Here is a 72,089-nt window from a genome sequence, read left to right as displayed (position 1 = left end):
CCCTTCCAGAGTTGGGAACTAACTCCCAAAGAAGTGAACCCCAGTACTGAGGCTTGACTCTCCTCATCTGGAGGGCCCTCTCAAAGGCCCCCAGCCACTTATCTATGTCATCCCCCTCTACATAGGCAGGAACCACCCCTTTGGGTAATCTGGGGGAAAAAACCCCACCCAGGGACACCTCAGCTTCTTTATCGCTGCCACCATCTCTTTTCTCCTTGTTTGCCCACTTTTTCTTTTCTAGGGCCAGCTTGTCTGCTTCCAAAGCTATGTATGCTAGCTGGGCCTCCAGCTCTCTTTCTCTGATGGATGGGTTCTCTCCTCCTGAAAGGACCCCCTTCCCACCACTAGCTTTGGGTCTGCCCCTAGTGACTGTATTTACTGAGGACCGTTCTTCCTCGTCCTCACTTAGGCTCAGATGCCTTCCCTCCCCTGAGTGGTTAGAGCTAGCATCCTCCCCTTTTTCTTCCTCCTCTGGAGCTTCCTCTGAGTCTACCTCTTGGGCCTCAGCCCACGCTGTCAGGGATTTGATCAGGATTTGCTTCCTGAGATCAGTGGTTGTAGGCAACCCTCTTTCAATACACAACCCCCTAAGCTGGACTACTGTCAGTGTGGGTAGGCTAGCCAGATCAAGCTCCATGGTTCCCTGGTTTTGTGTCAACAAAAACTTTTTGCAAAAATTGGAAACAAGAATTTAGAAAAATTACAAAAATTCAATAATTGAAATTAATCCAAATAAAAAAAAAAAAAATTTAAAAAAATTAAATTAAAAAAAAAAAAATGTTTTCCACTAGGACAATTTAAAGGATTTTTAATTCGTTTTACTTAAAACTGTAACGTGATACTGAACACAAGTACAGGATCCCACCGCTGCCACCAAAAATGTTGGAAAATGGGTTATTGGTAAGGGCAGGTAGGTACCTACACCTAGCAACAAGTCACCAACCTCCACTTAGGTACAGTTAGGTCTCAGTAAATTAATCCCAGCTCAACCCTTGGTAGCTTGGCAACGAGCGTCAAGGCTTAACTTAGGAGACAGTTTGTAAAGCATTCAAATATCACAAAACAGTAATTAAATAAAACACAGGAAACAGTTTAAAAATCCAAAACCAATTTATAAAAATAGTTTATATTTTTATCTTTAAAATGACACCAAAACGAATAAAATCGGAAAAAGGGAACCGGAGATATGAATTTTTAAAGAATTATTACTTTTCTAGCGCTTAGAAACAAAAAGCGCCAATCGGGTCATCTGGTTGCACCACGACCGGGGCAAAGTCAAAGTTTCAGGCCGACCGCGATGGAGCCCTGCTCGGCTACAAGTCGCGGGAGGCCTCGGTTAAAAAGTTACCTTCTGACTTAGAGGGTCATTCTGACCCTGGCGGCCACCGACCACGGGAGCACCGCCAACAGGCTGGCGGTGCTCCAATGAGCATTCTGACCGCGGCGGTTCAGCCGCGGTCAGAAGCGGAAAGTCAGCGGTCTCCCGCTGACTTTCCGCTGCTCTTTGGAATCCTCCATGGCTGCGGAGCGCGCTCCGCAGCCATGAGGATTCTGACCCCCCCTACCGCCATCCAGTTCATGGCGGGAAAGCCGCCATGAACAGGATGGCGGTAGGGGGGGTCGCGGGGCCCCTGGGGGCCCCTGCCGTGCCCATGCCAATGGCATGGGCACGGCAGGGGCCCCCGTAAGAGGGCCCCGAAAAGTATTTCAGTGTCTGCCTTGCAGACACTGAAATACGCGACGGGTGCCACTGCACCCGTCGCACCTTCCCACTCCGCCGGCTCGATTACGAGCCGGCATCCTCGTGGGAAGGTCGTTTTCCCCTGGGCTGGCGGGCGGTTTTACTGGAACCGCCCGCCAACCCAGGGGAAAACTCGTAATACCCGCCGCGGTCTTTTGACCGCGGCGCGGTAATTTGGAGGGCGGGATCCTGGCGGGCGGCCTCCGCCGCCCGCCAGGGTCATAATGAGGCCCTTAGTCTTTATTTTGAAGATTTTCTTCAGCGGGACGAACCTGCCAGTCGAATCCGACCTCCTGGAGCCCTTGTCCGGATACGCGATGCTGGATTCCTCGGTGGAGATTTTTACCTTCGGACTTAGTCGTTTTTTCGAGGTGAAAATCCTTCGACTGGGGTAAACCTGGATCTTGATCCGACGTCCGTGGAGCCCTTCTCGGATACGATGGCTGGGAGGTCCCGGTCAACTTTTTACCTTCGGACTTAGTCTCTTTTTCTGAGATTTTTCTTTACCGGGACGAACCACCAAGTCAGGCCGGGTCGCGGTTGAGGCAAGCCGGCTAGAATTTCCACGGCGGGTCGGTCCCTCTCTGGAGCTTTTTTATAAAAATTCTCAAATCTTCTCCAAACTTCTGGGGCTTCACCCAGATGTTCTTTTAAGGTTCTTTTGGGGTCCACAGCTCACCCCAAGGGTCCAGAAGTTCTGAGATGGTCCTTGGGGGGTGCGGACTTCAACTCCCAGAATGCACCTGGCGCAAACTCCTTTTTGGCCACTGGACAGTGGTCAGCTGGTCACTTTTCAGGAGTTGGTGCAGGGGGACTCTGGATAGCAATTTTTCACCTGTAGCAAACAGGGAGTCCCTCCTTGAACCAGTTGAAGCCAGGCAAAGTCCTTCTTGTGGTGAAGCCCAAGTGTGCAGCTGGTGCAGTCCTTCTGAGTGCAGGTTCCAGGTGCAGGCCAGGGGTCCAGCAGGGCAGTCCTTCTTCTCCTTTAGTTCTTTTCTTCTTGAAATCTGTCGGGGATCTGAGGTGTGGGGGCAGGTCTGCCAGTTTTATCCCTGCTCCTGGGTGAAAAGCAGGGGGGTCCTTGTTCTCCAATCAGGTACAGGGTCGTCCCCCTGTGATGACTACTTCCTGGGAAGTGTGGCAAAAATCCATCCCAAAAGGCAACATTCTCTAAAAATCCAACATGGCTGAATATGATTTTTGGAGGTTACATCTGGCTGAGCCCACCCACTGGTGTGGCTAAAAATCATAAACACACCCCTCTCCTTATCTAATCAAGGGGGCACCTAGCTGTCTGGGGTTGCAGGATGTGGGGGTGTTGCTGGTTGCTCCAAATGTCCTTCTCTGCCTTTGAAGACCAGTTTGGCAGCTCTCCCCCTTCCTGCCTCACCATCTGCTGGGGGGAGATTCTCTCCCACAAGCATATTCCTTTGTGTGAAGCCAGGCCACTTCACACCTCATCAAGGCAGCTTGACTAAGCTGCTGCAGGCTGGCCAATCAGAGCACAGCAGCAAAAACAATGCAGGGCTGAAATTGGCAACTTTTTAGGTAAAGTCTAAAACTCTTTACCTGAACAAGTTATATTAAATCCAACAACTGGAAGTTGTGGGATTTATTACAACAATTAATTTGATACCAAATTCTTGGTATGCAACATTTAAGGAGACTTTAAAATTTAAAATAAAGTCTCCCCATTCTAGCCTATGAAGGCCATTTACTTCAATGAGGGAAAAACGAATTTGGCTGTTTTTACCTCACTAGGGTTTATAAATCTATTTTTATAAAGTCCCTGCTTATAGTTACATGGCACCCAGCCCTAGGGGCACATAGGTCACACCTTAGGGGTGACTTATATGTAAAAATAAGGTAGTTTAAGACTTTGGAACTACTTTTAATTCCAAAGTCGAATTTGCATATAACTTTAATTTAAAAGCAGCCAGCAAGGCAGGCCTGCCTTTAAAATGACACTGGGCACCTCAGCAGTGCACCACCTATGCTGTGGTCCCTAAACCTACATGCCGTACCATATACTAGGGACTTATAGGTAGGTTAACTTAGCCAATTATAATTAGCCTAATTTGCATATCCATTTTACACAGAGCACTGGCCCTGGGACTGGTAAGCAGTACCCAGGGCACAGCCAAGAGTCAGTAACCACCAGTACCTGTCCAAAAAGTGTGGGGGTGATCAGGGCAAAAAAGGAGGACTTTCCTACACTCCCAAGACGAGGTGATGTTAGAAAGGGTGGTGAGGTTTAGAAAAGAAATTTATTGAAGAGAAAAAAATCCGCAATTGCATCCAGTGTACCCAATACCTAAGGGAATAAAAAAAAAACCCTAGATGAACCAGTGCTCGAGAATGAAAAGTAGAAATACTAAAATACTAACAGACATACCACAGGAAGTGAGACAAACATATGTCAAATAAAAAATGAGTAGTCATTTTCTGTAAGGAGACAATAATCTATCGGTTGGAACATTCTGAAATTTTCAGAAATATGATAAAGGGTGTTGTGAAGCTTATATCTATTCGCGTAGGCAATGATACAAATAATAAAAAAATTAAGAAATACATGCAAATTATATTGCGACATGTTGAACAAAAACAGTAAACATTCACGGAATTGCTGAGAGAAACCACTATCTAAAAGGTAAATAAATATGAAATTAAAAAAAGAACGAATCTTAGAAGCTAGATCAAGTGAGAGGAGATACTGCGTTATAATCTATTAATTATGACATGCTGGGCTTCAATCAATGATATTAAAAGGCTTATATCGGTCGAGCAATTTTAACGCAAGTAGTTCGTAAGTTCAGAAATACAAGCACGTTATATGTGGGCGTGTTTAGACAAAGCAGAAGACAGTCAAGATGTTTTAGTGGAGAGACCACCTTCTTAAAAAAAGGCTGAGTTACAGCGGTCAATGAAAGCCAATTTAGGAAAATCCCACTTATAGGTGGGTCTATGAACGGATAGCAAAAGTACTTCTGACCCTTACCTTATTACAAATGCATGGAATCAAAATGCCGTGCAAATACGGCCAGGATCAAAGGAGAACATAGGAAACAGGACGGGCGCGTACGTGTCTAACGTCGCGTTCAAATATTCGTGTCTAAGTAAACGAAATAAACATAGAGAGAGGACTCACATTCTACGAAGCGGACAGCGCCATCTTGGTGAATAATGGGGAAAGTAGCTGTCATCTTTAAGTAGTCAAGTTAGGACATCGGTACAAGTGGCTCTGTCTTACCGCAACCTTGTTCTACCAAAATTTATGTGATAAGGTGAATGTTCGGTGAGAATTACAATAAGCTAGTAAATAAACAGCAATGCAAATGAGAACAGCATTATTACTGGATATCAAGACAAGTTAGAACCAAAGAACAATAAAACGGACATGTGCATTTTCAAAAACAGGACTGGAGTAAAAACTTTACAGTTGTCAAACATGTACTTATTGTAATTCCTGAAAAGGAAAGTATGAAAAAGAAGAGGCACAAAACCATATATTATTCACATTAACCAAAAGTGTCATTCATGATCTTTGTTGAGGCCATTGTCAACAGTATCATGTTTGATTATTAGACGGCTCTCTTCTTGGCGTAGTCGCAGTGGGGTGTTACCTCCTCTCGGGGAGGATGTAATGCGTTGTAAGCCACTAAAAGTAAAGGTACGTTGATATTGGTGGCACTTAATAAAATGTTCAACCATGGGTGCTTGGATATCAGACTTTTGAATGTTCCGAAAGTGTTCCTGTATTCGAGTTTTTAAAGGACGGACCGTGCTGCCAATATAGTTTAAATTACAGGGGCACCAAATGGCATAAACAACAAAAGTGCTGGAACAGTTAATGAAGTCAGTAATCCGATGGGTACAATTGTTGATACTGACTGATGTAGATTTGGAGAGGACCAGTTTGCATATAGAACACTTTCTGCAGGTATAGAAGCCTTTTGGTTTGGATGATAAAAATGTAGTGGAAGACCTTCGTTGTAAAAATGAGGGACATAGTTTATTGCGTAAGTTGGGTGCCCGCCTAAACCATGTTTGTGGATGATTAGTGATGTATTGGTTAATCGAGGGGTTGTTCTCCAATAGAAACCAAAATTTTCTAAGTGATTTTCAAATATGATTGTGACCATTGTGAAAGGCTGTGATAAAGCGAATAGTTGTATTCTTGTTGATATTTTTAGGTTTGTTCAACAGAGAATTCCGATCCATATTTCTCACTTCATTTCTGATGGTGTTTAGAGAGGCCCGATTGTACCCCCTGGATACAAGTCTCATGGTCATTTCAGAAGACGTTTTGTCATAATCAGAAGTATTAGAGCAGTTAAGTCTAGCGCGTCGAAATTCACCTTTGGGTATATTTCGAATAGTACTGGACGAGTGACAGCTGGTGGCATGAAGGATCGAATTAGCAGATGTCCTTTTGCGAAAGAACTTTGTCTGAAGTTTGTTGTCCTCAACAAAGATCAATAGGTCTAGATATTCAATAGAGGAATTTGAAATTTGGTAGGTTACCTCAATCTCCCAAGGGTTAGGTGTTAGGGACTGAATGAATTGGTGAAGGTGGACGGACCTCTGAGCCTCGCCAAATAAGCAAAATATCATCAATATATCGTCCCCAAAAGATGATGTGTTTGATGAAGTGTTCCGAACGGTCTGACCAGAGCCAATAATTTTCAACAGCTCCCATCAGGATACAGGCATAAGGTGGAGCAAATTTTGCTCCCATCGCAGTCCCTTGAAGCTGTAGATAAAAATTACCATAAAAAAGAAAATAGTTGTTTTCCAGACTGAATTTTAGGAAATCCAAGATCATTGTATTCCGTGTCAAATATTGAACTGATCTGGTAGACAAACATTTGCTCACTGCTGCTAAACCATCTGTGTGTTTGATGGAAGTATACAGACTGACAACATCAACAGTTACAAGAAAAAAATCAGATTGCCACTCTATATCTTGTAACCTTTGTAAGATATCTTTAGTGTCTCTAACATATGATGACAGGTTAGTCATAAATGGTTGAAGCTCTTGGTCCATAAGGGATCCCAGTTTTGAAAATATGGAGTTTACTCCAGAGATAATAGGTCTGCCCTTTGGAGGATGACCTGCTTTGTGAATTTTAGGTAGAATGTACAAAGTTGGAATGGTAGGGTATTGGAGAAAAAGGGCAGTCTTTTCGGAGCTGGAAAGAGTGTGGCAAGAGTGCCAGTACTCCAAGAGTTCTAACAGTTTCTGCTGTATTTTAACTGTTGGGTTATATGAGAGTTTCCTATAGCATGTCTTGTCTTGGAGCTGGCGGTAGGCTTCGGCGAGATAGTCATCAGTATTGAGAATAACAATATTTCCACCTTTATCGGCCTCTTTGATAATAATGTTGTTGTTAGATCTCAGCTGTTTTATTGCCTCTGTGTGGTCACCGTGGATATTGGTAGGTAGAAATCTACGTTGGTAACAGTATCGTTTGTATTCACGATCGAGATCATGTAGTACTGCTGTGGAGACCAGATCAATGGACTTGACCGCTGAAAGCGTAGGAGTGAATGTGGATTGAGGACGGAGATCAGAAGAAAAGTATTGATTAGTATTGAGATCAAGTTTTTGAGCAATAGAGTTTAAGGTAGCTTCCGGTTCAGTGATATTAGAGAGATTATAAAGAACAGAGATATCAGACAGATCTTGAACTGTAATATCCTGTGAAGGGACAGTAGGGGATGGTGAGATAGAAGATGTGGGTATAGAAGCGAAAAAAGACTTAAGTTTCAAGTGACGGATAAATTTAAAAAGGTCAATTTTGGTTTGAGTGATGTCTCAAGTGTTAGTAGGACAAAAGGACAGGCCCCGGTTAAGGATTAGTTGGTCGGTAGGGGATAGTTCGTGATTAGAAAGATTCACAATTAGGTTTTCTGAGATTAAGGTTGAGTTGTTTTGCTCCGAGCTCTGGTTTGAATGCCTGAGGTACTTGGGGTGACTTGAGTGATATCTGGTGGCTTTGCTCTTGTATCCTTTAGGGTTCACAGACGATGACGTCTTGCCTCTTCTAAAAAATTTACTTGTGGCCTGGTCAGAGTGCAATTTGAGGAGTCATCTACTGACTCGGCTTCAGATGAGGGAGGAGTATCATGACTAGTTTGTGTATCTAGGGAGAGATTTGAGTCCTTGATGTTATCATATTTCCTACTAAAAGTATAGTCAAGATGTTTTTGTAATAAGGTAAGGGTCAGAAGTACTTTTGCTATCCGTTGATAGACCCACCTATAAGCGGGATTTTCCTAAATTGGCTTTCATTGACCGCTGTAACTCAGCCTTTTTTTAAGAAGGTGGTCTCTCCACTAAAACATCTTGACTGTCTTCTGCTTTGTCTAAACATGCCCACAAATAACGTGCTTGTATTTCTGAACTTACGAACTACTAGCGTTAAAATTGCTCGACCGATATAAGCCTTTTAATATCATCGATTGAAGCCCAGCATGCCATAATTAATAGATTATAACGCAGTATCTCCTCTCATTTGATCTAGCTTCTAAGATTCGTTCTTTTTTTAATTTCGAATTTATTTATCTTTTAGATGGTGGTTTCTCTCAGCAATTCTGTGAATGTTTACTGTTTTTGTTCAACATGTCACAATATAATTAGCATGTATTTCTTATTTTTTTTAATATTTGTATCATTGCCTACACGAATAGATATAAGCTTCACAACACCCTTTATCATATTTCTTAAAATTTCTGAATGTTCCAACCGATAGATTATTGTCTCCTTACAGAAAATGACTACTCAGTTTTTATTTGACATATGTTTGTCTCACTTCCTGTGGTATGTCTGTTAGTATCTTAGTATTTCTACTTTTCATTCTCGAGCACTGGTTCATCTAGGGTTTTTTTTTATTCCCTTTGGTATTGGGTACACTGGATGCAATTGCGGATTTTTTTCTCTTCAATAAATTTCTTTTCTAAACCTCACCACCCTTTCTAACATCACCTCATCTTGGGAGCATGAATGACATGCCACTGTTTGTCTTTCTGTTTCCTATGGACTTCTAAAGCTTTTGAGTCCGATCTTAATCACTTACTAATTCCTTGTAAAGTAATTGGTCATAATCATTAAAATTCTTCTCTTCTTGGATTATCACATCTTTATTGACCTCTGCATGGGACTCCCTCACTGCTCACTTTCTTGATGGTGACTTTGATGACATCTTACCTGCTTATATGAGTAACTCTACTTGAAACTTGATGTTTTTGTTTATTTCCAGCCTTGAGAAAGCCCCGGCGTATATATAGCCAGAGGGGGCGAAACACGTGTTGGCTGATCTTCTCCTCCTCTTTGGTCATCATCTTTGGACCTTGGACTCTGCATTTTGTCCTATAAATAAGTGACTCTTTAAATACTTTGGACTATAATGCCTGTACAACAATGAAATAAATCTTTACTTTTACAATCTCAAGAACCTCCTGAGTGGGACTTCACCTCCTTCTTTATATTGTATTCTCGCTTTAGAGGACGTGGGTCCCTGTCCTCTGGTCAAGTCCCCCATTTCATGAAGTAGGCATCTAATACAGGAGAATAGTGACCTTGGGCCCACTCCATTTTTTGGAGTCTTTGTTCTTAAATTTATCGTCTAACTATTCGATCATGTAAAAAGCCTTAAATTCCTGAAAGATGTCCTCTCATATCAATAGACGTGAACAACGCAGCCACAAGTTACAACAAGCCTTCAATCCATCAGGGGTGGGCACTCCCCACCTCTCTTCTCTTAACTTACTCTCTGCCAAAAGTACGTTTTTGGCTTTGGAAAAATCGCTGAAGAAGGAAACATCAAAGTGGTGGGAAATAGCTTCATTGAAAAAATATCTGGAAAATGATCGCATCCCACGGGGCCTTCGCATTTTGATTTTTCCACCCATGGATACTATTTCCCAGGAACATTTACAGAAATGGGAAACCAATTTGAAAATGGCCTCAATCAATATGATCAACCAGCTAATTGAGATCTCCGAGGAAGAGTATGATAAACACCGTAAGGAAGTTGATAATCTAACCCAATGTATTGAAGAAGCAAATTGGGGAGAAATCACCACCAAAAACTACGCTATTCTTAACAGTGTTATAGACCGATATGAGGAAGAATTAATACAGAGAAAGAACAGAAAATTCAGAAGAGATCTATTTGATTACCAACATGGGAGAGTGTATACTTTTAGTAGCAAATATGATAACATCAAGGACTCGAATCTTTCCCTAGATACACAAACTAGTCATGATACTCCTCCCTCATCTGAAGCCGAGTCAGTAGATGACTCCTCAAATTGCACTCTGACCAGGCCACAAGTAAATTTTTTAGAAGAGGCAAGACGTCATCGCCTGGGAACCCTAAAGGATACAAGAGCAAAGCCACCAGATATCACTCAAGTCACCCCAAGTACCTCAGGCATTCAAACCAGAGCTCGGAGCAAAATAACTCAACCTTGATCTCAGAAAACCTAATTGTGAATCTTTCTAATCACGAACTATCCCCTACCGACCAACTAATCCTTAACCGGGGACTGTCCTTTTGTCCTACTAACACTTGGGACATCACTCAAACCAAAATTTACCTTTTTAAATTTATCCGTCACTTGAAACTTAAGTCTTTTTTCGCTTCGATACCCACAACTTCTATCTCACCATCCCCTACTGTCCCTTCACAGGATATTACAGTTCAAGATCTGTCTGATATCTCTGTTCTTTATAATCCCTCTAATAACACTGAACCAGAAGCTACCTTAAACTCTATTGCTCAAGAACTTGATCTCAATACTAATCAATACTTTTCTTCTGATCTCTGTCCTCAATCCACATTCACTCCTACACTTTCAGCGGACAATTCCATTGATCTGTTCTCCACAGCAGTAAAACATGATCTCGATCATGAATACAAACGATACTGTTACCAACGTAGATTTCTACCTACCAATATCCACGGTGACCACACATAGGCGATAAAACAGCTGAGATCTAACAATAACATTATTATCAAAGAGGCCGATAAAGGTGGAAATATTTTTATTCTCAATACTGATGACTATCTCGCCGAAGCCTATCGCCAGCTCCAAGACAAGACATGCTATAGGAAACTCTCATATAACCCAACAGTTGAAATACAACCGAAACTGTTAGAACTTTTGGAGTACTGGCACTCTTGCCACACTCTTTCCAGCTCCGAAAAGACTGCCCTTTTTCTCCAATACCCTACCATTCCAACTTTGTACCTTCTACCTAAAATTCACAAAGCAGGTCATCCTCCAAAGGGCAGACCTATTATCTCTGGAGTAAACTCCATATGTTCAAAACTGGGATCCCTTATTGACCAAGAGCTTCAACCATTTATGACTAACCTGTCATCATATGTTAGAGACACTAAAGATATCTTACAAAAGTTACAAGATATAGGGGGTCATTCTGACCCTGGTGGTCATGGACCGCCAGGGACAACGACCGCGGAAGCACCGCCAACAGGCTGGCGGTGCTTCCTGGCCAATTCTGACCGCAGCGGTAAAGCCGCGGTCAGAAAAGGGAAACCGGCGGTTTCCTGCCGGTTTTCCCCTGGCCATAGGAATCCTCCATGGCGGCGCTGCAAGCAGCGCCGCCATGGGGATTCCGATCCCCTTCCCGCCATCCTGTTCCTGGCGGTTCTTACCGCCAGGAACAGGATGGCGGGAACGGGTGTTGTGGGGCCCCTGGGGGCCCCTGCACTGCCCATGCCACTGGCATGGGCAATGCAGGGGCCCCCTAACAGGGCCCCATAAAGATTTTCAGTGTCTGCTTTGCAGACACTGAAAATCGCGACGGGTGCCACTGCACCCGTCGCACCCCTTCAACTCCGCCGACTCCATTCGGAGCCGGCTTCATTGTTGAAGGGGCTTTCCCGCTGGGCCGGCGGGCGGCCTTCTGGCGGTTGCCCGCCGGCCCAGCGGGAAAGTCAGAATGACCGCCGCGGTCATTTGACCGCGGTACGGTCTTCTGGCGGTTCCCGCCAGGCGGGCGGCTTCCGCCGCCCGCGGGAGTCAGAATGACCCCCATAGAGTGGCAATCTGATTTCTTTCTTGTAAGTGTTGATGTTGTCAGTCTTTATACTTCCATCAAACACACAGATGGTTTAGCAGCAGTGAGCAAATGTTTGTCTACCAGATCAGTTCAATATTTGACACGGAATACAATGATCTTGGATTTCCTAAAATTCAGTCTGGAAAACAACTATTTTCTTTTTGATGGTAATTTTTATCTACAGCTTCAAGGGACTGTGATGGGAGCAAAATTTGCTCCACCTTATGCCTGTATCCTGATGGGAGCTGTTGAAAATTATTGGCTCTGGTCAGACCGTTCGGAACACTTCATCAAACACAACATCTTTTGGGGACGATATATTGATTATATTTTGCTTATTTGGCAAGGCTCAGAGGTCCACCTTCACCAATTCATTCAGTCCCTAACACCTAACCCTTGGGAGATTGAGGTAACCTACCAAATTTCAAATTCCTCTATTGAATATCTAGACCTATTGATCTTTGTTGAGGACAACAAACTTCAGACAAAGTTCTTTCACAAAAGGACATCTGCTAATTCGATCCTTCATGCCACCAGCTGTCACTCGCCCAGTACTATTCGAAATATACCCAAAGGTGAATTTTGACGTGCTAGACTTAACTGCTCTAATACTTCTGACTATGACAAAATGTCTTCTGAAATGACCATGAGACTTGTATCCAGGGGGTACAATCGGGCCTCTCTAAACACCATCAGAAATGAAGTGAGAAATATGGATCGGAATTCTCTGTTGAACAAACCTAAAAATATCAACAAGAATACAACTATTCGCTTTATCACAGCCTTTCACAATGGTCACAATCATATTCGAAAATCACTTAGAAAATTTTGGTTTCTATTGGAGAACAACCCCTCGATTAACCAATACATCACTAATCATCCACAAATAGGGTTTAGGCGGGCACCCAACTTACGCAATAAACTATGTCCCTCATTTTTTCAACGAAGGTCTTCCACTACATTTTTATCATCCAAACCAAAAGGCTTCTATACCTGCAGTAAGTGTTCTATATGCAAACTGGGCCTCTCCAAATCTACATCAGTCAGTATCAACAATTGTACCCATCGGATTACTGACTTCATTAACTGTTCCAGCACTTTTGTTGTTTATGCCATTTGGTGCCCCTGTAATTTAACCTATATTGGCAGCACGGTCCGTCCTTTAAAAACTCGAATACAGGAACACTTTCGGAACATACAAAAGTCTGATATCCAAGCACCCATGGTTGAACATTTTATTAAGTGCCACCAATATCAACGTACCTTTACTTTTAGTGGCTTACAATGCATTACATCCTCCCCGAGAGGAGGTAACACCCCACTGCGACTACGCCAAGAAGAGAGCCGTCTAATAATCAAACATGATACTGTTGACAATGGCCTCAACAAAGATCATGAATGACACTTTTGGTTAATGTGAATAATATATGGTTTTGTGCCTCTTCCTTTTCCTCCTTCGCTTTTCAGGAATTACAATAATTACATGTTTGACAAATGTAAAGTTTTTACTCCAGTCCTGTTTTTGAAAATGCACATGTCCGTTTTATTGTTCTTTGGTTCTAACTTGTCTTGAGGTACCCTTGATATCCAAGTAATAATGTTGTTCTCATTTGCATTGCTGTTTATTTACTAGCTTATTGTAATTCTCACCGAACATTCACCTTATCACATAAATGTTGGTAGAACAAGGTTTCGGTAAGACGGAGCCACTTGTACCGATGTCCTAACTTGACTACTTAAAGATGACAGCTACTTTTCCCATTATTCACCAAGATGGCGCTGTCCGCTTCGTAGAATGTGAGCCCTCTCTCTATGTTTATTTAGTTTACTTAGACACGGATATTTGAACGCGACGTTAGACGCGTACGCGCCCGTCCTGTTTCCTATGTTCTCCTTTGATCCTGGCCGTATTTGCACAGCATTTTGATTCCATGCATTTGTAATAAGGTAAGGGTCAGAAGTACTTTTGCTATCCGTTGATAGACCCACCTATAAGCGGGATTTTCCTAAATTGGCTTTCATTGACCGCTGTAACTGAGCCTTTTTTTAAGAAGGTGGTCTCTCCACTAAAACATCTTGACTGTCTTCTGCTTTGTCTAAACACGCCCACATATAACGTGCTTGTATTTCTGAACTTACGAACTACTAGCGTTAAAATTGCTCGACCTATATAAGCCTTTTAATATCATCGATTGAAGCCCAGCATGCCATAATTAATAGATTATAACGCAGTATCTCCTCTCACTTGATCTAGCTTCTAAGATTCGTTCTTTTTTTAATTTCAAATTTATTTACCTTTTAGATGGTGGTTTCTCTCAGCAATTCCGTGAATGTTTACTGTTTTTTTTCAACATGTCGCAATATAATTTGCATGTATTTCTTAATTTTTTTATTATTTGTATCATTGCCTACACGAATAGATATAAGCTTCACAACACCCTTTATCATATTTCAGAACATTTCAGAATGTTCCAACCAATAGATTATTGTCTCCTTACAGAAAATGACTACTCAGTTTTTATTTGACATATGTTTGTCTCACTTCCTGTGGTATGTCTGTTTGTATCTTAGTATTTCTACTTTTCATTCTCGAGCACTGGTTCATCTAGGGTTTTTTGTTTATTCCCTTTGGTATTGGGTACACTGGATGGAATCGCAGATTTTTTTCTCTTCAATAAATTTATTTTCTAAACCTCACCACCCTTTGTAACATCACCTCATCTTGGGAGCATGAATGACATGCCACTGTTTGTCTTTCTGTTTCCTATGGACTTCTAAAGCTTTTGAGTCCGATCTTAATCACTTACTAATTCCTTGTAAAGTAATTGGTCATAATCATTAAAATTCTTCTCTTCTTGGATTATCACATCTTTATTGACCTCTGCATGGTACTCCCTCACTGCTCACTTTCTTGATGGTGACTTTGATGACATCTTACCTGCTTATATGAGTAACTCTACTTGAAACTTGATGTTTCTGTTTATTTCCAGCCTTGAGAAAGCCCCGGCGTATATATAGCCAGAGGGGGCGAAACACGTGTTGGCTGATCCTCTCCTCCTCTTTGGTCATCATCTTTGGACCTTGGACTCTGCGTTTTGTCCTATAAATAAGTGACTCTTTAAATACTTTGGACCATAATGTCTGTACAACAATGAAATAAATCTTTACTTTTACAATCTCAAGAATCTCCTGAGTGGGACTTCACCTCCTTCTTTATAAACCATTAATAAAGCCTGACTGTTCTCTGGCAATCTACTAGGACTGAGCTAAGGATTTATTAGTGTGCATCCCAGGACATTCTTTGGGGTATTGTGATAATATTACATGGTGAGGCTATCCAGCATACCACATAGTATTCCACTTTCCTAAATTTGTGTTACAGCCATGGGGTCCTGAACCTGTGTTTCGCAGTACTATTTGGTCATAAGTGATTTTGCATGAGAAATCCACTTAATTTACTTTAACATTAAAAAATAATTTTTTCAGAAATTCGTGTAGACTCCCATTCCATTAGTACATTCAAAAAGGCTTAGTGAGTTAGAGAAAGTTCTAAAAGTTTTCTAAATATTTAATGAGGCCCCAACTATTAAGTAAAAGTTAGGCACAATGGCGGGTGATCATAATCTCAGTCTAGCAGTCATCTCATTCCTGAGGATCACAGATTTCATGGTGTTGTGCAAAGCAAGGGGCATTACCTATATGGTGACATCCAAAAAGGAAGCTCTTGAGAAGCTCATCAGCTTCGATGACAAAGAGAGATTAGAAGAGAGGTCCATGCTTCAGAAGATGATCTTGAAGAGGATGTGGATGATGTCCTAGCAAGAAGCAGGAGGATAAATTCACTCTGTTCATGGAGTTGGTGGAGTTCGGGAACTTTGCACCACGACAGCACCCTTCCTGATGCTGGCAAGTGCGAGCGCACCTGCACCATGAGCACAGTCTGGACTTGAGAAGCAACTATACCAACTTGAAAAGACATTTTTGTGTCGATATTCTACTCTAACGGACAGTGTTCAAGTTTTTTTTTTTTAATGCTGGCTTGGGCTGGACTGCTCCCAGGGGGAGAAGACTGATTTGCATATGGCTGTGCCCAAACTGGAATGACATAGTGAGCAAAAAACGATGGATTTAGTCCTGGATTGATTTGTTTAGGATTCCTTCCATCATCTGTTTTTTTTTTGCGTTTGTCACCTTAAGTAGGAAGGGTATGCCCAGACATGAGCCGAATGCTCGTTATACCACCAGATTCAAGCTCACTTGGCTGATGAAGGGTGATACCCTGAAACCGTTCAAAGGATGCTTATTTCCCATCTAGTGAGTATGTGGCCTAGCAGTTCAGGTTGAACTGCTTCCATGGGGATCATGGTCAAGAGTGATTTGTATATTGCAGGGTCCAATCTGAAATAACATGGTGAGCAAAAAAATGATGGATTTATACTCAAATCATTGACTGTGAGTGAATGTTTGAAATGTTCAGCATTCCGTCTAGCAGCCTGTTCTGTGTGCATTTGTCGCCCTAAGTGAGAAGAGTATACTCAGATGTGTATCATTATGCCAGCAGATTCGAGATAGCTTGGCTGATGAGGGGTGATACCCGAAAGCAGTCCCAGGATGCTTGTTTCTGGTTCAGTGGGGACTTGACCTGGCAGTTTAGGATGGACTGCTCCTTTGGGGAGCATGGTCATGACTAATTTGAAAATAGATGGTTCCAAACTGGAATGGTATTGAGTGCAAAAAAAACAATGGATTTAGACCCAGAACTGTGACTGAGAGTGAATGCTTGATTTGTTCAGCATTCCACCCATCATCTGTTTTTTTATATTTGTCACCCTAACTGAAAATGGTATGCCCAGACAAAGGGTCTATGCTCACTAGGCAACCAGACCAAAGCTGGCCTGGCAGATGAGGGGTGATACCCCAAAACCAGTCACAGGATGCTTGTTTCCCGTCCAGCGAGGACCTGGCCTGCCAGTTTGGGCTGAACTGCTCTCATGGGCATTCTGTCCATCATTTGTTCTTTTTTGCATTGGTCACTCCATACATGAAGTGTGTGCGCAAGCAAAGCTCAATGTGCCACTGGATTCAAACTAGCTTGGATGATGAGGGGTGATACCCCCAAACTGGTCCCATGCTTGTTTCTGGTCCTGGGAGAACCTGGCCAGGCAGGTTGGACTGTTCCCATGGGGAGGAGGGTTAAGGCTGATTTGAATATGGCTTGGTCCAAACTGGGATGGTATGGTGGGCAATAAACTATGGAATGGGATGTAGTCTGAGTGATTGACAGTTGCTGAGATTAATTCAAGCATTGCATTTTTCACCTTGTTATTTTTTAAATTGCCAATGTAAGTGCACCGAGTATGCCTAGATGTTGGTCCGCGGTTCACTGTGCCACTGGATTAAAGCTAGCCTGGCTGATGAGGGCTGATACCCCCAAACCGGTTCTAGGATGCTTGTCCAGTTGAACTGCCAGGCCAAGTCCAGGGAGGACTTGGCCTGGCAGTTCAGGCTGGACTGTTCCCATGAGGGTCAGGGTCAAGACTGATTTGCACATGGCTGAGTCCAAACTGGAGTGGTTTGATTTACTGTTCCGCTCGATTCAAGCTAGCCTGGCTGATGACGAGTAATTGAGTAATACCCTGAAACCCATCCAAGAATGCTTCTTTCTGGTCCAGGGAGGACCTGCTCTGGTGGTTTGGACTGGACTTTTCCCAAGGGGAGCAGGCTGAAGACTACTTTGCATATGACTGGGTGCAAACTGAGGTGATATGGTGGACAAAAAAATGTGGATTGGGATGCGACCAAAATGATTGACAGTGGTGGAGAATAATATACAAATTCCATCCATCACCTTGTTGTTTTTCCATTTGCCATAGTAGTTGCACACACACAATCTTCATTCATTTTTTAAGGATTATTCCATTTCAACTTGGTTCTCCTTGCCTGCCATAGGTTTATACCAGCCTTCATTTTTTAAGGATTATTCAATTTCCCATGCACTCCACTGACTGTCACAGGTGTCTCCCTTGTATGCACATAAAGCAAACAGCTAAATCTGTATGTTGTTATCCTGATTGGAAATTTCATTTTATGTTATGATGGTGTGATTTGACTTTGGAATGCATATACTACTGTTTTGAATTATTTATAATAATAATAAATTAAGCAACCAACCACCCTAAATTATATTGTCTTTGTAATAATTCAAACTGCAACAATGCCACTTTTCACTAGGTGTTTTTCTTACTTGTTTGCTTTTAGAGACACAAGATACATCATCCACAGTACATCCAGACTGAAGGACTGTACAAAATGACAAGATCACACAACATGTGACGTGAGTCCGCCAATCTCTTTTGCTTGAGCAGCACAGTGCCAATGCCAACTGACAGCTTCAAGATGGCCTCAAAGAAAGGTGCTGCCAAGAAAATGTCCAGTGAGAAGAAACAGATTTCACCATTGGTGTGCCAACCACAACCTTTTTCTGGAAAGTTGGGCTTTTGGCACCGGCCTCCAAGGAGCCAGCTAGGAGCATGACTCCTCCATGAATGACACTATCCCAACCTAAGTCCAATACCATATCTGCCAGCAAGGCAGCCACTGCAATCATAGTGACACGCTTGAGCAGTGACATTGAATTGGATTTGCCTCTTTCACAAAGTAGCTAGAACAGGAGTTTGTGCTTCCTGCTGAGCGAGAACCTCCTGTTTTTGAGCCATTGGATTCCAAGGACCAGATGTAGGAACCGTTTTGCATGGCGCAAACTGCGAAATTTGCAGTTTGCGCCATGCAAAACATGCATCGCGATGCACATTCCCATTTTGCGAGTCGGTACCGACTCGCAAAATGCGAATGCAACTCGCAAATAGGAAGGGGTATTCCCTTCCTATTTGCGATTCGCACCGCGATGCAGAATTGCTTTGTGACCGCAAACGTGGTCGCAAAGCAATTCGCAGTTAGCACCCATGTGAAGTGGGTGCTAACTCATTCGCAAAAGGGAAGGGATCCCCATGGGACCCCTTCCCCTTTGTGAATGTCACCAAAAATACTGCCTACTCTGAAAAAATGAAACCAAATGGTTTCATTTTTTCGTTTGTGTAGCAACTCGTTTTCCTTTAAGGAAAATGGGCTGAAATACAAATAAAAAAACTGCTTTATTAAAAAAGCAGTCACAGACATGGTGGTCTGCTGTCTCCAGCAGGCCACCATCCCTGTGAGTGCAGGGAATCGCAAGGGGGTTCAAAAATTGCGACCCACCTCAATAATATTAATGAGGTGGGTCTTTGCGACCCCTTTTGCGATTCGCAGATGGTGTCATGGACACCATTCTACATATGGTTTTGTGACTCGCAAATTGCGAGTCTCTCCGACTCGCAATTTGCGAGTCGCAAAACCATATCTACCTACATCTGTCCCCAAATCCCCTGCAAGAAAAAGGAAGGGTATAATACCATCTTCTCCAAGCCCGCACCTTCTTATGATCTGGACATGGATTGGACCCTGGCAGAGTCTGAGATATGCTGGGAGAGGCAAGGGAAAAAGAAAAGTTCCTAAGAGCCTTAATAATATAGAGGGGGATGAGGAGGAGGATTAGCCAGTCATTGTCATGGTAGGTGGCCCAGCGGAGACTGACATTTCACTTCCTAGTTAACCTGCTCCAAGGGTTGTGGTACTGGTAGCACCACCACCGCCAGTGCCAACTCTCATATTTATAAGGCCCCAACTGAGACCTGCATCCAATATTGTCTCAGTAGAACCATGCACTGCAGAGAGGCTATTGATAACACACCAACCTACTTCTAGTTCTTCTTCATGCATTGGCACTTGCACCCTTAGAAAGTTCAATTCCCAAGTTTGGGACTTTTTTATGATAAGCAAACACAAGGATAACATTGCAAAATGTTCCATTTGTCACACAAGTGTTAATCGTGGTAAGCCTGTTACACATTATGGTACTGGAGGCCACAAGATCCACGTGAAAAAAGATCATGTAATCCGGTGGGAGGAGCACCTTAAAAAATTGTTGCAGGTGGCAGTGGTGAACGGTAGATGGTGAAGGTGATGAAGAAGATGAGGGTGGCATCTTCATGCAATGCAGCCCCGTCCCCAGCAGTGCACCATTATCACCCGTCTCAGCATCCCCAAATGGTGCAAGAGTCAATTGGACACACCACAACATACAGCAGACTATTACAGGCAGTTAGGAGGGGCCCTATGAACGCAACCACCCAAAGGCATATTTTTACAATGGGATGCTGGCTAACATGCTAGAACTGGACCGCCTCCTTTTTTTCTTTTATGGAACTAGTGGGATTTTTCAAATTTGTGGCATCCAGCTACCTGAAAATAAAGGTTCACTGTCGGACCTATTTTGCCAGTTACTGTTTCAGTACTCCATCAAGATGTGCAATTAGTTTGACAAGCTTTGCAGCACAGTGCTGCTCACACTACACACCTAGCATAGGGACCAGTTGTCAAGCAACAAATACATATGTATCACTACACACTGGATCACTTTTGCAGGGGTTTGGCAAGTACTATCTACAGGTCTCAGTGCTGAAGAAACTTTTAGGAGCATTTGGTGGCATACAACAGTAGCCATGTTCATCATGGAGAAATCCCATACAGCTAAAAATGTCTTGGAAGACTTTAACAGCAAAGTGTTATAATGTCTGTGACACAGATGTCTCAAAATTGGATTTGTTGCCTCAACAATAGATGTAATATAAAGAAGGCGCTGGCAGATGATTACTACTGCAGGGTTCTGTGTTTGGCACATTGCATCAATCTGATTGTGCAGGGCATTCTAAAAAAAGAAGACATAGCACCATGTTACCCATGTCAGAAGAATCTGCACTCATTTCAGCAATTCTTTTAAAGCCTGGAGGAGTTGAGGATTATTCAGCATGCTAATGGAGTACCAGTTAAAGCCTCATATAGGAAGTGCCAACATATTGGAACTTGACCATAACATGTTGCAATGTTTGTTTGAGTTATACAGATCGATTGATGACTATGTCATTTAAAGAGGAGGGGATGCAATTAGGATGCAGACAAATGGGGCATAGTCGAATTGTTAGGGTTTGTACACAGCAAAGAGCATGTCCCCTCTCACTGCGCTAGTGGGTTCTGTAATAGCTCCCTTTTAAACTTACTATTGAAAGCCTTTCTTGTTATCTCACCTTCCCCCCCCCAGGCTTCTGTGTATGTTGTTTAATGTGCTGTTTTGTTTACACATTGGGCCTTGCTTTTACCAAGGCTTCTTTAAAATACTCCTCCCTAGGCCATGTGTTAATCCAACTCATTTGTATAATAACTGAAACTCTGCACACCTTTCAAGAACATGTGCAGCATGTGAGGACCACACCCAACTCTTAAAACCACACCCAGCTCTGCACACCTTCCAAGAACATGTGCAGCATGTGAGGACCACACCCAGCCCTTCAAACCACACCCAGCCCTGTCTATAAAAGGCATCCCCCGAGCCTCACCCAGTGCTTGTGCTCGTCTACCTCCCGCTTACCTGAGAACAGATCCCTCGGCGCTGGCACTCCTGCTCTTTACAGACTTTCATTGACTTCAATGGGCGCAGCTTCTGGCGCTTCTTCCGGTTTCCGGTTCCTCCTTGCTTCAGCCTCTCTCCTATGAGTAACCTGCAAAAGAGAAAGAAGACAAGGTTAGACTGATCAGTATCTCTTGCCAGCAACAAGTAAGTGCAAAACCTTTTATTACCTGAAAGAACTTTGACAACAATTTCTGGATTCGTGTATAGACAATTTGAAACGAAATACCTTCCACGAACATTGTGATTCAAACTCTTTGTTACAAGAATATTTTGCAGAACTTTGTGAAGCAAACATTGTTTTTTCTCATGGAACTTTTAAGAATCGAACAGTGGAAACCATTAACAGCAAGGCAAACAGTAAATCAAGGACTTGCACAAATTACATGCTGTATTTTGATGTAAAAGTACAGTATTTGTTTTATAAAAGATTCTGGAAATATGGGAAAAGTGAGTCTGCTATTGGAAATTTAGGCTTTAGTTATATTATGATGAATGTTTGATATTGGTAATTCTGATAACGGTATTGGTTTAATGTTTTAGAAGCTTTACAGTAATAGAAAACACATCCCAGAGCAGTAACACATTCCAAACCTGGAAACTAGAGACCAGGATCCAAGAGGTACTTTTAGAAGAGAATTTCTAATAAATAAAGGGGTAGTCAGGAACCCATTTAGGAATAGGTTGCACTTATCTGTTCTTTGTTTATGTTTCATTAGGCACCAGTTTCTACAGAAGTCAGAAAGGGCCGCAGATTTGTGCAGCACTTCAACAGTGGAAACGCAAGAACGGTGTTGTCACTCTTTTTTATTTTATCCACTTCCCCCCTTCCCTTGAGCTTCTGTTCTTAGTGCACTGTTTTAAAAACTAGTGTGCTGGAACAAGCAGTTTCAGGGTGGGGTCGGATTGTCTTCAACCTCCATCAGAACGGAACAAGAACTCAGGTGAGCTGGGCTTTGACACGAATGCCTGACACAGATGTTACTTATTTTTTAGGTTTTCACATGGGAAGTCAGCAAATAGTGCAGTATGATGTGCTAAGCAATCCTTTTGTTGCATCTGCTACAGGACCATTTGAAAAAAGTCTGCCAAAGGTTTGCAGGTGTGAACGAAAATGCAGAGCTACATGTCTTGGTTGAGAGCATAATCCTTCGCTCGTCTGTTAATACAAAGCTGAATAGAGACATCATGTGGCCCAAAGAGTACATCTATGACACACTCTTTGATCCACGGTACAAAAAATTAATGCCCACATTCTTTTCAGAAGGTCCTGTTTCACAATAAAAGACATGGATTGTTGAGCATGTCAGAGTCCTGGAAGAAGAACGTCTGGAAATTAAAATCTCACTTCTGGGCAGATGTTCTAGGGATGCTGGCTTTCAACTTCCAGAGAGGGCAGTCCTGTTATCTCACAGCAGCCAACACCAGCAACAAGAACACGGTCAACAACCACCACAATAGGAAAAGAAGAATGGGCCCTAAACTCTGCACTGGCTTGGTTTCAAGCGACAGGTCTTAAATCTAGTGCAGAGGCAAAGGCAAAAGAGTTCAAGGAAGTGACACCACCAATGACGATTCAGAGGATGTTCTGGATTATTTGGATTACCCAAAAGAGGCCTATGTGCATCAAAACCCATTGGTGTATTGATATGGGAAGATGCGCCAATGGCTAGAGCTCAGCAGGCTAGCAATAATGTATCTGGCTTGTCTGGTAGCCAGTGTATCTGCTGAGCATGTGTTCAGTGCAGCTGGCTCAGTTGTCACAAGGAGAAGGACAAGTCTCTTGCCTCAAAATGAGAAGAGATTGATCATGAGTAAAATAAACAAACACGTCATACCATACAATTACACTGTTCCTGAAATACAAAGGAGGTGTAGGATGAGGGTGAATTGTCAGACTCAAGTGTGCTATCTGTCAAACATGTGGGTGAATCACCTGAGTTTGAGTACAGACTCTATTTCCCTGTCTGAGTAGGCCACGATAGAACTTTCTAATCAATTATCATTAAACTTGTAACATTGTGTTTGTGTCTGACTTATGCAGCCCCACCATTTTAGGCATATATATATGGCCGGAATGGAGCTATACCCGTGTGCAGTGAAAAAGCCTCCCCATCACCTTCAAGGATAATAAATGCCTCCCTCTGTTCCATGCCTATCCTTCTTTTTCCATCCCCTAGCAGGGCTGCCCCAGTAAAGATCATTTGATTTGCAAACCTTCCAAATTCCAAAGTGTTGTTTGCATCAATGAGGAAATACAATTATGTATCTACCTATCAATGTGCTTGGATTTCAGATAACTAACTATTGCACCAAAGAGTGATATATTATTGAGTCATTGTCAGTCATGCTTGATGATTCATGTGGTGGCAGACAGTGAAGGAGGGTAATCAACTAATTTGTAACCTTGATTTCCATGATTTGCACTGTTTGGGACCTGATGGGTAATCATTATTTTCTAAAGGTGATTGGCCTTTTCACATTTAGCAAGATTTACTTGCCAGAACCACTCATTTTTTCTGGTTCTCCAGCGACCGGGCCAGTCACTTTAGCTAACAAATACACATTACTTAAATTCTAATTGTCTTCTTCAATGGCAGTGCACTACAGGTCTGCCTCGCACAGATCGAAACAGAGTTGGGCTAATTCATTACTCAGAGTCAGGAGAAAAATGGAGGGACTCAGGGTGGGACTATCTCAACAGCCAGAAGACGGAAGGTATTGAGTCTATTGACTTCCAAGGGAAAGCAACATGATGATGACTCTATGGTCTTCTCAGCTCTGTGGACTGAAGAGAGTTGTATTGATTTGGGAAATGCTGAGTTTGTGTGCTGGTTCAAATGTGAAACTCTTCTTATGTGGTTGTGGTTGCGGGTGCTGTTGCTTGTGAGAGAGACTTGTAATGCCACATCATCATCAACATCATCGCATGATGCTCGCACTCAGCTACATACATGATGACAGTTGTGAGATCGATCAGACTGTGATTGGTTATAAATTGCCCACACTTCTCAGTTAATTGATCTGCCATGAGAGATAAAAATAATAATTGCAGCAGTTTATGCTCTTGCTCTGCCTCTGAGTCTTGGTAGTTGGTACACTCCTCATGAAGCATACCTTTTGTCCTTCTCCTGAATGGTACAATATTGTTTCTATTTTGCAATCCCGAGACTTCTCCTGCAAAAAAACTGAAAGTTCCATAACACACTCATTCTTACCGTACCTTACTAGACCGGTTCAGCCAGGCACCCAAAATGGACATTCCAAAAAGAATGCAAATCTGCCAATACTGTATCATTTTTCTATTAAACAATCAAACATTTTAGAACTGTCAACATCAGGACAGTGTGCGCTTTACGGGCGACAAAAATGCAAAAACCCAGTCTTTATGCAAGAGCATAATTCATGCATTGTGTTTATATGCAGTATGTTAACCTTTTGCATTGCAGAGTTTAACCTTGAAAAACACTATTAATGATGTTTGTAATAACTGTTCATTTGCCAGGTATTGCTGCAGGCTTACTGAGTGTGTTAAGGTGTGGTCCCTTTCTAGGACCTTCTAGAAGCTTTCCCTGCAGAATGACTGGGTGTGGTTTGTGGGCTGGGCCAGTCTCTATATAAAGAAGCCAGCCCAGCTCCACGTGCTCACTATTCAGAGGTCCCGGTGCAGAGCAGCAGCAACTTCCTGAGCTCCTGTTCCAGAGGCCTACCTTGATGTTCCAGGCCTTCCCTCATTATATTGGTGATCCTTGAGCAGGTCGGTAAGGCGGAGGTCGGGCTGGGCCCCAACCCCGTTCTCCAAGACTTTTGAGTTTTGGGCCTAGTTATGAAACTTTCAGTTGCGCGATAATTTCATGGCATTTGCATATTCTTGTTCGAATCGGCAGTGTGTGCAATTCATTCCTAGCATATAAACCTCGACGTTCAGATCGGCAACAGTGTGCGTGATCATTTCATGGCATTTGCATATTCTTGTTCGAATTGGCAGTGTGCGCAATTCATTCTTAGCATGTAAACCTTGACGTTCAGATCGGCAACAGTGTGTGCGATCATTTCATGGCATTTGCATATTCTTGTCCAAATCGGCAGTGTGCGCTATTCATTCCTAGCATGTAAACCTTGACGTTCAGATCGGCAACAGTGTGCGCGATCATTTCATGGCATTTGCATATTCTTGTTCGAATCAGCAGTGTGCGCGATTCATTCCTAGCATGTAAACCTTGACGTTCAGATCGGCAACAGTGTGCGCGATCATTTCATTGCATTTGCATATTCTTGTTGGAATCGGCAGAGTGCGCGATTCATTTCTCTCATGTAAATCTTGGCATTCAGATCGGCAACAGTGTAGGTGATCACTTCATGGCATTTGCATATTCTTGTTGGAATCGGCAGAGTGTGCGATTCATTTATCTCATGTAAACCTTGGCATTCAGATCGGCAACAGTGTGCGCGATCACTTCATGGCATTTTCATATTCTTGTTGGAATCGGCAGAGTGCGCGATTCATTTATGTCATGTAAACCTTGGCATTCAGATCGGCAACAGTGTGCGCGATCACTTCATGGCATTTGCATATTCTTGTTTGAACCGGCAGTGTGCGCAATTCATTTATCTCATGTAAACCTTGGCATTCAGATCGGCAACAGTGTGCGCGATCACTTCATGGCATTTTCATATTCTTGTTGGAATCGGCAGAGTGCGCGATTCATTTATGTCATGTAAACCTTGCCATTCAGATCGGCAACAGTGTGCGCGATCACTTCATGGCATTTGCATATTCTTGTTTGAACCGGCAGTGTGCGCAATTCATTTATCTCATGTAAACCTTGGCATTCAGATCGGCAACAGTGTGCGCAATCATTTCATGGCATTTACATATTCTTGTTTGAATCGGCAACAGTGTGCGCGATTCAACCCTGGCATAAAGCGCTTGGCTCTTAGTTCAACAGTATGCGCGATCATTTCATGGCATTGAAAACTTTGGTGTGTTGTGTTTGTTGAGGTGCACACATTTATCCCGAGCTTTTGGATTGTCTGTGAAGATGCTTAATTCAAAGTGCGACATTCTTTGGCCCGTATTTATACTTTTTTTGCGCCGCATTTGCGTCGTTTTTTGACACAAAAACGGCGCAAACTTGCAAAATGCCATTGTATTTTGTAGGTTTGCGCCGTTTTGCGTCAAAAAGCGGCGCAAATGCGGCGCTAAAAAAAGTATAAATACGGGCCTTTGTGCATATTAGGTCCCTAGTACAATTCCTGTTGTTTCCAGGGAATGTTTCAGGTAGCCTTTGTCCTCCTGTAAAAATGCAATTTTTGTTCTGAAACATTATTCTAGAAGGTTCTTGTATTCTAGGCAGTATGTGATATTTCATGAAAAGCTCATATGAAACATTGTATTAACCCATTCTTGATATTTTCCAGGTACCTAGATTTCTTGAGGTCGAGTTATAGGGCCTGATTACAACTTTGGAGAAGGTGTTAATCCGTCCCAAATGTGACGGATATACCACCAGCCATATTACGAGTTCCATAGGATATAATGGACTCGTAATACGGCTGGTGGTATATCCGTCACTTTACCGTCACTTTTGGGACGGATTAACACCTCTTCCAAAGTTGTAATCAGGCCCATAGTCATTTCTTAGGATATCCATGGTTACAGTATGAGAACTCTTAGAACCATAGTCTATTGAAAGTCAATGTGATTATATCTTGATATTGTGTTGTTTAACCTCTTGCTTCCTACAGGTCTCCTTCCCAGCTGTTCCCTACCTAATCCCCGTTTCCCCCACTTGGACTCTCTCAGGCTCTGTGGTATTTCTATCGGAGCTTTGGAGCTGTCTAGTGGTGGACATGTTGGGAACGTGCGCAGGCCCCGAGGATCTGGTCTCCCTGACAAGAACTGTGTGGGTTCACTATTTACAGAGGGAGCCAGGCTGCATAAAATTTGGTCAGGGTTGCACAGTAAACTTACAGGGACTTTTAACCGCAGTCACTGTGGGGCCACGATCCATTCCATTATAAACTTTGTGCCTAGTTAACTTAGTGTTTACATTGTTCTTTGTAAAGGGAGATAAATTACATTTTATATTGAGCGCAGTTAGTTACCACACTAACTACTACTATGCTATACAGTAAACTGATTGGTGGCTGGGTGTTGAAAAACCTCATCAAGTGAAACAAATTCAAATTCACCAGTTTTCTGTTGCTAGACAGTGCACTTGCAGGAAGCGGTAAGTAACCTACCAAATAATAATACATGGCAGGGGTCTTCAGGTAGGGAAATTTTAGGGGTAACAACAGTAGACTCAACATTGCTATAAAAGATTATACTTCACTAACTAGCAATAGAAAGACAGATAATGAATGAAGGCAAAACATTAAACCCCATTTATTATTTCCAATAAGAACACAGCCCACCCTCTCCAACCAGCCCAGCCCCACTCAAAGCCAAAATGTCCCAGAAAATCCAAACTAAAGTGCAAAGGTCCAATGGAAATATTAAATTATAAACCCTTTCCCCATCCTGATGCCCCCACCCTCTCTACCCACGAAATGTTCTCCCACCAAACAGAAAATCATCAAAAAAGGCCTGGAGGGCATCCACTTCTTGGCCAGTGTTTGCTGCCCTTCCCACACCTGTATCATCTCCCAAATCAGGTTAGTTAGGCATTGGAGGGTGTGATAGAGGAGGTGGTGTGTGATAATATACGAGAGGGAGAGGGCAGCAGTAGTATTGGTGGCCTGGGATGCCAGCTCCAGGCAGCAGCGGTGGCATAGCCTTGTGGGAGTCAGGCCTGGCTGGTGACTTGAGGTACTCAGCTGTTGTGGGGCCTCTGACTCCTGATCCTCATCTTCAAGGACCACCAGTCTGCGATTTTCAGCTGCCACTGCCTCCAACTTTTTCTGCTGTAGCCAAGTGGTTATCGGTTGCCGTGTTTGTGTGTGGTGGTGCCTGTCTCTAGACACACCATCAGCAGGAGTAGCAACAACAAGTAATTAAGAGAAGAGCAAAATACAAAAACACAAATTGTTATGATGCTCATCTCAAACATTTGTTGAGACTGTCAGGAATATTACAGTAGCAGAACATTGCTGTTTCTCAAGGGCCATTGGAATTTTAATTGGGTGTGATCATTGACGAAATAGTTAGTGGTACTCATCAGTCACACACAAGTTGGCCCGGGCCAAGACTTTCCCACCCATGCATCACATCATAGCTAGGTAATCAATCATAGCACTGACTGCAATGAATAATATTAAACTAGAACGCTGACATACAAAAGAAAGGGAAGAAACATGATTTTTCAAAAGTATTTAATTTCATAGTGAAACTGTTTCTTGAATGAGAATTTATCATAAAAAAGACAAGAGGCATCTGGCATTACAAGAAATGGTTTGTTTAATTAAACAGCAGAGAGAACAGTTACAGGACTGTGGTCTGAGGACTGTCTCTGGTAGTATATTGAATTGATGTGGGTTTTATACATTTCTCTGGGTACAATAAAGTCATAAAAAGCGAGCATTTATCACTGAGTTACAGATACAATTCTAAATAGGGAAGGTAGTTTGGCCTTGACCTAGCACGGACACAATGCGGGCCAGCAGTACGTGACCAGATGTCTGTGTGTGGTGTGTCCTGATTGGCTAAGTGTACCTAACTATGTGTGGCATCTGACATGTTTTAGGAATGCACACATCCCTCCGGCCATGTGTGCTTTATTGTGGCCAATCTCCGGGGACCATGGTAATGTTGCTGCCTATCTGTGCGATATGTTCTAAGTATTCATGTTTGTGCATTTGGCTGTTGTCTATGTGTTACCCCACCTATGACCTGTCAGTCATTAACCTTCAGGCCTGGGTCTCACAGGCTGCCTGACCACGTACCTACATTGGTTTGATAGAGAGTTCATAAAGGGGGAATCTAACAGTAGTGATGTGACTTTGTTCAGATATGAAAATGTATCATTTGAGTATAAGAATGTCTTGTTGTTGTCCACATCGTTATTAACCAGTCCTTTATCAACAAAACAAAACAAACACTTTGGCCCTCATTCCAACCCTGGCGGTCTCTGCCCGCCAGAGCGGAGGGCAGCGGAAGCACCGCCAACAGGCTGGCGGTGCTTCCAGGGCCATTCTGACCGTGGCGGTAAAGCTGCGGTCAGAAAAGGGGATCCGGCGGTTTCCCGCCGGATTTCCCCTGGCCCGGAGAATCCTCCATGGCGGCGCTGCGGTCAGAAAAGGGGATCCGGCGGTTTCCCGCCGGATTTCCCCTGGCCCGGAGAATCCTCAGCGCCGCCATGGGGATTCTGACCCCCTTCCCGCCACCCTGTTTCTGGCGGTAAAACCCGCCAGGAACAGGATGGCAGAAACGGGTGTTGTGGGGCCCCTGGGGCCCCTGCACTGCCCATGCCACTGGCATGGGCAGTGCAGGGGCCCCCTAACAGGGCCCCATGAAGATTTTCACTGTCAGCTAACATGTGAAAATCGCGACGGGTGCCACTGCACCCGTCGCACCCCTGCAACTCCGCCAGCTCCATTCGGTGCCGGCTTCCTCGTTGCAGGGGCTTTCCCGCTGGGCCGGCGGGCGGCCTTTTGGCGGTCGCCCGCCGGCCCAGCGGGAAAGCCAGAATGGCTGCCGCGGTCTCCTGACCGCGGAGCGGCCATTCGGCGGTAACCGCATGGCGGGCGGCGCCCGCCGCCCGCCGCGGTCAGAATGACCGCCTTTGTGTGTTAAGACATTTGGATTTCATTACCAGCCATTAATGAGCAAGGCATATAAGTATATGTTTGCTGGTTGCTCTCCATTCCAGCATGTTTTTGGGACAGCCTAGCTGTAGCATGTTATGTGAACTAAAAAATTCCAATGGCCCTGCTTGTCTCATATTCCTTCCTCTATTCTACTACCATAAGTCCAAACTTAAGTTGTAGGCTTAAGCTGATAGTCACATAGATGGGAAGCAATTGGCAGATAACGGATATATCATCCACCTTATTACAGTATACAGTGCATAGAAGAAGATGATGAACTATAATGCATCAAGTAGGATGTTTTATTTCTCACAAAGTACGATATCCCATCTGCCAAAATCTAAATCAGTTGCTTAGTTCCACATTAAGCACCCAAGTTTCCAACACAGATTATTCTCACAGAGAGGTAAGTTAAAGGGATTGGGCTGGGTAGAGGGTTAGCTATGGAATGGTTAGTTGGATGTCAATAAATGATGATCATGTATTAGGAATTGATGGTTTCAATAGTTTTTAATCAATTTGAAGAAGAACTTCAAAGTCATATTGATTGATGGGAGGAAAATATCGAAACTGTCAATCCCTAATTGAAGATAACTAAACTTGAGTAGAGAAAATGGCACTGACATAATTTGCCAACTGCATGGGCACTGGAAACCACACCACAGCAAACACGTATGAATTCAATTACATCTTGCACTCAGTGCAGCAGCACCAGTGACAACACTAGGTTGCAGTTTTAGGTGGCAAGAATACAAGAGAATTGATAAGGATATTATCTGCCTCACTTAACCAGCACAGTACATTGTTAATAAGAATGCAAGGTGGCTCACCACTTGTCCAAGCCACCACTGGGACATCTCCCTCTCCCTCAGACGTCACCTCCACCAATGCCCTCGCTTGGACGACACTGCTGGTGTTCTCTGCACCTAGTAAAAACCATAATGTACCCCTTTTAGATTCCAAATACCATTAGCCATACAAGTATGTTTTTGCACAACATACAACAGCAATACCTCACTACATTTAGGTTAGCTATCTATCACTATCTTCTCTGTCTATTCAAAAGCAATCTGATGGGGAGATTTGTCTTATTTATTGCTCCAAAACATTTAAAAAACCAAGCAGACATTGCATCAACCAGAAGAAAAAATGTTTGTACTGATGGAGGGATAGAGATTAGTAGGAGGATTCAGGATTTAAGGAACGGCATAAGGTAAAGCTAGGCTACAATTCTAAGAATGGATAAGGGGTAGAAGGTAATGCAAAAGACATGTGGTATTGAATGTGAACGTGGTATCTCATTCCTGCCATTCTATCTAATCCTACCATGCAGCACTGTTATAGAAAATACTAGTATAAGACACTACCTTGGGGTTCCTTGACCATGACAATCATTCTGTCTGTGCCTTTTTTAACAGTGACTAGAGTACTACTTGGCTGGCTCTGCGATCCTCTTTACATTATCAAAAATCTTGTCCCCTCTGGATACAAATGCACAACAACAACTAGACATGTAATTGTAAACGTCAGACGGCGAAGGGAAAGCTTAAAGAAAAAAAAGCAAGAAAAGGAAAGGTACAGACATGAGAAAGTCAGCTGTGTAAATGGCAAATATATATGGAACAACAAAGGGACGTGCAGAGATAACAAACATCCAAAATGAGAAAAAAATATATAAGTATACAAAAGGCCATTATTTTAGTAGTGGGGCATGAAATGATTTACAGGGGGCAGCAGAACCATTGTCCGTTGTGCTGGTGGTAGAGGTGGTGTCACTGATCACACCCGCCAATGCATTGGTACTAGTACCCACTACAGCAGATGCCCTCTTGCCCTCGAGTGCTTAAGAAAGAAAATAAGTGATTGGTAGTAGTCTGTACGAACAAATTTTTTTACAGGCACAGCAATATACTTTTTCAATCAGGTAGCCTATCTCTTGTTTTGTAATCCTAAACCTCAAACCATATCAGTTTGCAATATACATGCTTTCCAAATAATAATCTTTGCTTCTCCGCCCCTTTTTGATGAGTCAAATCAGTCTTCCTTTGCATAATGCACATCCAGGCGATTGGCACTATGAGCTAGATAAAGAGAGAAAGCCACAGAGAAGAACTCAAGTTCGTTCTGCGACAGCCCTGATATACTTTACTAATATTGTAGAACTGAGTGATATGGTGATGGCTCAAAGTTTACAATCATGCCTTAAATCAGCACAAGAGAGAAATAGGTTATCTCACACTGGAACAGAATACTGACAGTATCATTCAGTTGACTTCCACTATCCTCATACATTCCAAACTTCCGACATCCTCCCCATCTGGCTACCTGACACCATGCACTACTACTGTACTCACCTAACATAAGTGGAAAACTCAGTTTTAACATCTGGACTTTCGTTTGTCCCAATATATGGGAATGACCCCTTTGCAACACATGTTAAACTGCACCATTTTTTCAGATAGATTAGGCTAAAATATTTTTTTGCTCACAAAAAAGGAACAGTTCGGTATATGATACCACTGGCCTACACATGTCATCTTTTTTCCAAATAACCCAATGGTATCCAAAGAGCTAACAACATTTGAAAATGCCATTCTCACAAAAATAGGCAATTAATTTAAAGCTCCAAATTAAAATAAATACAATTTTTCAAAAGAGCAACAAACAACCCTTCAACATTTACAACCTCTCTAGGAAGTAATCATCAAACCAGCCGTTAAAGGCAGTGGGATCGTGCTCATTAACAAGTCTGCCTATAATATATTGTAGTTCTGCTCTATATATTTAAAGTCTGTCTTCATTTAATTGTCAACACCAGTTTGACCTGTAACATTTAGGCAGATAAACATTTTAACTGCAGGTCTATTTTAAAAGACAAAGGGCCTGCTTATGATATTGTCTGACTGGCTTAATCCATCGCAAACATGACGATATTGCATCCACCCTATTACGATTCCATTATATTCTAGGGAAATCATAATATGGTGGACGGGGTATCTAGCATATTGGTGACGGTGTATTCCATCTGTCAATATTGTTATCAGGCTCAAGGTCTTTAAACACCCACTTGTACATGTTCAAAACCTTACTTGCATTTCACAGACGACTAACACACTAAATAACCTAATCCTTTATCAGGTTTTAATGTAAGACTCCTTCACCCTGACATGTAAGATTTTGTTTATTACCAACAAGGTTGCCCATGAATAATGGTTCAGCTTCCCAGAATGTATTGTGACTAATTGGTGAGACCTTTAATCAGGTTGTAATTAATAGCTTTGTTCTCACCTTTTTTGTGATTGATAGAGGAGGCATTATTATAAATTAATTTTCCTTATACTGGAAGCAAAGATTTGAGTACCTCTAAAATGGTGGATCAAAAGCAGTTAGTCCTTTTGTTGACATGTGTCATTACAGTAGGAATTAATATTTTACGGTTTCATTACTCTGAAATTCGGGGGCTTTTTACCCTCACCTTGGCCAACTAAAAGCAACGGTCTAGTCTCCTAGTTAGTGTAAAAAGCTACATTCCAAAATTGGAAAATAATCTGAATGAGATCAATATTCCTCCTAGTGGTAATGAAAGTTTGAACACCTTCAACATGGCCAATTCAAAGCCATTTCTTGAACTTGTTTAAGTATATTAGGAATCATTTCGAAGTTCAGAGTTTTCTTGCTCCCAATATGGCCGACTAAAAGTAACGCTCTAGTCACCCAGTAAGTTTATATAGCTGTATTTTCAGCACTCTGCCAAGTCAGCAGTATTGACAGATGCAGAGAGGTTCAACACTGGCTGAACATGTAAGTTACATTCTGAAACAATGTGTTACAGTTTTTGCTGACACCATGAAACTAATTTTGCCTGATTTATTGTGATTCATTTCCAGATTTAAAATGTTCCTCGACATAGAATTTTAAAGTAAGTCATATTGTTGTGACTGATATTCACATACGTGATTGTGTGCACTCTCCGTGACGGACTAAGGCAGTATTGGAAATAAATGCAAGATTATGGCATACTAAAGCAAAATTCCCTTTATAATATCAAGCTGCAGTGCTCAGTATTGAGACACATGACTAGCACATCAAGCAAGTGCATTAATCGGTGTGTATTATTTTTAGGTCCTCCAAATCGAGGTGAAATATCTAATGGTGTTTATTTTTTGGCAGCTAAATAAATCCACAACTGCTGAATTGTTATACATACTGACTCGTGTAGATCTCATGGCATCCTTAATCAATTAAAGAGCCCATCTGTTCTCTTGAGTAACTTCTTGATCTAGCTAAGCTAAATCACAAATCACACTTAGATATCATAGTATTTTTAATAATCCATATCTTAACACTTTTCACACTTTGGAGTTCTGTTCTGAACATAATATAGCACTGGAATAATTTTTAGAACTGATGCCAGGAACAACAAAGTTTTCTTTGGAAACCAGGTGAGTAGAGATGAGTTCACTAAACACGCTATACTCTAAAGTTGAGAATAACTGGTTAAAATCTCTTTTCCATTATTCACATTAAGTGATAACCAGGAGATTCTAGTCTGAAAATTCATTTTTTTTTCAGGAATCTTTATATTGGTGTTTCAGATGTTATAAACATTATCACATGGCACTTAGACATTTCGGTTGTAGCAACACAGCAAATATTTGTGACAACAACATATTATAAAGAACTGTAAACAGAATTTACATCTGCTTATGTATTTACCGTGTCTTTAATTTGTCTACTGAAAAGGCTGCCTAAACTGATAATCGTCATTATGCCGGTAGTCAGCTTTGCCCTAATTGGAGTGGAGGTCTTCTGCGCAATGCAGAAATAGTTCTCTGGATGTAAGCTTGGATTATTGGCTAGTCAACCTTTCTGTCATCAACTCCCCCTTGTCTTGCCATCGTAAGAACAGAAAATGTACAATTGAAGATTCCGGAGTAACAACAAATGAAAACAAAAAACATTCATAAACAATGGAGTGCATTTTTTTTCACTAGTTTGTGATGGTGGCAGTGCGGTATCCCCTTATATGGAGAAATGCTCTCAAAGTTGTTTGCATGCGTTAGTGTAGCGCTGAGACGCATGAGATTCCCTGTTGCATACCGAACACCATACCTCATACTAAGTTGTTTGAAATCAAAATGGAGTGCGCCAAGGGCATTTCAGCAAGCTGCACCCACTACTCCCTGCATCTGATATAGTCTGGGCGGACCTGCGATTCTAATCCGTCCCCACCGTCGCGAGATCCCCCTCCGGAGATTGTAGGTGTGCCATCATGGCGTTCAAGCTGTTTGACAATGGGTATTTACGCAGGCCAAGCATATCTTCTCTCCTCAGTGCCACCCCCTCAGCGCTCGCCCATGTCACAAATGATTGTTTCCAGGCCAGCGGATTCAGCGCCTCCGTCGACCTCCAGCTACGTGTTATGAGTCTTTTTGGTGTTATAAATCCCAAATCTAGGAATCTTGTGGTCGCTCTATGGTGGGGGCCTCTAGGGAATAGACCCAGCACACAACTCTCACATGTAAGCTGTATGGCTCGTTCTCTGCATACTGCCAAGTTGTTAACCACAGCTACTGAGTAACTATGCAGGGAGGGGCAGGACCATAGCATGTGTAAGAGATCTGCATTTGCACATTTACATCTAGGGCAAGCTGCATCAGAGCGACAGAAGTATTTATTTATACGAGCTGGAGTAAGATATGGCCTTTGTATTATGTAAAATTGTATAAGTCTAAATCTGGAATTGTGGGTATGTTAGTGTGCCCAGCAATGACAGATGCCTATTGCCTGTCCGTGAAGGATGTGGCTGCATCGCATTCCCAAGCCGTGGGCAGTGCATCATTCTCTCGCACCAAGTGAGTTCTGAGCGCTTCTGTAAACCATTTGCTCAGATGTCTGCCCTGGCCCATTACCTGTATATATTGTATGAACAAATGGGTCAGGGGAGCTGTTGTTAAGTCTTTCCATTCCTTTGATAGTGAGCGAAGCAGTGCAGAGTAGAGTAGGAACTGTCCAGCAGGGAGGCCCATCTCAGCAACCAGTGTCAAATGGAATCAATTCTCCCTCTCTATACAGGTCGTCCAGGGTGTGCAGTTCTGCGTTGTGTCAAGCCTTCAACTCCGTCCCGGTTACTGCTCCAGAGGCACGAGGCGTGCCCAAGAGTGCCAGGGCCGGGGCAAATGGAACAGTCCCGCTCATGAGTCGTAAAGACCCACGGAAGCTCTAGTCTGAAAATTCATGACAGTTTTCTTGTATAGGATTCAAGCATCTTCGATCATTATGGTAAGTGCATCAAACAATATTTATGATGCAGAGACTTTAGTTAACCACAATTTTGTTGATATAAAAGAAATACCATTACTGAATCTATATTTTAGCACATTTCTTGAGATGTGGGTGCACTTATTTTGATTCACACTCCTATGCATGACATCTTCTCTTTCTTACCTGTCTTGCTCGCTCCTCTGATGTGTAACTGAATCACCCTTGGTCAGTTCATTATAAGAAGTCGGTTCTACTCAGTATCACGGTGAAGGGTTCTGTCTTGCCTTTCCTGCAGTTTTCTGGCTCTCTGTTTTTTAAATGGCTGCAGGAGTGTTATTTTAATAATTACAAGCCGGTTCTGTGAATGGTAAATTATAGAATATTTCCTTCAGTGTAATCCCATTTTACCTATTCGATTTAAGTTTTGCAACTAGTCATAAATGTCAAAACAGAATGACATGGTTCAAACAAGAATCAGTTTTGAACTGACTATATGAAACTCAGAATAAGCAGGACAAAACGGTTTGAAGAAAAGTTCCAGTTCATTCGAATAGGGATGGGACTGCACACATTAGCAGTTTTTAAAGGAATGCTGTAGCGTTGTCAGAATCAACGTTTCGAGATTGGATGGAAAAGTGCATTAAATTGCTCATTACCTTAGGGAAGATTTAGTTCGTGCCCATGTTGAGAAATGGAATTAAGAAAAAGAAACAAAAGTTGTAATGGCTTAACGTTACAGGCAATTTTAATAGGATTCTCTGTAAAAACTTAGTCCCTTCTGATATGTCTAAGAATGAGACACAAGGAGTTGCCCCTGTAGAAACTGAAACAACATAGAAAGTGAATTTGTCACAACAAAAGGTCTATTATATATTGTAAAACAGCTCACCAGAACCATATTAATATAAATCAGAAGGCTGCCCCTTGGTATCTGAGGAAATAAATTATAGCAATTAGTGAATAAATAAGCAAAACAACAAAGAATGTGCTGATCTTTATGGCCAGTTACTTACAATTCTGCAGAGCTGCCACACTGGCAGCATTAACAGATTATTTAGTATGTGGCCGTGCAGTATTATAAGCAATGCATCAAAATGATATACAGCTTTACAGCATGTCTAATCACCTGGAAAACGTTTTCAAAGTACACAAACACTCGTGGAGTAATATAATTTTAAAATAACTGCACACTTGAGAAATGTATTCAAGGTTTCTTTCAGCATCAACATATTTATTCAGATGTTCAGCTAAAACGTCATCTGTCTAACACACTAATCATAACATAAGATGAAACATTAAAAGAAACAAAAACGCTAGGAAAGCTAGTGGCTAATGAACATCATTCTATTATATTTCGGTTCTTAAGAAATGGAAAGTTTGTTATTTATATGTACACGCAGTGATTAAATAAAACGTGTAGGTCTTGACACGTTCTTTGAGAAATTGCCCATAATATTCCTAATGTGCATGGAGTTTGGCATACAACTTTAAGTATTTCACTCACGGCATCGTTTCCATTGAGACTGTGGAAAAATAAAACCATGCATGCACCTTCCTTCAGTCTCAGGCTAATGGTTGGGCCAGATGGTACTAACTGCATCATGGATCTAATTGTCACCGTGGGGCTCCTTTGCACCATGTTACATAATATGCAACCCTGCAATTTATTATTTGTGGCTATCAGTAAGTTTAAGTGGCAAAGAAAATTAATGTTAATGTTTTGTGTTTTTGTGTATTTATTGTGCAAAGTAGTTGCTCATCAATATTAATGTTCAGTTTGCAACAGACCTCAGGGAAGGGCAGAATCTCTTTCATGCCCAAAAGGAAGTGTTCTTCTCTACAACGAGGTGTTTTTTGCAGGGCAACTCTCTGCCATCTTGATTGGAACAGGACAAAATATATTCTTCTCTAACCATTAGTCCAACTTCACAGACATTAATTAACCCATTCTAATACTGAAAATGTAAACGGGGTGTATTAGGAATAACTTCAGACGGAGTGGTTCAATGGTACTTATGAACAGGGGTGGCTCCTCCACTAGGGCGGAGGAGCGCCCCCCTCACCCGCCGCCAGCAGCAGGAGCTGCAAAACTTTTATAGAAACAACATATTAAACTCTGTTTATTATTTTTTTTCTGTAAAAGTGAGCGGGCCTCTAGCATGACCTGGACGGAGGGGTAGTGCTCAGCACTCTCCTCAGGGCGCAAGTATGTTTGGCCGGCCATCTGGGGCTGGCCAAACACACATATGCAAAGGGCTCTCTCCAGCCCAGCAACATGGTTGCTGGTCTGGAGAAAGCCTGCACAGGCTCCCAGTCTGCCTGGGAGCGAGCTGGATGGGTGTTCCCACTTGGCACTTGGACAATATTGATTCCCACGGTGTGATGCTGTGGGGCCTTACAACAAACTGCGTGTATAATGGGATGGTACTCCTTCCTGCACTCATCCACTTAATTCTGTCTATAGCCTTACATTGAACCTTACCCATGGTATATTACAATATGCAAACCTTTGTACGATAATGGCTTGCAGATCCTTGTACTTTATGAATGGATTTCTGCCTGAAGTATGCTAACTGTGCCTTACCATATGTGTTCTATTGGCTTGCAAATGGGTGGCACCATATTCTATTGATTAAGTATTTGGCTGCATCATCTATCCAATGTGACATTGCCGATCTTTGCATCTTACCAACTCGGGGGACTCCAAGCCCTAGAATCCATTTGTGCTGCCTGCTGCCGGCCTTTATTAATGTGGGAGCATTAAAGCATGCTGCGCAGCGATACCACAGCTCTTGCTACGCATCTTACCACCTGGGGGGACTCCAAGCCCCAGAATCCATTTGTGCTGCCGGTCTTCATTAACGCAGGCGCTATACATCGTGCCGCGCACCGCTGCTGCGCGGGATGCACCTGGGAGAAGCCTGGGCCAAGGGCGGGCCCATCCGTGCCTGTCAGAGACCGTCTGAGGCCGGGCTGGGCGCCCCCTCTGGGCCCCAAGGTATGGCACTGGGCCCTTTTTGCACCTGTGACTGCTAAAGTATTATTTTGTATGTGTATTGAGCATTTCTATTCCTAATGGGGAAGCGCAAGGTGAGGGGCAGTCCTGCTTTGGGCTCTGACAAGCCAAAAATTCCAAAACTTACCAAAGCTATGCAACCTCTTACAAACTGCGTAACTAAAGAGATTGACAATCTAATTGAAGAAGTGGAACTGATTCTAAGAAAAAAGAAGAGAAACCCACAGAAAGGGCAGAGATCGGGCACTCTTATTCCGTTTTCAACTGCCGGATCTCATACTATTAACGATTCACAACCTACCAGCGTCATTCGCCAGGTCCTGGTTTCCCAAAGCCCTCCCATGAATGCTAGCCCCTCTATACATCATGTAACTTACCCTATATCTGAAGTGCCAAAATCAGATGTGATTATCCAGGAAATCCCTTGTTCTAATCGTTTTTCTGTATTGGAAACACAAGTCTTGGATGATCCTCAACCAACTCCTGCGCCACCATTGCCCTGTGCTAGTCCATCCTTATCTAAATCTGAAAGCAGCCCTTCCTCCCACGAGGATTTACTAGCTTTGGTGATCAGTCTAAAGAACGAAGTAGGAGAGTTGAAATTCCTAATGACAGAAATTCTTTATTCCTTTAAACGTATTGCTTCGAGGAAAGATTCATCTTGCCCTCATGGAACTGAGACAATTCCCTTGAACACTGATTACCCTTTTGTTTTTGGACCCTTGCCAACTCCTGAGGACATCTCAGGCTTTAAAAAACCAACATACCACAGTAGATCTTCAGTGACTACCCCCGAAAACACTACTTCCTCTATAGGGAAATCCTACCCTTGTGTGGACTTGAAATGGGACACATCATCATCACATGGCCGGAGTTCTCACATGAATAGTGGCAATTACATTTACATGTGCAATGTCCCTTCTTTACCTCCAAAATCGCGGGGAGATAAATTCTCACTTATTAACAAGGCCTCACATTGGCTACGCCATGTTAGAGGCTGTGGTTCTATCATCTATGCAGACATCTTATCAGCTGAACATTTAAGTGGTCCATTTGGTGACCGGGATGCTATAAAACTCAATCTTATCAATTCCCAATTGGTAAAGGGTCTATGGCACATGGAAGCACGTAATCACACAAGAAAGGGAACTGCTATTTTCCTTAGCGACAGTTGGCCCTCTGCTGGCAACGTGAGGCCGAAATCTCCATCAACCCCGGCCTCTACGGTATTGAGCAGCGTTACGGGACACCACACTTCTAATGGGCCAATCTTTGGCCCTGCCCTTATGAACGATATGGGACCTGCCCTCTAAGGACACAATGTATGTGAACTTGATTTCCAGGGGGCCACTTCTGACATTGATTGACTATGTCTATTTGGGCTGCACAATACTACAACGAGTTCTGGTCCACCTGCTTTACCATTCTCCAAAGATTTACCAAGTTTAGGAGCTGCACCGTTATGGAAATTGCAACCTGATCCCATTGATAACTCTAAAACTGCACTTCTGACTGAGCAAACTAACAGCCCTTATTCAGCTGATATTTCTCAAAAATCTAATTGTTCTATTCCCCATTCTACTGCAAAGTTTTTGTCCTGGAATGTCGCGGGTATTAACAGCAAACTAGCTGATACTGACTGGGGGGTATACGTTGATAATTTTAACATCTGTATGTTTCAGGAAACATGGGCTACTCATAGCATATATAGGCAGTGGTTTTGTTCTTTTTTCAAAAAACCCACGCCGTCTATGGCTGGTAGAGCAGCAGGGGGCCTCTGTAGCTGGGTAAAAATTGCAGAGGTGAAGTAAAGGAGCTATATGTTGATTCCCCTGACATTTTGGCTATAGTTATGCAACCAAACCCGGGTCCCCCTGTCTTGTGTATAAATATTTACAATATCCCTCCCCATTTACCCCAGCCAAACTCATCTAAAGTTGGCATTAGGGCTCTGCAGATAATAGACCTTATGATTCTTCATGGTCTCTGCCCAGGTAATGGAAGCTTTCCAGCTGACAGTCCTGCCAGACCAACTTTTTTCAGGGGGTCATATAGTAGTACCCTGCATTTTTTTTTTTTTTTACTGGGTCTGGCACTACATAAAAGATGTGAAAGTCGGCAACCAGCATACTAGTGACCATGCTACTCTTCAAATTGCATACAATGGACAATTTTTACTAGGAGCTGTGTCTTCACCTGTTTGTGTATCCACCGGTGTCCTGAAGCTGTCTAGCAATAAGCGTGCAGTTAGATAGGACTCCTTTCAGAATTCTAATAATTTACGGGGCAAATTATGTGCTATAGTCTCCAGCCACCAGCAACCTTACACTTACTCCACTCGAAGTTATGTCTCTCTATTCCGATCTTTTTGTCAATCTTAAAAATGTGTTCTTTATAAAATCTGTCAGGGTAATAGCTAATCTTTCCTCCTACCCTATCAACAAGTGGTTTGATAAGAGATGTAGAGAGGCCAAAAGTACCCTGATCGAGGCGTTAAGATCAAAAGACAGAGAAGTCATTATTAATGCAAGACGAAACTATGTCCCTATATGCAAGTTGTGTAAAATAGAACATGAAGAGGTGCTATGGAGCGAACTGGCCCAGGCCGCAAGGGCCCCTGACCCCAAACGCTTCTGGTCGCTCGCAGCGATCATAATCAAGCACTTAAGCCAGAGTGCCATATAGCCCCTGAAGTTTGGCTTTCCCACTTCAGGGAATTGTTTGGCTCCCCATCTGACTGTGATTCTATAAGCTCTGGGGAGAGGACATCTTCACAGATGCCAGTGACTACTTTGCCACTCTTTTCATTATAAGAAAGTGAGCTTGCCATCACTGCCCAAAAATCAGGGAAGGCCGCAGGGCCAGATGGCATCCCTTCGGACACGTACAAAGCAGATTTGAACAACTGGAGTCCGTACGTAAATAGGATCTCTAATGCTGTTTTGATGAATAGATCCTATCTCGGTTCATGGAAAGAGGCAACTATTGTGCCCATACATAAGAAAAGGGAGAGGGGCACAACAGGGAACTACAGACCTATCGGCCTCTTAGATAACTTACAAAAAAATTTTTGCTACCAGTTACTAAGTAGGCTGAAAAAATGGATAGCGGATAATCAAGTACTTAGCCATCTCCAGGCAGGCTTCAGAGACAAAGTTAGCACTATTGACCAGGTCTTCCGCTTTATTTCCATTAAATGGAAAATAGTTGATGTGGATTCAGGCCACCTTTTTGTGGCATTTGTAGATTTGAAATCTGCCTTCAACCTTGTTCCATGCCAAAAGCTGTGGGAAGTTATGAGCAGTGTGGGGTTCCATGTCCTATGTTAAATATAATTAGAGATCTTTCCACTGGCAATCATGCTAGAATTCGATGGGGCCTGAAAGGTGAACTAAAATTAGAGTTTCACACAAATCGTGGCGTGAGACAGGCCTGTGTACTTGCTCCCACATTATTTCTTCTATTCATTAATGCATGCATCCCCTATCTTCTGGAATGTTCTAGTGATGCCCTTAGATTGGGAGGGCAAAAGATCCCATGTCTTCTATTTGCTGATGACACCTTGCTATTATCGCAAACGGCTACGGGTCTCTCAAACTTGCTCACGAGTTTCATGGACTTTTGTAAAGATCATGGCATAGAAATCAATTCAACAAAAAACAAATATATGGTGTTTGGGGATAAAAAGCAAAAGATGAGGAGGCCCATTCGCCTAGAGGGTATCATACTGGACAGAGTGGGTGCTTTTGATTATTTAGGACTAAAATTGGAAGATTCACACAAATGGAATGCTCATCTCCAGAAATCAGCAATGTGTTTGAAACAAAGGGCGGGAGGCATCGTAAGATTCGCAGCTAGATCCCCCAGATTTGCCATGACTCCCACTTTAGAAATATATAGATCTCAAGCAAGGGGGGGGGGCTATATGGATCTGAGCTGTGGGGCCATTGCAACCAGGAGGATTTGGCAAGGGTGGAAAACTCTTTCTTAAAGATGTTGTTAAGAGTTCCTTCTAGCACCCATCCCTGCCTATCCGAATGGACCTAAATTATTTCCCAATTAGCCAGATCGGCACCCTAAGGCCATTGTTGTATTGGATCCGACTTTGGTCATTAGATTCTCTCACCCCATATAGACTTGGGATGATTAACCTCCTGAGTAGCAACTCTGCCCCAAAAATCAAGTGGTGTATTCATGTAGAGTGGACCTTTTCTTCTCTTGGTTTGGGGAACTACTGGAAGGACCCTTCTTCTATCCCAAAAAATGCTACACAGATATTGAAGGATGCATTCTGGCTTAATGTCCAAACTTCAGAATAGGCAGAAGCTTCGTCCTCCACCATGATCAGCAGTTTTTTACAAATCAAATGCCATTACGAGTTTGAGCACTTCATGGATACATTACTTTCTCCACTTGCACGTGCTCTGTATATTAGATTTAGAATAGGGTCCCTTCCTTTGTGTACCCTAACCTTTAAATGGTCCAACATAACTAATAGGTCTAAGTTATGTCCAATGGGTTGCGAGAACGAAGAATCAATGATCCATGTCCTCTTCCAATGTCCTGCATATCGCAAACAGAGGGCTCTTTGGATCATCCCTTTATGCAAACGAATGGGTCTTAGGAATTGCTTACCGGCCTTGAGAATATTTGAATTAGATCCATCTGTGCTATTGGCGTGTTCCTTGGCAAAAACTTTTGAATCTATTTGGCATTTTAGACTGGGAATTTTAAAAGATAAAATTTAGCTATAGATATTAGTAGTAGGCAATGCAGTCTATAGTCGTGAAACACAATGTATGGTTAGCAATACATCTTAGACAATGCATAATTAATGTTGCATGCCCTCACTATATCTGTATATTTATGCAAATTTTTAGATATTGTATCCCGCTGTTTTAAGTTTTTATGACTTGAGGGTATTATCTTAAATCTTAAAGTTTTATGTTTTTTTTTCATTTTTAGAATGTTTTGTATTGTGCTTTTATGGTATATTTTTACCAAAATAAAGTAATGATGATGATGACATTGCTGATGATATACTTGAAATATTGTGTGTATCATCATGCTGTGTCCCAACTGTGTGGGGTCTCTTCCTATATATATGTGAACTTATTTGATAACCAGATGTGAGAGTTTTAATATATTCATATTGATTGTCAAAATAATGTTCCAACTGTGTGGAGGTCTCTTCCTATCCCCCCTTTTTTTCCACTCTGGCTACACCTGCCGGGCTATCCTTATTTTACCGGGCTATGGTGCTTTGACTATTCTCTCTTCTTTTGTTTGATGCACACACTGGTATTTGGCCATTTATAGGGTTCTTGTATGTGGTTTTTCTCAAAATTTGCCATGTACTGTCAGCCACAAAAAAGCTCTAGGCATGCAGGCCAACAAGGGGTGAAACACTCGCTAGCTGTTCTTTAACTGTGAATGCATGGGTGAAATCCTAAGACACACCTGCACAGAATGAGACTATATCTACCTTAAATGTGTCATACTTTCAATCAAGATTGGGGCTTTCCCTAGGATGTAATTACTATATGTAACAGTTTGGTTCCGAACAATCTACAGGTGAAAATTGTATTGCCTTCTCAGAGCAGGCATAAAATTGATGCAGGGCTTTTTCCAAAGGAAGACTCTTCCGTTGCTGGAGTTGTATCAGTTTAACAATGCTACTCCAGCAATGCGTAAACTTAGCGCCAAAAGATGCAACAGAATTTCTGATGCATCTGTGAAAATGTGCGTCATGGAGCTCTGTATTGTAAATACAGCGCATCCATGGCGTTGTTAGGGGATGTGTGGGAAGCGCAAGAAATCTGATGCATCGATGGGGATGTGTCAGATTCTTGAAAATGAGGCCCAATGGCTTATATTGAATCTAATTTAGCAACAGGGACATTAAGGATAGACTTCAGGCTCATTCTAAGGCTTTCCAGCAGTGTCTTTCAATGTTACAACTGTAATTACCCTCTCCTTCTTCCACAGGGAAATGTTGACTTGACAAAAAGCTAATTCAAAACTATGGGGGTCATTTTGACCTTGCGGTCTTTTGACAAGACCGCCGGGGGACCGCTGGGCTGAAGACCGGCAGTGGTGGTGGTTTTCCGCTCTGCGTATTATGACTGCTGGCAGCCCTCCGTCCTTTTGCGGACGGAGAGCCGCCACCAGCCATACTGGCGAGTGGCGGGAAGTGGAGGTTACTCCACCTCCACCGCCACGTCAACAGAACACCGCCCACCGAATCACGTTCTGTGATTCGGCGTGGCGGTGTTCTGTTGACGGTGTGGTGGCGGCGGAGCAGCCCCCATGGATCCTGTCCCCTCCCGGAAGATCAACGGAGAAGGTAAGTTGATCGTCCATTAGGGGAGGGGGTGGGGGGGTGTTGTGTGATGTGTGGGTGCATGGGGGTGTGCGTGTGAGTATGTAGAAGGGGTGTGTGAGTGCGTGTATGCATGCGGGGGTGTAGTGTGAATGGAAATGTGTGCGTTTCTGTCTGTATGTATGTCTGTATGAATGTGTGCATGTATGTCTGAATGAGGGTGTGCGTGTATGACTGTGTGTGTGTCTGTTGGCATGTTTGTTCGTGTGTGTGCGGGAATGTGTGTTGGTGGTGCCTGCATGCGTGTCGGGGGTGTGTCTGTGTTGTGATGTCGGAGGTAGGGGTGGGGAGGGGGTCCTGCCACCTTTGGGGCGTGGCAGGGCGGTGGGGTGTGTCGGGGACGGACTTGGGGATGGGTTGGGGGGTGTCGGGGATGGACTCGGGGGAGGGGGTGGGGGGTGGCGGAGACCCCTATCAGTGCCAGGGAAAGAATTCCCTGGCACTGATAGTGCTTACCGCCATGGATTTCATGGCGGTTCCAAACCCCATGAAATCCATGGCGGTAAGCCGGGTCATGATACAGCTGGTGGTCTTGTGACGGCCGCCGGGCTGGAGACCCAAGTCTCCAGCCCAGCGGTCATCTCCGCCATGGCGGTCTGATCGGAGAAGTGGCGGATGACCATGGCGGAAACCGCCATGGTCATAATTCCAAATTTTTTACCGCCAGCCTGTTGGCGGTAAAACCGCCACTTCTCCATCAACCGCCAGGGTCGTAATGACCCCCTATGTCATTTTGTTTTGTTAGAACTGACAGAATTAAAAATAAGTCGATAAAAAATTAGCACATGGAGTGTCATTGTCCTACCGTCATTTTGAAGAAAATGGAAAAATTACAATTTATGTTGGAAGAGAGCATTCATTGTTTTCTCAATTTTGTGTATTATGCATGAGCCCGGCAGTTGTGCAGTCAATCTGTTGACAATCCTCATAAACAACAACCCTTAGACTGAAGAAAGAGGAACTCTATGTATACTGTTCTTTCAGTGTTCTTGCTGTCCCCCTTTCTAGGCTGAGGGAACAAATATTTCCTAAACAACACCCTGTATGTTTTAACAGTAAATGTTGATCCAAAACAAAATATTAATTACATGACAAAAATGCTAAATGCTATTGGGAATATGTCATCTGACTTACTAGTACTTAGAGCAAAAGGCTTTGAGTGTCTTCCCAAGCTTCAATCAACATGACCATAGATAGATGGATAGATAGATAGATAGATAGATAGATAGATAGATAGATAGATAGATAGATAGATAGATAGATAGATAGATAGATAAACTTTATTCAGTTTTAAATACAATACCCAAGGTAGTTTACAAAATAAATCATTCATAAAACTACACATAGCTTCCTTAATTAAAATGGAAACATGATTCTTGAACCAAAAGTGCAAATTAAATGGGAATATCAATCGCTCAAATAGTTTAATCAGCAGAGCAATTGCCCTTTCATAGTTTCAGCATTCAAGAGAACAAAGTACACCAAACAAAGCAAGTTAATAAAAGCAGTCTACCTAATACAAAACAAAAAAATGCATGCAAAATAGCAAAAATAAAGCAATTGCATTACAGTCAAGGAATCACTGCATTCGCTTTGGTACCATTAACATCCTATGCTACTTAGAGAACATATGCCAGGGCAAAATGTAGGCTTATCAAATCGAGCTTCTATGTGTAGAGATAAAAATAAACTAGTGCCTGAGACACAGCTTCCATAGGCTTAGCCTTCCATTAATTTCCTGCTCCTCACAGTTTCTAAAGAAATACATCAATGCTTTCTAACCACTGGAGATAAAGTAATGCTACCCTGCACATTGGGAACCTTAAACGTTTTTAATAAAGGATTTGAAAAGGATAAGAAGAAACATCTATAAAAGTTACAAAAAAATATATAAAGTGCATTAATCATCGCTCCAACAGCTCATCACAAAGGCAAACTACAGCTATACTTTTCTGTGTACCATAAGGCTTTGAAAACTAAGACGTGCCACATCATACCAGCCCTGAAATGAAAGAGTAGACATCTCTCCCAATGTGTAAGTTCTAAGGTTATAGATAGCTGGCTTGCCAGCAGCCAGGTAGGTATAATAGTCTCTAATGGAGCTTTTAGTGAGTTCAATGCCCAGTCTTTGGGTTTGACAATGCTCAAGGAAGCTAGACTTGACTTTCTTGCTTGTCAATCTTAGTTAAGGTACTGGGTGTATTAAACATATCAAGCAGGTTCATTCAAGGTTTGAAAAATGTAGCCCATCCAAGGGGTGGATATGCCTTTATCCAGTTTAAGGAAATCTAATATTATATCCCTGTTAGAAATTGGGTCTCTAGTTGGCAGTGGTTTGCATCCTGCCTAAGATGGGACCCTCACTCAGGTCAGGGCAAGGGAGTCACACACCTAAGATAACACCTGCTCACCCCCTTGGTAGCGTGGCTCGGGCAGTGAGGCTCATCTCAGAGGCAAGGTATCTGCACACACACATGCATTAACACAGTGAAAACACCACAAAAGTACTCCACACCAGTTTAAAACAATAGCCCACATTTATCTGAGTAAAACAAGACCAAAACAACAAAAATTCCACATACACAATAAAAGATACAAAAGATTAAATGCTAGTATAGCACTGAGAAACTATAGCGCCAACTGGGGATATCACGGTTTCTTGATGGAGTCAATTCCAATAATCCGCGTCACTTGCAAGGGAGTGTGGGCCTGTCACAGAGTTGCATGGACCCCGGATGGAGTATTTTGCAAAATTAGGAAACAAAGATGCTGCACAGTTCCTTAAGGTTGCATGAGAGGTGATGTGACATCAGTGGCGAGGCATCTGTTCCTTATGACAAGGTGCGGTCGATGTATCCAGCAGGTCAAGATGCACGGTGTTGATTTTGCGGTGTGGCAATCACACCATGGGGCCACAGATGCTGCGGCGTAGTCGGGTGTCAAGGAAGTTGGTCACAAACAATATGCACAATCCCATATGACCTGCATTGTCTTCTACAATGGCTCTAAGTGCTGAGGGCCTGACCATGAAGCAATATTCAAAACAATGGTGATTTATGTTAATATAATGGATAAGTACACAGTGAAATGTTTTATGGATATGTATATGTAATGTACCAAAAGTGTTTTCCCTGTTTTTGTAACAATGTAACTTTGATGAACTAAGAAATTGAAACGTATGTGGAAAATAAGTGTAAATATTGAGTATAATATTGGAATTCAGTGTAGGATTTACAACCTATGTTGAAAAAATAAAAAATGTTGAAGAATTAAAAAATGAATAAAAATGTACATGTTTTGACTATTGCTTCTTGGTCATGCCCTGAGCACTTAGAGCCATTACAAAAGACACACAGGCCATGTGGGATTTTGTACATTGTTTGTGGTTGTTGTTTCTCCTTTTTCCGAGTCCTTAAGTAAAAATTTAGGGGGTACCTTCTTTATATTTGTAATGGATGTCAGTGACATGACACTCAGGACTCATGCTGTGCCAAGACTTCAAAGGGCTATGGCAGCATTGGGCCTGTGTTGCAGGTCAAGGTCATTGCAGTCAGTGGGGACCACAGCTCTGGAGTTGGAGAGCGCTGCTGGTCCTAAAGTCACTCCAGAGTTGATGTGCTTAGTTTCTTCTTGGTTGTACCAGAGCTCACTTCCAAGGGCTCAGGAAATGGATTTGCCACCATTTGGCAAGTCAAGACTCTCAGCAAGAGAGCCCAGGCACTGGTAGGTGAAGTCTTTTATGGCCTTGAGACTTCTTAACCGAATCTAAGCTCAATGCAAGCCCGTGGAGAAGCTTGGAAAGCAGAACGTAGAAAGTGGAGTCCAGTCCCTTCACTCCCAGGATAGAAGCAGCAAACAGCAGGCTAGCACAACAAAGCAACTGGCAAAGTGGCAGTCCCTCCTACAACATCCAGCCTGGCAGAATTTCCTCAATCCAGAAGTGCTCTAACTTCGAAGTGTCAGAAGTCCACTACTTAAGTCTGACCCTAGCAATAGTATTCTCATAAAGGTTGTGAAGAAAATTCACCGGTGCCACTTCCACCCCAGATACAAGTGCATTAACCATAGTTTGGTTTTGTTTGCACAATTGAATGCTGTTGATAGGTCGATAAAGACAAGATACAGTGGACAACACTTGGCAATGATGTACTTACCAACTATCAAGTGTAAAGTCAGTCACCGTTCCACTGTACCCAGCCGTAAGCAAAAATCTAATTGTCGAGGGCACAGAATATTATTTAAATTTGCCCTACATTTTAAATGGGTAAAAACCACCTTTCCCATTATTTTAACAGAAGTGTCAAAGGGGAGTTGGAGCGATAATATCTCGGCTACATGTAATCTCCTTTCTTAAAAAGAGGGACTTTGGGAGAAAGTTCCCATGAGAAAAGTATCTTTTTTACATATTGAGCTATTAAATACATTTGTAAGGAGAGGACCCCACAAATTTACATTACATTTTATGAGTTCCATAGAGACCCCATCCGGTCCTGCGGTTTTACTACCTGGACTTTGCCTAATAGCTTCTTCTACCACAGGTAGGGTGATGGACAATATGGGTGAGATATCTCATTTCTACCAGTGTTTATCTCCAGGCTCTCCTCTGGTTCTGTTAAATGAATTGCACTTAAATGCAAGATCGATTAGGAGCCTGGTACATTATAATGTAAGAGGGGGTTAACTCTGGGGGTTCCCCTTTGTCTAAGCTTTGAATCATATCCCAGAATATATTGCTATTATTTGAGAGTACTGCACAATCTCGGAGCTCCCAGACCCTCTTATTCAAGGCACCCTTTCTAGTCTTCAGAGTGCTTTTTTAAATCTTCTGAGCTTCACAATATACAGAAGGATCTTTCAGTGTAACAGAGTGACATTTCTGATCTGTGATTGGCTGCTCAGCAGTGCCTATCGAACTACCATGGACCCTAGTGATCACACAGATTCGGCTTCAACAGATGGTTTCCTATACATGCACATAGCTGTTCATAATAATCAGTCATTACCAAAATGCTGATTTTGGACAGACATTCCAAAAAGACATTGGAATGAGCCTTCAAATGTGGGCTAAGTGTAGCACCTGGATCCATTTGCCATTGGCTATTGTTGGTGTGTTAGAGGCAGGGATTATTTCAATAGGCCTGTCTATCCCGAGTACTGGGAAATGTCCTTCTACAGTTAAAGCGTTGAGGTCCCCCCACACAGTCTCTATAATGGTACCCTCAGAAAACCTGGAAGAAAAATCTCTAGTAACAAAAATATAATCAATAACAGATGCCTACCTTCTAAAGGTTGCCAAAGATGATCTGTCTTCCTTTAACACATCAACTATTTTTACAAGATCATGTACAGCCAGATACTGGCTTAGCTTCTTTCCCCTTCTATTTGTTTGACCTCCGGGTGGTACAAAACTCTTCAGCCCCTGCACCTCAGTCTTACTTGTTAGCTTGCCATTCAAGTCCCCACAAAGCATAAAATAGGGCTGGAAAGAAAATCCAGCCACTAACTACTTTAAATTCCATAAAAATCTAAATCTAAATTTAAAAATCATTATTATAAAAAATAATCAGACAAAAGTGAAAAGAACTTAAGTTATCTATAATAAGCAAGCCTTAAAGGCCAGGCTTCCTGTATTTATGACGAAGACTTCCACTATTAGATTCAAGTTAAACCATAGAGAGCCCACCCTTATCCCTGTCGTGTGTAAAGGGGATGGCCAGGCAGGAATAACAGGCAACATCTGCACAGGAGGAGGTTGTGTACCAGGTGTCTTATAAGTCAATTAAGTCATATTTAACAATAAACTTAAGCCACGCAAAAATGTGCACGCTTGTCCTTCAATCCAGTGATATTCCAACTCAAAAAGAAAACAATATGATTGATAATTGTGGACAAGGGGTCCTTCTTTAGGATTGCATCCCTCCCGGGGCTACCTACAGGAAGAGATGACATTGTCAGTCCACACTGGAGAGAGCATCATAACAATTCGCAATAGGTGTCTAGAGCTGGTCCCCATCCAAAGATGAAACACTACAAAAAGACTCCATCAATTGCAAAACTTGTAACACAGATGGAGTGATCTCTTGGCTACTCCTACCATTGTAAGTAACTGTGGGGACTGCATAATTGTCTGCATGCAAATGAGGGGGGCTAGGTCTGTAAAAGTATCCTAATGGTACCAGGGTAATATTATTCTGGCACCACTTTTGATCATGGGCCCAAACAATAGGTTTTGCACTAATAAAGTCAGTCTAAAATTCACTATAACACAATCCCAATGTGAGTCAGGTAGGACAGGCCCAATCCAGCCCACCCTGTGGGTAGACAGTATATTATTGGGTGAAGGAAAAGCAAAACCTCTGTGACATACAAGCCAGTCGAATACCTTATTTTGAAATTCCATGGGGAATTCTCTCAGACCCCTATGTAACGAAAGAACTCCCTTCAGAACTATCATGTAAGGGCAAACAGCTGGAGTCAGATTAAAATGTGTAACAAGAAACACTTCCCCTGTCATGTGCTGTCTATGCCTGTTGTTCCCATCAGATGACATATGTAACCAGAAACCTGATCATATTCCAATGCCATCCTGCATGGTACATGCTAATTAAAATACATCCATTGGGTCATCCAGAAGTAAGTGAACTGCAGAGGGTTGACTGGGAATTTACTATAAATTATTCATCCATGTTGGTAGGTTTTGACATAGTGACAGATTGTTGCGATGGCTGCAAAAGAGTAACTAGTACCACCCCTGTTGATTTAAGTCTTCCCAAAAGGGGTGAAGGTTCAGCCAGTAAAAGTGCCTTAGATTTGCTTCAATATTCCTCTAAGAGATGTATAATGTGAGAATGACTTATAATTAGGTCCCTCTGCCACAGGGCTAGGCTGGGAACCCAAGGCAGCCCTGGCAAATTTTATCAGGGCAGACCCCTTAGGGTACATAACGAGTGAGCCTGACTACTACAATGGGTCTTGGGGAATTCTCCCCCAAAGAAAAGTTGAAAAAAAAAACAGTAACAACTGTGCATTCTACAACATAATTTAAATTATATATGTTCAATTGTATTCATTTTTAAAGCATAGAAAATTATGACCTTGCAGTGCACCAGGATGCGGCACTCTTTTTTGGAGTTCTTCAGTGATTCCCTTACAATCACCCTCTAACAGTGCCTCTCATCTCTCACACAGCCCCTCCCTGACATGTATTTAATTAATTTTATAGTGCCTCTCTTAACAGCATAGGGTGTTGGAGCACTTTACATTGCACACACACACAGACAATGAATCAAACATGTGTAAATTAGTGTATCGAAAATGTTATATAAGACAAAGGGGACTACAAGGTGGATGATTTATGTAATCCATACTGGTAGGCATTTTGTAAAAGTGCTTGGTCTGGGGAGCATAAACTCAGGATTCAGAATCTAGCACAGTGGTTAGGGTTGACTTTAATAATGACATTGTTTTCTACCCAAAGAAAACTTTTCTAGCAAAGTTGGATAGTCAAAGAATGGGAAACAAACATAACTTTCTAACTTGTACCATGCAGTTTGCACGTAGCTCATTGATGGCAGTTAATAGCTCACTGTGCTAGATCATTGTAGGAAAGGCCTATTATTTGCCCTGATCACGTTGAACGTTTTGGACAAATAGTGGTGGTTATTGGCTCTTGACTGTGCCTTGTGTACTGCCAACCAGTCCCAGGGCCAGTGGTCTGTGTAAAATGGATGTGCAACTTAGGCTAATTATAACTGGCTATGTCAACCTAACTATAAGTCCTTAGTATATGGTAGAGCATGTAGGTTTAGAGACCCCTGCATGGATAGTACCACCATAGGTGTACTGTTGTGGTGCCCATTGTCATTTTAAAAGCAGGCCTGCCTTGCTGGCTGCTTTTAAATTAAAGGTAACCCTAAATTTGACTTTGGAATTAAAAGTACTTCCAAAGTCCTAAACTACCCTATTGTTACATATACGTCACCCCTAAGGTGTGCACTAAGTTCCCCTATGGCTGGGTGTTATGTAACTAGAAACAGCGACTTCATAAAAAATGTTTTATAAGCCCTGGTGATAGAAAAATAACCACATTTGTTTTCCCTCACTTTAGTGAATGGGCTCCATAGGCCAACATAGGGTGACTTCATTTTTAATTAATAAAGTCTCAGAAGGAGATAAATATTTAAAGTTTGGTGTCAAACCTATTGCTATAATAAATGCAATAACATGCAATGGTTGAATTTATATAACTAACTCAGGGAAAGAGTTTTAGAACTCTACCTGAGAGTTGCCAACTTCAGCCCTGTAGTGCCCTTCTCTGACTGACCACCCTCTGGAAGCCTGGCCAGGCCTGGCCTTGCTGAAGTGTGAAGTGGCCTGGGCTAAGGACAAAGGAAGTGCCTGGGGGAGGAGAACTGCCTCACCAGATGGTGAAATGGGGCGAAGAGCAGCCAAACTGCACTTCAAAGGAAGGAAGGACATTTGGGCCAGCAAGGGGACCTCCTCCTTTTACTGCAAAACCAGACAGCCAGGTGCCCCCTGCTTAGATTAAAATAGGGTTGGAAAGGAGTGTGCCTAGGGAAACCTAGCCATACTAGTGGGTGGGCTCAGCCAGACCTAGCCTCTGAGATTCAATTTTTGCCATCTTGGATTTTGGAAGAATGTTTCTCCCTGGGATTGATTTTTGCCACACTTCCCAGGAAGTGGTCACTCAAGATGGCGGTGGCCTGCACCGGATTGCTCAAGAGAACCCCCTGATTTCCACCCCAGGAGCAAGGATAAAACTGCAGAGCTGCACCCCACCTGCGATCCCTACAAGGAACAAGACAAGAAGAAGAAGGACTATCCTGCTGGACACCCGACTCGCACCACGACTCTGCACTCTGAAGGACTGCACTAGCTGCACACTTGGGCTTCACCATGAAAAGGACTTTGCCTGCCTTCAATTACTTCAATTAGGGACTCATTGTTTGCTACAGGTAGAAAATAGCTGACCAGAGTCCCTTGCATCAAGCCCTGAAGAAACTAATCAGCTGACCACTGAGCAGTGGTCATTTTTGGATTTCAGCCAGGTGCGTTCTGAGAGTTGGAATCCTAACAGTCAAGGAGAAACTAAGACCTTCTGAATTCTTGGGATGATCTGTAGACTACTAAAGGACCTTCAGAAACCTTCTGGAAAAAGATCCAGAAGTTTGGAGAAGTTTTGAGCAACTTTGGGAAAAAAAGCTCCATATATGGACCGACCTGACTTTGTGAGTCAAACCGGCTTACGTCGACCGCGACCTGGTCCGACTTGCAGGTTTGTCCCACTAAAAAGCTCCAGAGCCCCAGACCTCACAGGGGGCTCATGAGAGGCAATCCGAATATGTCAACTCAAAATCGGCTTGCTGTGCATGGTTGTTCAACGTCAGAGAGAAAAATCTCCCAAAAAGATTCTAATTCCGAACGTAAAAAGTTGACAGAGCCTTCCCACGCACAGTATTCGAAGAGGGCTCCAGTGAGGTCGGCTTCAACTTCAAGTTTGTCCCGGATTAAAATTTCCATCACAAAAAAATCGTATAAGTCAAAACCTAGAATTCTTCACCGAGGTCTCATGCAATGCGATTCCCAAGAGGGTTCCAAGGAGGTCAGATCCAACTTGTGACTTCGTCCCGGAAAGATAAATCTTCAAGAAAAAGACTAAGGCCCTCATTACAACCCTGGCGGTCGGTGTTAAAGTGGCAGTAATACCGCAAACAGGCCGACTGTGGTGGAAACCGCCTACATAGACAGCCACTTTAACACTCCGACCACCACGGCAGTACAAACAAACAGCGCAGCGGTAACTGCCAACAGACAGGCGGAAGACAATGTACCACCCACCCTATCACAAGGTGCCTATCTGCCACCTCTTCCGGGGCGGAACCAACCCAAAAAAAAACATGGCGGAAACAGTACACAGAAGGGAAAACACTCACCTCTCCACATCCCACGAGGAACCAGGACGCCATGGAGCCCGAATTGCAGATACTGCCAAAGCTGGTCTTCCTTCTCTTCTATCAGGAGCACCAACAACGGCGGCGATGACCACAGTGAGTACTGCACCTACAACACAGGGAAGTGGGGAGGGAAAAGAGAGTGACACACACACACAACAAGCAACACCCCCACCCACAACACCATACACACAAATATATGCAGCAACAGTACACATACACCTCCCCCACCCCCTGGAAGAATGCAAGGACAAAAGGAGTTGATTTGAATGAACGTAATCATGTGAAATCTCATTATAAAGTTCAAAATCCAGTAAAAGTAATTATGTACACCAACTACACAGGTCCGGATAGTGCACCAATCATTGTCCATGAACCACTGGGCCCAAAATGCATAGGAGCAGCCCACACTAGATACCTGACTGGAAACAGAGAGAACACTGCAGGGGCATCAGATCGAAATGAAACAGGCACCTCAGGGGGCACCTCAGCCAGATGAACGCACGACGCCACTTCTGCACGATGGGGCTCCATGCCCATTGATGTATCCTGGGGAGTGCAAAGCCACAGTCTCTCAAGTCTCTGCAGTGGGAGGTTTGCCCACTGCTTTATCCTGGGGTGTGCAAAGCCACAGTCTATCAAGTGGATGCCTTTCTCCAATGGTTCTGGAGGGGGCTTTGTGCCCAGAGTGTTTCATCCTTCCAAGGACTGAGGTAGTGGATGTGATACTCCACTGGTTCTGGAGGGGGCTTTGTGCCCAGAGTGCTTCATCCTGCCAAGGACTGAGGTAGTGGATGCCTTTCTCCACTGGTGCTGGAGGGGGCTTTGTGCCCAGAGTGCTTCATCCTGCCAAGGACTGAGGTAGTGGATGTGATACTCCACTGGTTCTGGCGGGGGCTTTGTGCCCAGAGTGCTCCACGTGCAGTGTGGCCAGTACAATTCCCTCACCTGGGTGTGTGTGCCACGAGATTGCTGAGGTACAGGTAGCATGATACGCCATGGAGGCAGCGACATACCCCACACTGCTGCGGCTTCGCATTCTACCTGCAGGTAACAACAGTGATGACAGTAATGCTTCATGGAAGATACCCAGGGTCCTGGAACTCACCACCAGCCTTGGACGACTGACCACTGGGGATGGTAGGCATATCTGCGGTGGTGCCACTGTCTGAGGATGTCGCGGGCCGCTGGTGGTGCTTGCGGCAGTGTCAGTCGTGGCGGTGCTGGCTGCGGGGGTCCATGGTGGCGGTGCTGGCTGCGGGTCTGTGGCGGCGGTGCTGGCTGCGGGGTCTGTGGCGGCGGTGCTGTCTGCGGGGTCTGTGGTGGCGGTGCTGGCGGCAGTGTCTGTGGCGGCAGGGCATCTGTCAGCACCTGCTGAAGGAGAGACCAGGATGTCTCCTGCAGCCTCGGATGGCTGCCCACGGGGGAAGAGGCTGGGGACTATCGCAGCGGCTGTAGACGTGCCGGATGAGGTGCAAGTGCCGGTGCAGGTGGCGGTGTTCGCCACCATACAGGTTGGAGTGGATGTGGACAGAAGGTGTGACACTGGTCCCTCAGTCTGTGCCACCATGCCCTCTCCTGACCTGCCATTCAGTTTTTGGCCCTTCCCCACCTTTGATGGTGGCGCAGTTGTCTTGCCACTATCCCCTTTAGTTTTCGCTGACCCTTGGTGGCAGGTGTTTTCGGCTTCTCCCTCCGGGATGTGGGTACCTTTTTAACCTTGGCAGGTAGCGGAATGTCCTTGCCCTCGCTACGTGGCACACTGGCAGCCCTGATGGTTGGCGCACTCCATGACCCTGCAGTTGCTGGCACCACTGTGCCTGGGGATGTGGTGGCTGAGGTGCTGGGCTGGGACCTGGAAAGCCTGGCCCTGGGGGAAGGACAGGGGGGAGGTGAAGGGAAGAGGTCAAAGTTTGGCAGGAAATTTTTTTTAGACACACTGGGATGGGTAGATGGAGGGGGTTTGGGAGTGGAGGAAGAGGTAGTGGTTGTAGGAGGTGTACATCTGCTGAATTTGGGTGAAGGTGCATGGGCTGGAGGCTGTTGTGAGGTGGATGGCTGTTGGGTGGGTGTGTGCCTGCATTTGTGTACTTTGGGAGGAGGGCTCACTGACACACTGGGAGAGGACACTGGGGATGTGTAAATGGTAGTGTGGTGGTGAGTGCGCGTGAGCGGTGTGTGGTGATGGGCGTGCTGGTGATGGAGGTAGTGGCTGAGGATGTAGTGCATTCAGGTATGAGTGGAGAAGAGACTGGGAGGGAGGAGGGAGATGTGGAGGAGGGGGACACAGTAGAGGAAGTGGATGTTGGTAGGCGTCATGGGTATGGTGCTTGTGTGAGTGCCTGTGGGATGTGTGGTGCTTATGTTTGCCTGAGCCACTCTTGTGTGTTGATGTGTTTGCATGCTGGTCTGATGGTGTGCTTGGGATAGGCTGAGGTACAGGGGATTGGGTCTTGGTGGAGGAAGTTGGAGGGGGAGGCTGGACACAGGGACAATGGCTGCCATCAGTGCTGAGGCCAGAGCCTGAAATGCTCTCTGTTGGGCTGCCTGGCCAGAATGAATGCCCTCCAGGCATGCATTTGTTTGTTGCAAATGCCTCTCAACACCATGGATGGCATTCACAATGGTAGACTGCCCAACAGTGAGGGATCGCAGGAGGTCAATAGCTTCATCACTGAGGGCAGCAGGGCTGACTGGGGCAGGGCCTGAGGTGCCTGGGGCGAAGGAGAGGCCCACCCTCGTGGGTGAGCGGGCATGGGACACACGCTGAGGGGCTGCTGGGAGGGCGGTGCTGGTAGGGGGGGGAGGCGGCTGTACCTGTTATTGCGGTGGGCACAGAGGGGCCGCCACTGCAAGGGAGCTCCCATCAGAGGAGGAGTCACTGTCGCTGGTCTCTGCTCCTGTCCCCGCCATGGAGCTCCCCTCGCCCTCTGTCCCACTGGTGGCTTCAGGCTCTGTTGCTTCACCCTCCAGGGCCAAGTGGGATGCAGCTCCCTCCTGCTCCGGGGCCAATGCTCCTCCGCCTGATGATGTTATTGCACACAAGAAGAGGGAGACCACAAAAAGGGGGGAGGAAAGACAGAAGAAAGCCATGTTCAGTGCATAAAACACCACTACCGTTGGCGGACACAACAGACAGTGAGCAGCCCTCTGCACTACGCCATGCACTTATAGTTCCTAGATTAATCACATGCCCATGGGTTATGAGACCTAAGCCCAATTGCTGCACACCTGGAAGTCATAGGAGCCTGACTAGGTGTAGATGGCTCTAACCACTAGTGGGGTTGGGGTGCCACATAGCCTGCCTCACAGGGGACCTTGCCTACCAAGATCGCCCTGGCCTAGGTGAACGCACTGGCCACCCCTGCCCAGACACCTCATAATGCGCGCAAAGTCAGCTGAATGAGAGTGTACTCACCCCCTTGTGGCTGCTGTGATGCCCTCAAGCACCCATCCAACTCCGGATAGGCCACCACCAGGATCTGGAACATCAGGGGGGTCATGGTGCGACTGGCACCCCTCCCACGTGGGGAGGCCATCCCCAGCTGGGCCTCTGCCGCCTTCTTGCTCCAGCGGCGCAGGTCATCCCATCTTTTCCGGCAGTGGGTGCTCCATCTGTGGTGGACCCCCAGGTTCCGGACGTCCTTGGCGATGGCACGCTAAATACCCTTCTTCTGGTGGGCGATGACCTAGAGGAATGGTACAGGGGGAAAGGAAATTACTTACCCGTCAGGACCATTATACTCATTGTCCCCCATTCCCACCCTTGCCCTGATGCACATACACTCAGGAGAGTTTCCGCCCGCCGGCCCAGCGGGGATGTCGGCCGCAACATGGGAGCTGGCTCCAAATGGTGCCTGTGGTGTTGCGGCCTTGCGACGGGTGCAGTTGCACCCGTCGCGCTTTTCACTATCTGCTGTGCAGACAGTGAAAAGCTGTGTGGGGCTGTGCCAGGGGGCCCCTGCACCGCCCATGCCAAAGGTATGGGCAGTGCAGGGGCCCTTAGGGGCCCCGCGACTTCCCTTCCGGCCAGCCTTTCCATGGTGGTTCCTACAGCCATAAAAAGGCTGTCAGGAAGGAGACTTGTAATCCCCTGGGCAGCGATGCCCTGGCGGATTAAAACCGCCGGGACCAATGTGGTGGAAAACCGCCAGTCCCAGTGGTGCAACCGCGCGCTTCCGCCGCGGTTGTAATTCCCAAGTTTGCACCGCAAGCCTGTTGGCAGTGCAAACTCCAAAACAGCCCTGGCGGTCTTTGACCACCAGGGTTGTAATGAGGCCCTAATTCTTTAGAAAAATATCTCCCCAGTTCCCTTTATTGGATTTTTGATGTTTTAGTGTCATTTTGAATAAAGAAATAAATTGGTGTTGGATTTTTATTGTGTTTTGTATCTTACTTATTTACTGTTTTGTGATTTTTAAATGCTTTACACACCTGAATCCTAAATTAAGCCTAACTGCTCGTTGCCAAGCGTTGAGCTGGGATTAATTTATTGAGACTTAACTGGACTTACTGGGTGTTTGTGGCCTATTTCTAAGTGTAGGTACTTACCTGCCCTTACCAATAATCCAATTTCTAAACATTATGATTGTACCTTATGAGCTGTACAGTAAGAACAGGATCTCAAAGACAAAAGCCGTATCCCACTAAGCTATGCACATAAACTACTGCTCTTTAATCTGCATAGTGCATATTAACCCTCTCCGCTACCTTAAACTAGTCAAAACTGCCACTGGATAAAACCCTAATCTCTATCCAGTAGGTACATTAATCACCTGATGTTGGAAGGTTGGTCATTAGTTGTGTGGCCTGCACAAGTAACAAGTCCGCACATGACCGCCACTGGGAACCAAACACCCCATTGTAGCGCTTGACTCTCATAGGGTAGTGTTGCAGAGCAGTCCAAGGCTTACTCAAGTGAGGTGGTGTGGGCTAGTAATCCCCATTCACAAGCACACAAGCATGCCTCTCAATAAATGAATGTCCAGTCTGTGCTTTTTCTTTTGATAAAGTAAAAGTACATTTATTATTCACACACACACTACTCAATACTATGCAACAATCTACAAATATATACAAAGTGATAGAACCACTTTGGGCAAACATTATGTAATCTCTCAGGTCTCCCCAAGGGAGAATATAATCCAACAATCCACATGGCAAAACAATCCCAGTGCCCCCCTTGTGACATTTGAACATTTTGACAGTATTCAACAGTACAGTGCAATTATCACACCTACATTTGTGATTAAATACTTCTATCTTGCCAAGAGGTGGCTGTCAGTATCATTATTCAAATTAGCATAATCAGGGAACATATGAGACCAAATTCTAACATTATAACCATCAGGATTACTTTTGGATTACTCCTACTTGACCATAAAATAACAGTAGAATACATGGGGCCATACCAACCTACACCTATGGTAGGCACCCTTGCACAAACAGGAACAAAAGTTCACTGAAGCTTGTGCTTCCAACCCAACCCTTTAGGGGTTAACTCTCATGTGTCCCACCCTACCTAGGGTGGGGACACCAACCGATGTTGGGGGGAGGCTGCGCTGCTCCTGCAGCTCCCCCTGTCTCCTGGTACTCTTTTGGTGGTGGCCCCATCTCCCTGGGACCACCACAGGCGTTTTGGGGGCTCAAATAGCAGCCCCCTGCCCCGCAAAGCATGCTGGGGCGGCTGCATAATTGATGAGCGTCTCTCCCGCTGCGCTGGGGAGAGCTGCTGTGCCTTTTCCTGAAGACTTTTCCCCTGGGGGTGCCGGTCCCACCCGGACACCCCCGCACCACAGAGAGGATCCCTCGTTGGAGGTCGGCCCAGGGAGCCCACCCCTGGCCGCCCCCGACTGCTCCCCGCACGGCTAGCACCTCCGGGTCCTGCCGCGGGAGACACAGAGATGCTTGCGGCCGGACGGGCAGCGTGGGGGGAGTGCAGTGGCACTCCCCCTTCCTCCTTGCTTCTTCGGGGCCCCGGGATGGGGTCCGGGGCCCCTCCTCCTCCCCGAGGTCGTCGTCTTCTCGGGGCCCCGGGATGGGGTCCGGGGCCCCTCCTCTCTTTGGTGGGGAGCGCGATGGCGCTCCCCCAGGCCCTCTTCTGCTCGGGCCCTTGGAAGGGGTCTGGGCCCCCTGCTGGCCACTTTCACGGGGAGCGCGACGGCGGTCCCCGACTTCCGCTTCGGCTGGGGAGTGCGCGACGGCGCACCCCCACTCCTGCCTCTTCATGGGGCCCCGGCATGGGGTCCGGGCCCAATTTGGCCATCTTCACGGGGAGCTCGACGGCACTCCCCGACTTCCCTTCTGCTGGGGGGTGTGCGACACGCCCCCCCCCCCCATTCCTCACTCCTTCACGGGGAGCGTGACGGCGCTCCCCGGCTTGTCTTCACCACCGGGGGCCCAGGGATGGGGTCCGGGGTCCCTTCCCACAGCGGCAGGGGGGTGCGCGACGGCGTTCCCCCCCAGCTGATGTCAACACTGGACCAGGCTTCAGAGGGCCCCGGGATGGGGTTCAGGACCCCTTCCTTTTCAGAGAGGGGGAGTGCGACGATACTCCCCTCTGCTCCTCTTCCTCCTGGGCAGCCCCCAGACCCTGGCCCACCCCGGGGGCACAGTCTCAAGCAGCTGCGGAGCTCCACGTGCTTCGTAGCTGCTTTCCAAAAGGTCGCCATCCTTTGTCCGGTGATATCTCGGGCCCCCAAGGGCCGATTTTCATCAGTCTTGTGTCATTCCGCTCCTGGTGACAAGCCCTTGCCACCAGGAGCACTCTACTTAAGCCTCCTGGCCTGAAAGGGTCCCAGATCATCAGGGAGCCAGTCCAATCTTTCCTCTGGGTTCCTCTTTTCCTTCTGGGCAGCGCGCTCTCCTTGCGCTAGCCCAGTCCTTCCCCCAACTAGTCCTCTGGGGGGGGTAAGGGGGCCAGCTTGCCTGGCCCTGGCATTCACCTTGCTGGCCTGGAATCCTTCAGGGGCAGAGTCCCTGCCCCAAGGGCAGTGAGGAGGTTCTTCCTTCCAGTTGTCCATGACGCCCATCTGCAGTCCCAGTGTCCAGCAGTGAAGCACAGCCAAGAGAGAGAGCTCTCCCCTGTGCAGGACCTTTTAAGTGGGGGCGGAAGTGTCCAGCAGGTCTGCACCTCTGGCCTATCCAGATGTGCCACATCACTTCCTTGCCCCGTCCCCTCCTTCTTGCACAGTCTTCTGGGATAGCTCAAGATGGCATCCTCCAGGAGTTAGTTGCCACATGTGCTCTGAAAGTCTCAGCCCCTCCTCCCTGACATTCCTCGCAGGGCTTCTCCAGCCTGCTCCTGGCACGGAATGACAGCAGGCTGATTTATGCAGGGCCCTGCTCCAGCAACTGGACAGAGCAGTAATTGGCCCTAATCCTGAGCTGAGGCAGAGAAAGATGACATCCCTGGATGACCCATAAGTTGTACAACTATGCTCTTGTAACCTCCTGCATCATTCTTTTCTTACAGGTTACAGGGTACTTTGGTGTGACTCTGGTCTCGGTGGACCCCAGAGAACTGGAGTTGCACCCTAGGCCCTCCTTTCCCATTCACATTCAATGGAGTATCCCCCCAATGCAAATATCTTAAGCACCCTGACATTGGCATTGAACTGGGTGTCCCTACAGTGAAAAGACAGTGAGCACACTGACTTTCCCTCACATGTATACACCCCTCTCATGAGACCTACTCCAGGTCACCAACCACTCTGCATAGTTCCTCCTGCACCAGGACTACCTAAGCACAGTTCTTGGGCTGCGCACACTAGGAATCCTCCTCCCACAGCCCTCACATGGGTGCACATCCATGCGCACACATGATCACATGTAACCTGCCCGGGGCCTCCTGCCCTTGCTGCGCCACAGCAGCCTTTCCTTAGCACGGCGACACCAGCGGTAAACACGTGCAGTCCATTTTACCATGTGTTTATTGTGCGGGAGTCACCTCATGGGAAGCTTCCTCACAGTAAACAGTCAAAAACCAGGTGGTCAAAAATCGAAAAATCAGGGCAGACCTGATGGTCAGAACCGTCCTCTAACACCGGAGTTATCGTGGCACTTTTATTGTTGCTGGAAAACTGTTGGGTATACAATAAACTCTGTAGTCCTTTTAAAACTGCTGAACTCCTACAAAGCTGGCCCCAAGTAACTAAACCGGCCCCCACCCTTCCAGCATCTCCGGGAAACACCCGATACTGGTACAGCCTGTCTAGCCTAACCTGCCAGAGAAGAAGAGAGAGAAGAGTGAATAGACAAGAAGGCTGAAACCTGGGGTTCTGATCTCATTGCTGTAGTTTTGCAGGCCTGGCTTATGAGAATAGGTATTCCTCCCAGCCATAGGGAAGTTATTTGTAATACCAACAGCTTCATTAGTTTAAGTGTCATTGAGCAGAGACAATCCAGGCATTGAATCACAGAGTGTATCTGCAACACACTCATTAGTGGAAGCAGCCCAATGTTGAGCCCATATTAAGAGAAAGCTATATTTCAGTCAAAGCAATCAAAGTGCTAATAGCTCTTTTCAGTATTTTGTCAATTGAGGTACACTTCACAGGGGGAGTAGAGACGGAGTGATCACCAAAAACCAAACCGTTTGTTTCTTCCCTATGTAATGAATGAAAATAACCTCTACTAAGCAAAACAATGCTCATGAGTACTAATAATGCATACCTAGAACACAAAGGGAATTAAACCAAAAGTACTTTTGAAAACAAATCCGAGAGGGGTGACTAAGCCCTGCTTACTATGGGCTCTGACAGGAGAGGACGGGCCTGTTGTTGGCCTGCGATCACCCAGGCATACCCCGTACACAGCCTGCACAGCGGGTTGTCCTCCTATCTTTTAATCCATGAGCAGACTTTCTAAACTGCTTCCAGGAAGAGAAAGGAGCGCTTGGCTTGTGGGGCTTGTAGTCCTCATTGCCCTGTACCAATATGCGCCCCACACAACAGGGAGTCCTGCTTCCTTTAAAGCCCAAAGTGGGCTTTACAAGACTGCCTCCAAGTGGGGAAAGGTGCCCAGGGCTTGTGGGACCTTGCCCTCTCTGCACTGCATCAATATGGGTCCTGTGCAGCGGGAAGTCCTGATTCTTTTTGAGCCCCAACGGAGCCTTCCAAGACCCCCTCCGGTTGGTGAAAGGACCCCAGGGCTTGGGGGCTTGTAGTTCTCTGTTCTCCGAGTGGGCTTTCTGAGACCATCTTCAGGTGGAGAAAGGAGCTAAGGGCTTATGGAGTTTTTAGTCCTCTGCTCCGTACCAATATATGTCTCTCATGGTGAGGAGTTCTGCTTCCTTTTAAGCCCCAAGTGGGCTTTATGAGACCGCCTCCAGGGCTTGAAAGGAGTCCAGTGCTTGTGGGACTGTTGTCCTCTCTGCACTGTACCAATATCGGTCCTGCACAACAGAAAGTCCTGCATCTTTTAAAGCCCTAAGAGGGCTTTCCAATCCCCCCTCTAGGCAGAGAAAGGAGCCCAGGGCTTGAGGAGCTTGTAGTCGTCACTGCTGCATGCAAATATGCATCCAGTAAAGCATGGAGTCCTGCTTCCTTTTAACCCTCAAGTGGGATTTCAGAGACCAGCTTCAAGCACAGAAAGAAGACCAGGGCTTGTGTGGCTTGTAGTCCTCTCTGTTCCATACCAATATACATCTCTCATAGCAAGGAGTCCCATGCAGCAGAGTCCTGCTTCTTGTTAAGCCCAGAGCGGGCTTTCTGAGACTGCCTCTAGGTGGAGAAAGGAGCCAAAGGCTTGTGGGTCTTTCATTCCTCTATGCCCTGTACCAATATGCATCTCCACATACTTTTTAAAAAGTTAATAAAGCACTATTGTAGACAATATGAAGCAATAAGGTCCCAGCAAAGCAATAGAACAAAATCAGTGCAACACGCCAACTGCAGGTATTTGCTTGGCCGGCTCAAAGTCAAAAGTTAAGGCAGACCACAATGCAGCATGGATTGGATACAAGGGCCAGGGTTGCCGCGCAGGAAAGTTTACCTCTGACTTCTGAAGAAAAATTATTTTCAACGGGGTCTTCGGTGGGTCACGCTTGAGGCTGGATCTCAAGTAGAGTTCATTGTTAACAGTAGGCTGATAAACGCCTAGTCCTTGGTTTGTAGATTATGTTGGTGGGAAATGTGAGGGGGTTGTTGTTGGTGTGAACAGCTCCATGTGGATGAAATCCAGGAGTTTGTATCCTGAGAGGTCCCGGCAGCACTGGATAGCAGTTTTCTTATTGACCTTAGTGAAGCCCATTCGTGTTCACAAGGAGTCTGGAGACGGTTGTTGTCGACGCAAGGAACTCTGTGCGGGACATCATACCAAATGAATCTGATTGCTGATTTGACAACAGAGGCTGTGGTCTCAGCAGTGTCCGATATGAGCTTCTGCGTCTTTTCATAGAAATGTTGAAACCAACTTCTCAGAGTTCCGTTCTTTAAATTTTTGATGTTAGAAAAGTGCTCTCTAACACCAGCCATGGGTCATATGTTCGTTCTCAGGATGAAAACAAATAAATGAAATATTTTATCTGCATTTTGCTAGTTTTTTTTAATAGCTAGAAACCCTAAAAGTGAGGTGATACTCTGCTCAAACTTGTGACTTTTTCTTATGAATATATGCCGTATTTGAAAACAAAATCGCAACTAATGCACAAGTAATGAAAGCATTTCCCAGCTATATAAATCACCCTTGCACTGTTGTCAGGAATACTTTCTTTCAGTTAACAGTAAGCCTGTAATCCTGTTGATACCACAATACAAAGCATATGCTCAAATGCACTGTTCTTGACAATCTAATACTTGATTTATATCACTGGGTGCATAGTTATAACAGTTATTGTAGGGGTGTTCGTTATCCTCCCTTCCTTCCTTCCCTGACCGAAATGAACTGGTTGGTTCACATGGAAGGATGTATCCACTTTACTGAGACCCCAGTCTAACCCTCACTCCATGTGAATGGAATAAACTCTCAAACTGTGAGACAAAAGGCCTATAAATGAAATGTAGCATATATTTTCACCAAAATAACAGACCTTTGTATAATCCCTGTTATAATCTCTCATGATCCTAATTACTCAGCTACACAAAGCTAAACACAATTATCTCTTCTTCTTATCTCTACTCTAAATGTGTGGCCTACCTTCATAGAAAGCTTGGCATATGAAAACTTCAAAGCTAGTTGTGTACTGCACACTGCACTTCCAACATTGACCACGTGGCTTTCACAAACTGGTTGGACAAAAAATGAAACTATCTTGGTGCCAATATCTGGTGAGCCATTTGTAACTAACTGAATGGAGTCATATATATTTGTGATAGATATTTTTTCACTTGAGCCCCTGTCCTCTCATGTTGTACGTTTAAAACCCATAGGACCTGTTGCAATTTGCATAGTGCGCAGTGCTGAAAGTATGCATCTTTTTCATACCCTACTATATAGTGAACATAAGGCAGCAGACATCTGGAGTGTCATATGTTTTGTTATTGAAACGGTCATAGCAATCTGAGGCAAATCAGAAAATCAAATGCAGATTCTGTGAATGAACGATGATACAAGGAGAATCTCAATCAGCAAAACATATAGGGCCATATTTATACTTTTCGACGCACAACTGCGCCAACGCAGTTGTGCGTCAAAAAGGTTAACGCCGGCTAACGCCATTCTGAAGCACCATGCGGGCGCCGTATTTATTCAATGACGTTAGCCGGCGGAGCTGCCTGGTGTGCGTGAAAAAAAATGACTTACACCAGGCAGCGCCGGCGTAGGGGAAAATGGAGCTTGGGCGTCAAAAAATGGGGCAATTCAGGCTGAGGCAAAATTTTCGCCTCAACCCGATTTGCGCCATTTTTTTAGACTCCCAACCCCCATTGAAATGACTCCTGTCTTAGCAAAGACAGGAGTCATGCCCCCTAGCCCAATGGCCATGCCCAGGGGACTTATGTCCCCTGGGCATGGTCATTGGGCATAGTGGCATGTAGGGGGGCACAAATCAGCCCCCCCTATGCCACAAAAAAAAAAAAAAAAAAAAAATACTTACCAGCACTTACCTTAATGTCCCAGGGGTGGGTCCCTCCATCCTTGGGCGTCCTCCTGGGGTGGGCAAGGGTGGCAGGGGGTGTCCCTGGGGGCATGGGAGGGCACCTCTGGGCTCCTTCCGAGCCCACAGGTCCCTTAACGCCTGCCCTGACCAGGCGCTAAAAAATGACGCAAAAGCGGCTGGACGTCATTTTTTTTACCCCCCCACTCCCGGGCTTCATTTTTGCCCGGGAGTATAAATACGGCGCACATGCCTCGGAGTCATTTTTTAGACGGAAACGCCTACCTTGCATATCATTAACGCAAGGAAGGTGTCCACGCTAAAAAATGACGCAAACTCCATGAACTTTGGCGCTAGATGCGTCTAACGCCAAAGTATAAATATGGAGTTCATTTTGCGTCGAATTTGCGTCAAAAAAAGACGCAAATCCGGCGCAAACAGAGTATAAATATGGCCCATAGCGTTCTTGGTAGTTAAATGAACAACGGGGATTTTTTTCACTGATGGGCTCTAAGTGGCATAGATTAGACAGGAGGTGCAAAACTCGAGTTGCCTATGATGTCAGTCAAAACCTTAAGGTGAAAGACAGCCTTCCGACTCCCTTTTTACCAATCTACAATGTATTGTTTTGTATGCCACTGTCTGCCCCTGTCTTCACCATTTACGCAAGGGCATAGGACTAATAACAGAGCAATAAGCACCTTGCACCCCAAAGATACATACCAGCTTCCTACTAGCACCACACAGACTCTATGGCCTCTTGAAACACGCCAACAACACTCTGTACAGTTACCATTCCCAATGAAAAATTAAAATAAATTCTCTGCCTCTTGCCACCCACCGCAACTATTTGTATTTGCCTCCCTTTATCCATCCAAACTGAAAAAAAACAGATCTGCTGCCACCCAGTTCCACCATCCTCTACTTTTTCATCGCCATGCTAATATAAAAATAAATATATAGCCTGCTGCCATAAAGCCCCACCACCGTCTGTGGCTACCTTTCCCCCACCTCCACTCTTACACTGAGAGCAGAGAGAGAGTGCCACAATGAGGCTCATATTTATACTTTTTTAGCGCCGCATTTGCGTCGTTTTTTTACAAAATCGGCACAAACATACAAAATACAATTGTATTTTGGAAGTTTGCGCTGTTTTTTTTTGTGTCAAAAAAGGAAGCAAATGCGGCGCTAAAAAAGTATAAATATGGGCCTGAGAGTGACTCTTTAAAAACTGCTACTCATATCAACATCTTTTCCCTTTAAAACACTGGTCTGAAGAGATCCATACTGATATGGATAACGGTGTTTGACACAGGCATCATGCTGCCCATATTTTGACGTCTAAGGTCATGTCAGGTATGTGGAGACTAGGTCAAATTGTAGAAGGTGGATGAGACAGCTCCTGATATATTGCCACATCAATAGGGACTCTTCTGAGCCATGAAAGGCTGCAGAACACAGGGGATGCGTGTGATTCATGAAGTGATGACATACAAATTAGAAACCACTTTTGTTTTCTGCAGTTGTTAAATCATAAGTTAGTAATGTTATGGAAGTTCAGGCTAATGACTTCCGATGAGCCCCACACATCTTATAGATTCATACATGCTTAAAAGTAAATAATGTGGAGGCATGTTTTTCAATTAGGGGTTCTGAGTGATATCAAAGAGACACCAAGAGCAAAGCTTGAGTTGTCAGTGATGATGTCACTCTGAACCTTGAGGTGAGAAATACCCCCTTTATTCACTTTTTACTGATCTATAATTTATGTTATCTATGCTCATATTTTCAACTGCTAATCATTGGGAGAGAAGTAATTGGGGAACTAAACATAACATATCCTCTCTTTCCTGTACCAAATGTAAAAAAAAGATACCTTGCACACTGCCACTCACCCACCACTCTCTGTACTTTCGAACCCCATCCTGAAGCTACGCGCTCTGCTCTCCATCTGAGCACAGATCCAGCACTGCACTGCCAGGCTTTCTGAGATCCCTGTCAGAGCAGTCTGGTACTACCTTATGATATAGCAAGCTGCTGATAACCCGTCCAGCCCTTATAGATTACCTGTACCTGGACACGTTGGAGGTCGGTGAACCTTTTAGCCGAGTTGGGCTCTCCTCATCCTTGAATAGTCGGGTCACTTAAATCAATAATCAATAACTATTGTAGTCGATAGTCAATACTCAGTTAATGAATCAAAATAACTCGTTAGGAATCAATAACAGTTGGTAATTCGACGCGCCATGACCTTTCAGTCATGAATAACCACACCGGTTTATTAAAAGTTAGTGAATTTATTTCCCTATATTAACAAAGCTAGCACAATGTATATAAGTCTCAAAACCAAATGATATATGTATACGAACATTACTAGCTGTCCATAGCGGCGGAAGAAACGCAATCTACGAAATATCTGAATAATAGTACATTCAGTTATTGCGATACAAATCACTAATATAAGCAACTGATTTTGACTAATTTCATACATCGGTCAGCATGACAAGATTTCAATTCAGCATGGTGCATCAAGTTCATACCTCGACTAACCTCTAATTAGCATTAGCATGTGGGGCTTCATGCAAAACAAATTTAGTCAACACAAATTTGGAAAACTTCTAGCTCGGGCCTTATCAAAATAGCAGTTGGTACCTAAAAGGGAAAAAAAACACAATGCATAATACAATTATCCTTTCATAATTACCAATTACATTCAGCATTCAAGAAAGTCTTCGTCCTTCAGGTACCGGTTCGACCAGAATGGGGCGGAATTTCAAAGGGGCAAAGTTAAGGGCAAGTTTCCTTGCAGCAGCAAGGAGAATGGGCAAAGTTATTGCATGGGCAAGACAGGGCAATTTAAAGTTAAAGCCTCTAGGGTGAGAATTCTCAAAGTCTCTTTCTCAGTAATAGAGAAAAGGGCATCAGGATGTCATCTAAGATGGCGTCTGGCATTTGGCTTCAAAGATGACATCAAGGAAAATGGCTGACTTCTCTTTGTCCAGTGGGTTTAAGTAAGAAACATTCCAAATTCTGCAGGGTCTTCCATTGCAGGGTTCATAAGGTGGCTTCAAATTGACCAATGAAAAATGTCTTTCTACTAGTACTCATTTATGCATACATTGTCCTTGGAGCCTTGGAAACAAGTTGTAACATGGCTTGCCAATTATTTTGATATCTGTACCTCCTTTGTCCGCACCTGCAGAGACTGACCTTGCTTCAAAGGGGATGAAACTGGCCTAGTACGAAACCTTGGAGATAAGTGTATTAGTCATCTCTACTGGAAAAATACAACTTTAAACAAGAATATATGTTACATTAGTTCAAGGGAAAGCCACGCAGTTAGTATTTGAGACCAGGCAACTAGGCCAAAGCCTCTACTAAATTTAAGCTAAGAACAAACAGTTTTCAATAAGAAATCATGGCACACATTTGCAATTATGACGGATTACTACATTTTTCAATTCTTCATGATTAATAAAGCACGTTTATAATATTGGCGAACTACTCCGAGGGCACAATTTCCCCCGTACATTATTTTCTTTACTAAAATCACGCTACATTATACAATTTTGTTTACATGATATGTGGATATATGTTAGACCCTCTTTTTCTGCGTCATCAATCCCTCCTCTGATGACTAATTATGTCATCACATCAAATCTTCCCACAAATTTTATTCCATTAAAATTCTGTCCTAGTAATTTGGCATGTCAGTCAATTCCCTCTTTCCTTTGGTTCCCTTTGATTTTTCTCTGTATATTTCCACTATTTTGTTCTCTATTTTCTCTTCTCTTTTCCTTTTGTTCCTTGCTTTTAACATTTTGACAGCTTTCCATATTCCCCAAATGCCTAATACACAAATTAATATTATTAATATTCCCTTTATTATTTTCAGTAATAATCCGTTCCAAACGTTGCTGAGCCAATTTCCCACTGAAGCAAATCCTTTTCCAACCTTCTCCCATACTCCTGGTTCTTTCAATTCCTTCAAATCTGTACTTTCGTTAGTTAAGTTTGTAAGCATTTTTCTAATTCGCCCACTGCTGTCCGGTATATATGTACAACAGTGACGCGTACCAAGCATTTTGCAAACGCCGCCATCCTTTGCTAAAAGAATGTCTAAGGCAAGCCGATTCTGAAGAGTCATAGCTCTTTCTGCAGCGAGTTCAGCATCCATCAGTATTATAGCTCCTGAGAATTTTGTCAGCATGTTATCCACAATAGTAGACAACTTTCGTATCTTAATTGAGTTCAAAATGACTCCCACTGAAGGAATCA

Source organism: Pleurodeles waltl, chromosome 12 (assembly GCF_031143425.1).
Source record: "Pleurodeles waltl isolate 20211129_DDA chromosome 12, aPleWal1.hap1.20221129, whole genome shotgun sequence".
Lineage (NCBI taxonomy): Eukaryota > Metazoa > Chordata > Amphibia > Caudata > Salamandridae > Pleurodeles > Pleurodeles waltl.
This window is presented reverse-complemented; position numbering follows the sequence as displayed.